The following is a 72,089-nucleotide window of genomic DNA, read 5'->3' as shown; positions in this document are numbered from 1 at the left end:
TAGCCTTACTTTATGTCCACTTGGTCTGCCTTGTACCGTGAGTGGTGTATTAAAGTCTCTTATTATTAATCTATTTCTCCTGGCATCTCCTGTTTCTGATAATATCTAGGTGGGTACTGAGTTATTTGGCAGTCATGAATATTCATGACTGTTACATCTTGATAGCGTGCTGTGCTTTTAGCATTAGGAAATGCTAATTTAATGCATTTAAATTAGCATTTGTCTAATTTAATGCTTCTTTGTCTAATTTAATGCTTCTTGGCCTAAATTCTAGTTTGTCTTTCACTAGGACTTTAACCCCTGCTGTCAGATGGCTTCTGTTTGCCTGTCATTTCTTTGTCTTTCCTTTTTGACCTTTTGAAATTTCTCTCTTTAAGGTGTGTCTCTCTTGTAGAACCTACAGCTGGATATTGCTTGATAAGCCTATTTGAAAACCTTTCCCTTTTAATTGGCAAATGAAGCCCATTCATATTTATTGAGATGTTATGTCTGTTTTCCATTCAGTCACATTATTTCATGTTATAACTAATGTTTGTATTATGTTGTATTTACTGTTTCTTTCTGTATCTGATGAGTTTTCCTTGTCATTAAAATTTTTCCTCTAACATTTAGGAAGGTGTGTTTTTGTTCTGGGGCTTACCTTTCTGTTTATACTTTTTAGTGCCCTCTACTCCCCACTGCCCCCATTCTCTACCTTAACCTCTCACTCTCTGGTTTCTCAATTTAAGTGGCACCTGTACACTTTCAAGTGTATGAGTGTCCTGTAGCTGCTGTAACAAACTTTGTGGCTGAAAGCAACACAAATTTATTGCCTTACTATTATGGAGGTGAGCAGTCTAAAATGTGTTGCCAGGGCTGGTTCCTGCTGGAGCATCTAGGGGAGACTCTGTTTCATCTCTTGCCTTTTGCAGCTTCAAGATGTTGCCTCTGTTCCTTGGCTCTTGGCCCCTTCCTTCATGGTCAGAGCAAGAGCTTGGCTTCATCTTCTCTGAACTCCTGCCTTTCTCTTACAAGGACCCTTGCGATGCCACTGGGCTCACCCAGATAATCCAGGATAATTTCCCAACTCAAGACCCTTCACTTAATCACACCTGCAAAGTCCCTTTTGCCATGTAAGTCAACACCTTCACAAGTTCCAGGTTAGGACAAGGATGTCTTTGGAGACATTATTCTGCCCACCACATGGAGATCAGGACGTGGACATCTCTGGGGACATTATTCTGTCTATGACACTGGGATTAAAACAGGGATGTCTTTGGGGGCCATTATTCTGCCGACCACAAGATCCGTTGATTTCTACTGGTTACCTATATAATTGTCAACAATTTTATTCGATTTCCCTCTTCTTTGTTCTTTCTCTTCCTGTTTAAAAAAGTTTCATTCTTTCCGCTTTGTCAGAATTTATAGTGTTTACATCCATTTCCCCACCTTGTCTCACCCTTATTTTACACTTAGTTCTACAGTGAGATTGAGCACATGAATTTGAAGGTCATGGTCTCCTGACCTCCTGGTAGTGCTGAAGGTCTGAGTCCTGGGTGGTTACCTTGTGGTCTTGGTTGATCTTAGGATGTTTTGGGGGAGGAAGTTGGAGAGATTCTAATTAAGGTGACAATGAGTGCCATTTTCCTGCAGTCTGAACACTCCACCTTGATTTAACTTCACTGATGTAACTTCAGAAGGACGACCACAGCAGGGTCACTCCATGTAGAGTAAACAAGTGAGGTGAAACATATCAAGAAATTTTCTATATCCTGCGAGCTCAACAGCTAAGACGGAGAAGTTTCAATGTTCACCCAATTACCTCAGAGGCAGCAATTTGCTCTGAGGAAGGGAAGACGTGTATGTGCACGTGTGTGTGTATGTACACGTGCGTGTGTACTTCCCCATCACAGTGTGCCCTCTTCTTCTCGTCTAGCTCCTCAGAGGCCACAAGAGGACAACGTGAGTTCTTCACCTCACAGAGGAAGGTCCACATTTCTCTTTCTTTTGAAAACCAACAGTCGAACTACTAGAACTCCCAGAAGTTTACGTATTTGCTTCATTGATGAGTGTTTCTCATGGAGATGGGAGTTTTCCTCTGCCAGGGTGGGGATAGTCCCTGCTGCGTATTCAGTCAGTGGATTCACCTTCGAATGGATGTTGGCTCCTCTCCAGACATTCCTCAAGCTACGTTCAGAAGTGACTCTATTTTAAATCTACAGGTTAGAGGATACCTCAGGTTCATTCTCCAGGCAGAAATGCAGGGGGGTGTTGAGACAAATATGAATGTTCTCAAGTCTTTGAGCTGCTCCTTGAGATGGGGTGTGGCTTGATTTATTAATCATCAAGGATCTAAGTGGAGGAGTTATCCCGGAAACCAAAAAAATGATCCTAGAGCTTGTTGAGAAGGTACACCCAGAGGTCAGATGAATCCACATGGATGGGATATCAAAGGCGGGGAGATGGGAGACAAAGAGGACCAGGTGAGAGTCACGGTTCTTGGTCAAAGACCAAGAGGACCCGCAAGAACCAAGAGGACTGAGACTTCCACACAGAAAAGGAACTTGTGGGAAGATCGTTGAGGAGTTGACACACGATGGGAAGCTTGAAGAACTCGTCTCAGAGAACGGAACAGACCCCAAGGTGGGGAGGTGGCCAGAAGACCTCTCCAAGCCGTCTTAGACTCTGGGGCCACGGTTGCCGCCATGAGGAATTTCTCACCTGTCCCTAATTCCCATCATTCTCTCAAGATTCTGAGCACTGGACAGAGAGTTCCGTTCCCTGGAGAATGCCTGGACACGGGGAGGGAGTGTGTCTGCCCCCCCCCCCAAAAACGAGGGAGGTGGGCCTGGCTGCTTCCAAGACGTGCCAGGTGTTCTGAAGGAACCCAAGATAAGAAGGGTCCAAATTCTGGCAGGATGGCTCTGCTCCAAAACTACGACATCCTGGGACTTCCCTGGCAGTCCAGTGGTTAGGGCTCCGCGCTTCCAATGCAGGGGGTGCAGGTTCGATCCCTGGTGGGGGAACTAAGATCCCACATGCTTCACGGCACAGCCAAAAAAATTTTTTTAAATTATAACAAAGTTACAACACCCCACTGAGGGGAATGGGGAATCAAGTCATCCCAAAGAAAGCAGGAGAGTGGATAGGAATGTGAGATGACTAAGAAGCTCGAGGTGGGGTCCTCGTGGATGCACATCAGATAGACAGCAGCTCAGGAGAGGACCCGCTACTGGCTGAGTGCGTTAAGGCAGGGCGGGGGTCCGGGGGGAGAGGCTGTAGCTGACACCCGACGGGCATGAGTTGACAAGCAGAGCTGGAGATCCCTCACCCGGCTGCATTTATTCTTTGCTGAATATAAACTAGAATCTCATCCACTTGGTGGTGGTTGTCTTCATGGACCTGATAAACCTGATAAAATTAACATCATTACCCGAGCATGCCCATACGTAGAGACTCCCCGCCCCCCAGCCTTCACGAATACCTTCCGAATCTACCCGAGATGATCATAACACTTTGTGCACTGACCCCTCCCCCCAATAAAAACCACCCCCAAAACCACACTCTCCTTTATACCAGGTTTAGGGAAAGTTGGAACTCTCCAAGGTTGGCCCTTTTTTGAGTGATGAGCAGAAAAACTTTGGACACTTTTCACAAAAGTCAGAAACATATTAATTTTTCAGAGGCTCATGAGTCAAAAATAGCGTGTTCAATTTGCTTCAAACTTCCCAGCCTGAGATGAAGCCTGAAAACTTTCTGGCCGAGGAAGATATTTTGTCAGAGTTGGAAGGCGGTCGGGTGAGGGCAGGGGGCACCGAGGGTGTAGGAGCTGGGGCCTGGGATCCCGGGCGGGTGTCTGTACTTACAATCAGCAGGCGTCCTCTCCCCAATGCCGGGTGTGCGGCATGCAGGGCGCAGCCGTGACGTGGTCCGAGGAGAGACGGTTCCCCTCGACGCCTCCCCCAGGAGAGGAAAGACGGGGGTGAGTCAGATACCTGGGGCTGTCTCCATCTTTTCCAAAGCATGTCTTGTTTATCATATAAAATCTCATCTCCAGGCGGAAAGGGGGTTCTGGGGTGGTAGGGGCAAATGAGCAGTTTTTAGAATTGGTTTTGGGAAGAGGATGCTGGCTTGGGGAGGTCCCTCTGGGGCCTGATTACCGTGCATTTGTGATCGGGGCGGGTGGGCGACTGGAGAAATGTTAGTGCCCTGAACAAAGCCATCATCCCCTGCGATTCTCTCTGAGCTCCTTGTGCATGCCGCCCATGCGAGCTGTTCTCCCCGACTTATTTATTTTTGGCACCATTGATACTGCAACAAGGGACCCCCACTTTACACTTGAACGGGCGTTTTTTTTCTCACCACCTCCCCCCAGGGCGAGGAGCCCAAGCACGGCCCAGATCTCAACTCAGATGAAGAACAGACCCTTTGAGACTGGTCAGGGCGGGGCCGCCAACGATCCTGTTGGCTTGGACCAAACCTCCCGTCACTCAGAAACAGTGATACAATTTGGAACGATTTGGGTTCCCGATGTAACAGGGAAGAGCCAATTCTGACTCCACGTTGGATCTGTTTCTTTCACTTTAACCTTTGCTTCCCGCTGCTTTTCTCACGAAAAGGATATTGTCTATACAGAGTGGTCTGCCTCGGGGAACCCTGCCCCTCTGGCTGAATGCTAAACCAAAGTGTCTTTGTTCAGGGAAGCATCCGGACCCTGCCCACCTGCGGAGGGCTGCAAGAAAGAAGAAATTAACACATCCCCTCCCCGAGGCTGGCCATTCCAGGGGATATTTGCAAAACTTATGGCCTTTTTACTTTACTTCCTCATCTCCTGCCCCTCTCTGTGCTATAAAAGAAACTGGCATCCAGTCCCCGATCAGATAGATGGTTATTTATAGACACGAGTCTGCCATCTTCTCGGTCTGCGGGCTTTCCGAATACAGTGATATCCCTGCCTCAGCACCTCGTCTCCGAAGCATTGGCCCGTCGTGGGGCGGGCAGAGGGAGCTTGGACTCGGTGACGCCAATTCCTACAACCTTAGTAAGGTTGCAAGTGATTACATGTCCGAGAATGAAAATGTCGTCCACATAGAATCTCAGCCGCCTGAGACATGCGGACATTATTTTAGCAGGGTCTCCGCAGTTTGCATGAACTGAAAATGGGTCTGCAGCCTCCACCCTGGGACCCCAGAGCGAAGGGCCGTCAGCCCCGTTAGGCAGGAGAGCTGCTCCCGCCAAGACAGGGTGGCGGTCTGCTCACGGTTCAACTAGGACAGAGCGAGGCCTCCCTTCTGCATTTATTCTTATAGGCTTAACATGTAACTCTAGGCCCCTGTTTTTGTTTCCTGGGGTGGCTTCAGCAAACGGCCACACACTGGGAGAGTGAAAACAATAGGAATCCATCCTCCCCCATCCTGGAGACCAGACGCCTGAGGTCAAGGTGTCCTAGGGCTGCGGTCCCTCCGGAGGCTCCAGGGGAGGGTCCTTCCTGCCTCTTCCAGCTTCTGGGGGCTCCAGGCATCCCTGGGCTTGTGGTCACATCCCTCCCATCTCTGCCGCCGTCTTCCCGGGACTTCTCCTCTGTATCTGTGTCTCTCCTCTTCTGTCTCTTAGAAGGACCCTGTCACTGGATGTAGGGCCACCCTCATCCAGGAGGACCTCATCTCAGATTCTTCACTTCATCACATCTGCAAAGACTCTATTTCCAAATAAGGTCCTGTTCTCAGATTCTGAATCACGTTGTATTTTGCAAACCCACATGCCTTTAATGATGGAAGATTCAAATTCCTGGGTTTGCAGGGATTGCTTTTGAAGAGGCTGCGTGGCTTCCGGGATGTCATTGTTCCCGGGAAACATTTGGATGAGCTCCCTGTAAACAGATGAGGAACAGACTAGCCAGCCTTTGGATGAAAAGGGTCGGGATTGAGCCCGGAAGGGCCGGCCGTGCCGGGTTCTGGCGAGGCTGGAGCTCTGGGGCTGGCCCAGTGCCTGGCTGGGGAGCAGCGGGGGCTGTTTCCAGCTACTGGGGGGCAGGGGTTGGGGAGAATTGCACGTCACGGCTGTGATACCGCAGGTGAGGCTCTGAGCTCCATCCGCCAGGGGAAGCAGGGCCTGGGGGCTGCTCTTGGGGTGACCTTCCCCCCCTCTCTGGACACAGCACCACGTCTGTGCTGTCCTGCCCGGGGGCGGATGGGATGGAGATGCTGCTGATGGGGTCCCCGCCTGGCCCAGCCGTGGGCCCGCGGCCAGCACCCGCCCTCGTAAGGACCCCTCGCTCCTGTGTGGGAAGGGCTGCCAGTAGGAGCTGTCCCTGGTGTCGCTGGGACTCTTTTCAGCTCCCGAGGGTCGCTCCCCTACGAGTACCCCGAATTCTCTTTGCAAAACGGCTGCGAAGGGTGCGTCTCCCGGAAGTATTTCGGGTAACAGCCAGCGTCCTGTGACGGTGACAAAGCAGAAATCAGGACGATTAGAAAAATGCAAACGTGTCTTCAGAGTCTTAAGGGCAGAGAGTGGTAGGAAAGGCAGGCTTTTTGTTTTCGCTGTGCTTCTCTCCCTCTTCCCTCCCTCTCTCCTTTCTTTCCACCAGCGGCCACCTCCCTGCCCATCTTTCATCCTTTTTCTGTTGGTTTTGGCTGTCTTTCTTTTCTTCAGCTTTCCTGAGCTTTATACGGTTTTCTTGAAACTGTGTATATTTAAGGTGTAAACGTGAGGATTTGCTACACGCGCACGCTGTGAGATAATCATCACCATCAAGGTGCTAACGTCCACCGCCCCACAGTTACCTTTCTCTTACCTTCTTTTTCGTGGTGAGAACATTTCAGATCCACTCTCTTAGCAACTTTTAAGTAGATGATACGTCCTGTGAACTGTATTCAGTGTCCTGCACGGTTCTGTCCTCAGAACTTAACCGTCGTATAAATGGAAGTTCCTGCCCTCTGACCAACACCTCCCCATGTGCCCCTACTCAGCCCCTGGTAATCCCTGTTCTATTTTCTGCTTCTATGAGTTTGGTTTTTTAATTAAAAAAAAATTTTTTTTTAATTTAAATTTTTATTTATTTATTTTTGACAGTAATAATACTTGGCAAGTTTATTTTAAATTTAGTTATATCCCCAGTAACTAACAGTAAGTATAATTTGTGAATATCTTTACATCTTCCACTAGCCACGTGTCATGACTTTCTAAAAACTATTCAACATAGTTTACAGATGGAAGTTTACACTTCAGATGCGTGAACGCACGCCGTTGCAATAAAAACAACTTGTCAGCGACAGACACCTTATTTCTAGCTATGTGATGGAAGAAAATCACAACAGAGAAAATTTGCATTTAACCTTTCTAGGTACCATCATCTGTTTAATCAGCCAATCAATTCTGGTTTTTTTAGATTCCACAGAGAAGTGAGATCATGCAGAATCTGTCTTCTCTGTCTGATTTGTCTCACTGAGAACAGTGCCCCCTGGGTCCATCCATGGTGCTGCAAATGGCAGGATTTTTTCCTTTTTTTTTTAAGGCTGAGTGATGTTCCCTCTATTACAGACAGCTTCCTGCTTCCCCAGGCTCCGGCTACCCCTCTGTATTCAAACAAAGTGTTCCTACCCACTGGGTTTCCTTACCCATTGCTACGGAGCCCACACCTCCTTCTGGAGTGGACGGCATATGTGCCTGGGGCGAGGTGGCCCATTCAGTTTGGGGTGCCCACCCTGAGGTCACCTCCTCTCCTCCCGGGAAGGGGTCCAGCATGCCCAGACCCGTGGGTCCCACAGGCCGGTCTGCACACAGGTGGTGACATCAAACCAACCTGGCCAGCTTGTTACGCCTGCCACCTCTGGGTCCCCTCCCCTAGCCCAGGACTCCAGAATCTGTGTTTTTGGTGTGGCCTCTGGGTGACTCTGGTCGTGGCCATGTTTGACTCATGCACCCACCTCCCCTGCACCCCAAGTCCATCAGTTGCTGACCTGAGCTCACCTTGAGCTCATCTGGGCTCCAAGTCTCCAAGCGGATGGAGCCACCTGAGAAGTGGGTTCTGAAAGCAGGTGCCCATCTTGTCATCCTAGGGCCTGGGAGTGAGGCTCTGCCCCCCTCTCCTGCACACCTGACCCCTCTCCTGCACACCTGACCCCTCTCCTGAACACCTGCCACCTGGAGTGACTAGATAGTTTGACCACCCTGGGTCAGACTTTGATTTAAGGGCACAAGTTCTCCTTGGAATCCTGGTGAGAACTCTGGGCTCCCTGCCCTGAGGCAACAGTGTGGAGGAGAACTTTCTCTTCGTGGTTTGCAGAATGCATAGGAAACCATTGAACTGTGCTTCTTCCTACAGTTCTCTGAGACTCAAACCAGTTAAGTTAAAGGAGAACATTAGATCATTGATTCAGTTGCTCATTCAAAAATGTGGATTATTTACAGGGTGCTGGGACTCACTGGCTCACGGGGAGAGCATGGCCCCTGATCTCCTGCAGGAGTGAGGAGTGTCACACTCACCAGGTGGTGACCCTGTACCACGCGAAGTTCCAGGGAGCGTCCTGGGGGTCCCTCTCCACCCACCCACCCCTCCACCCCTCCACCCATCTACCCATCAATTAATCATCTATCTGGTCACCCATCTAATTCATCTCACCAGGTGGTGACCATGCAGTATGCAAAGTTCCGGGGGGCATCATGGGGGTCCCTCTCCACCCACCCACCCAGCCACCCATCTACCCATCTATTTATCATCTATCCGCTCACCCATCTAATTCATCTCTCCATCCATCCATCCACCCATCCCTCATCTGCCCATCTATTATCCATCCTTATATCCGTCTCTCCATCCACCTATCCTGGAATCCTGGCCAGGGCAGCTGGAGGGACGGTGACATCGACAATGTCACAATCAAGACCAGAGTTCAGGAGAAGGAAGAGTGAACTGGGAGTGTCTCCCTGTGTGTGTGTCTGTGTCTTTTTCCAAATCTCCCCTCTGTAAGAACACCAGTCACCTTGGGTTAGGGGCCATCCGGGTCCAGTAAGACCTCATCTTAACTGATGACACCTGTGATGACGCTAGTTCCCAATAAGCCCACATTCTGAGGTACCAGGGATCAGGACTTTGACATATGAATTTTTTGGTGAGGGGACACCATTCAGCCCATGACACCTGTGATCCACCAGAAGTCAAGGTGAATTTCCAGTGCATTACGTGTCGTAGACGGTGGCAGAAATGATACCAATGTTGCATCGGGCAGATGTGCAGGTCTTGCTAAAGATAAGCTGCTCAGATGGAGAGGAATTGGCACTAAAATGGTGACAACATGGCAGACTTGCTCCTTGAAGCACAGGTCGTATTTGGAAAGGAGGAGGAAAGAAGAAAGAAAAGTCTTGGTTAGAAGTGGTGGGAGAGGGGGTGGAGAAGGAAAGACACTCTTTAAGAATCAAAGTGCAACCATATGGTCCGGCAATCCCACTCCTGGGCATATATCCAGAAAAAACTCTAATTAGAAAAGATACACGCACCCCAGTGTTCATTGCAGCACTAGTCACAATAGCCAAGACATGGAAACAACCTAAATGTCCATGGACAGAGGGATGGATAAAGAAGATGTGGTACATTTATACACAACGGAATACTACTCAGCCATAAAGAAGAAGGAAATAATGCCATTTGCAGCAACATGGATGGGCTTGGAGGGCATGATACTTAGTGAACTAAGTCAGACAGAGAAAGACAAATACTGTATGTTATCACTTATATGTGGAATCTAAAAAATGCCAGAAACTAGTGTATATAACAAAACAAGAAGCAGACTCACAGATACAGAGAAGAAACTCGTGGTTACTAGTGGGAAGAGGGAAGGGAGATGGGCAAGATAAGGGAAGGAGATTAAGAGGTACAAACTCTTATGTATAAAATAAATAAGCTACAAGGATACATTGTACAGTACAGGGAATAGAGCCAATCTTTTATAATCAGTTTAAAGGCAGTATAACCTATAAAAATTGTGAATCCCTATGTTGCACACCTGTAACTTATATAATATTATAAATCAACTTTACTTCAATAAAAAATAATGAAAATACAAAGATGACAATGTCCTCATTTCATCTGGGGAACATTAAGTTGGTTGCCACGAGTACAGTTCACGAGAAACACCCATGATTTGCCTGGAAAACGTAGGCAGTTAGTCACTTTCAGAGAATGTGACTTCAAAGTTGAAATAGAGCATAACAAAAATGATGAGACTTTAGCATGTGTTTTATTGACTCACCCAAGACAGGAGAATATGAGAGATCAAAGCCTTCTCCCGGCCGTGGTTTCCCACTAACGCAGCGCTGAGACCCGTGGGCTGTGAAGTTAATTGTGGTCGCAGGTGACTTGGCCCAGGCAGGCGGGCTGTGAGTGCCCCTCTTCCTGCCCTGTTGTGTGGGTAGGTGGCGCCCCCCGGCTCTCGCGGGGGCCTGTGACTGTCTGAGGGCCCCTGGAAATTCCAGACGGAAGTATTTTTGCATTCAGGAAATTAAGTCTTTTAAGTTCAGCAGAGACTTGGAGTGGGATTCCCGTTCAGAGAGGTAACCAGCGGTGAGTGGGTGGGAAGAGAGGGTTAACTCCCCGGGTTCCCATCGTAGACAGCCGGACCCAGGCAGGGCGTCTAACTTCCCCGTGGCTCCGTTTCCTGACGCATACACAGGCGTGATGCCGCGGGAGCCTAGTTGGGGGTTTACCCCCAGGTTTGATCGAGGTCCCGCTCCTGCCTTGTACCTCGCCCATTGCACGTGCTTGTATGTGTAAGATTCTCATGGCTGCTGTCACAAAGCCCCTCAAGCTGAGACAGGCTGGGACCCTGGACCCTTTGCTGCAGGGCTTGCACGTGGACACACCTCTCCTCGACCAGCAAAGCACAAAGGAACTGTAAGGGACTAAAAATAACTGCACGCGTGTGCAGTTGGGGAAAATCTGGGGCAAAAGATAACAAAGAGACCAAAAAACCCAACTGCCACTTCTGAAGAGCCAGGAGCAAAAGCAGGGGGTCGGGAGCGAAAGCAGGGTCCTGGGCATGCCCCCTGCACTCAACACCACCTAAGGGGTGGGCAGCCCACCTAAGCCTCCCCTCCGGCCCGACCCTGGACACACCCCTACCTGCACCCCATAGAAGGAACCAGCTCCCCCGTGCTGCACCTTGGGAAGCAAGTGAGCAAGGCAACCCGTTACTTGTTTTCACTCCCCCCGCTGCAGCAGGGCCCCCATAGAGCCTGGCCTGAATTTCTTGTCTGACCTCCTAGTCAATTTCTATTGATTAAGGAAGCCAAGAACCCGGGTCGGTATCAAAACCGGGTACCTTAAAACAATACGCCTTGACTCATTGACGGTTCTGGAGGCCAGAAATCTGACATGAGTCCCATGAAACTAGAATCAAGCTGTCCGCAGGGCTGGATCCTTCTGGAGGCTCCAAGGGAGACAAAGGTTTCTACGACTTTTCCCAGTGTCTCCTGGTGCCCACGTTCTTCGGTTGGGGGCCCCTTCGTCCATCTTCAAAGCCCATGATGCCGACCTCTGCGTCCATCCTCATGGCCCTTCTCAATTGAAAATTCCCACTGCTTCCCCCTTAGAAGGACCTGAGATGGATGGTGTTTAGGGCCCATCTGGACAATCCAGGGTCCTTAATCACATCCGCAAGGTCTCTTTTGCCTTATAAGGTAACATTCATAGGTTCTGGGGATTAGGACGTGGATGTCTATGGGGACATTATTCTGTCCACCACATGGGGATCAGGGTGTGGACCTCCTTGGGGACATTGTTGTGTCTACCCCAGCCCAGTACTAATCAGGTCCTTGCTGTTTTCGACATTTTTGTTAGACTCACCTTCCTTCAACCCAAATTGTCCCCAAGGGCACTGCCAATGTTTCGTTAGGAGTCTGAGAAAACAAATAGGACGCACTGTAAAGTCAAATCTTGGCCAGGCTCCTCTCAGGGGCTTCTGCATGGTGTAAAGTCAGAAAATGAAACAGAGAAAATAACAGAAGACACAATTTTGAAATAAGTGGCTACTTGGTGCAATGTTTCAGCCGTTCAGTTCGTTGACACTTGTTTCGTGAGCACCTGTCACATGTCCAAGCGGGGGTGTCTAGAAAACCTCCAAGTTCCATTGTGTCTCTCGACCCGATGACAGTCTGGAGGTAAAGGCATGGGACCATTTAGTGGGGAGTAACCAGTGCTGAGTCACAGGGCCCTGAGACCGAGGTCTGAGGGACTCCCGTTCTGCTGGATGCTCAGGTGGACCTCAGTCTGCCTTTGGACCAGCGAGGGTGACTCAAAATCCATTCGGTCAGAGTCTGTACGATAAAGCATCACTCTTCCCACGACTGACACTCAAGCGACAATAAATTATGTTTGTGGACGTGCGTTGAAGGACCGTCAAAGACCACGTGTAGACAAGACATGAACGTGACGGTACCTCATCTCGTTTACAGCAGACATTTCAAATAAACGGATATTGGTAATAAACACCCAGCTAGCGCTTACCACACGCCTGCCATGGTTTTGACATATCGACTCTCACTCTAAGCCCGTCATTGTCACACTTTACAGTGAAGGGAACAGAACGTGCCAAACTCCAGGTTTGTAAGGATTGTGACATGTTTTAAGTGTTTACATTTGCATGGTGACTGCTAACAAAAATCAGCCCCGTTCACGTGCAAATGCAACGCAGCACATGTGTGCTGTTCTCACGGCGTTTTCTGGGTTCTCAGGCTGCTTCATTTGTGGTGCAGTTGGGGGTCTGGTCCCGCAGTGGTAATCAAACATCCTTTGTCTTGCCAGTGTGTCGCTGGCATGTTTTGCGTGGCGTCTTTTGCAGACACTGTCAGAAGTTCAGGTTTGTTGTCCTTCACGACTGTGAGTCTGTGGCCCAATGACCCCAGCCCTGCCGACGCCCTGGACAGGTCTGACGACACTTCCGTGGCTGAGCCACCTCTCACAGACTTTCAGCTCAGGTCCAAGAACTTCCAGGCTGCAGGAACCGCTGGGACCCCTCCCCGCTTGAGGGTGATGAGAGATTGAAGTGGTGGGTGAGGAGAGGTGGGAGAACTCTTCTGCACACCTGGGGTCACAGTGAGAAGCCAGTTAGTCAATTAAAAGTGCACATGAAGGGAATGTGTTTGGAGAGCATACGGTTCATTCCAGTTGGTTGACCATTGTCTTCTGTGCTCCTTGAAGACCATGGGGTTATGGTATGGACCGTCCGCTTCATTCAATCACCACGGACTCTAGTGGGAATTAAAAAGCGAACCCATGGCCAGTCAAGGAAGCCCCAAGTACACCTGGCCCTTCATGACATCTGCCGCGTTGGTCACATGGCGTGACTGCAGGCACAGGGAGATGGCAGACAAGAGGCCACGCTGGGCTCAGAGCTATCCAGCTTGGTTGGACGGATTAACAAAGCATCGGGATTCCACTTTGCTCTGAATTGTGCGGACAGAACCGCGCCGATTTTATGCAACTCGAGTACTTTGCGTTGGCTAAAAACGTTAGGACGACTATGTTTCTGACTGATGAGAAAATCCTTTCTGCCCCAATGATGCTGGCTGCTCTCAAAGAATATGATTTTTAAATTTTGATACTTTTTGTTTGGGAAGGGTGAGATCATTCTACGAAATTACTAAAGTCAATAAGTCCTCCCATGGGTGTTGGGGGTTTTCAAACTCTTTCTGAAGTAGCCTAGATGTCCTTCAGAACCATTATGTTCCAGCAGGTAGGGTTCTGGCCCCTCTCCTTAGTTCTGCATTAATCTCCTCTGCTTTACTACTTCCAAGTAAATGTCACTTGATCAAAGAGTTCCTCCGCCTCAAAATGCTTAAAAAAACACCCAGTTCAAGAGCTGTTCTACTGGTTGGTCAGTCACTTTATCCATAAAGGAAAAGCTACCAAATACTTACCAGGTGCAGGGCGTTCCTTAAAATTCAGTGAAATTTGCCACAGGGCTATCCCTACCAGACCATGTGGTAGGAGCTGGGCTTCATGTTTGAACAAAATAGACCCGTCCCCACCTAGATCTCTGAGAAACTCCTTTAATGGCTCAGGGTCCCACATGGATTCTTGGTCACCGCCTTTGAGGTCCTGCTGGGTCGTCTGGCTCCTCTTGGCAGCTTCCCTTCCATTTTAACATGACATTTAGATAGCATCCTGCGAGGAATAGAAAATAGATCATTCTGATACATACAGCAAAGAAGCCATAGAAGAGAAGAGAGCGCCATCTTTGTTCTGGGTGGTTGGGGGAAGCTTCTCAAACAGGGGATGCTTCAGATGGGACTTAAGGTGAGAAGGAGGCTGGCTCCACCCACGTACTCCTTTGAAGTCTATCACAGAACGTGGGTCCTCGGGAGGTTATCTTAAATGTGTCTCCAGCACGATGGGTAACAACACACCATGCACTCCTGTATCCACTCCATCCATCACTTCTGCAAACGTGTTGGCAGAATCACTGGGGTAACAGCCCTGATTTCGATGCTGGGAGTGCCACCCTAAGTAGGGTAGATGCACGGCAACCAAGAGTGCGTTCTCCTTGGCATCTGCCCTCCAAGGAGCTCCACATGATGTGCTGTGCAACCAGGACCAACCCTGTGCTTTCAGGTGCAGGTGCCCAGAGCTCGAATCACTCCCGTGAACCCAAGACCATCTTGGCGATAATGCAAACCTTCTTCTGGTCCATTGAGTTCCTTTGGTCCCTTCCATAAATCATCACATTCCAAACTCGGTGGGACACTCAGAAGGAGATGCTATTTTCAGCCTCATTTTCCAGAGGAGGAAATGGAGCTGGTGAGTGCAAGACGGGGAAACAGTATCCACGCCGGGTGTGTCATCCAATCCTGTCGGCGCTGAGCACACAGGGATGTCGCCTCTTCCCTGACAGTCCTTTCTTATCCAGTGTTTGGTAACAGGGAAGTTCCTCTGGGTAGCTGACCTGAGTCCCTCATGCTTTGAAGGCTTGAGCCAATATTTCTTTATTCTGCTCTGGTTTGTTCTCTGGGCTGGAAGGCCACCTGTCGGCCTCTGCGTTTGCCCATGATTCTCCCTCCCTGTGCTTTCCGCCAGCCTCCTGCTGCTTCTGGCCCCAGGAGCCCAAGGGGGCAGCTCTCTGGGACGCCCGCTGCAGGTCCCAAGCGGGGGTGGGGCGGGCAGCAGAATTCCCACCTGGCATCCTGCAACCTACGTCAGGCATGCTCAGTTTTGGTGCAAAGACCCATGAGGGAAAAAAAAGTTCTCTTTTTGTGTTGAAGAATTTAGTCCAGGGGTTCAGCCAGCAGAGGACTCTGTGGGTACAGATATGAATTTAGAAGAATTCCAAATGCATTAACAGAGTGGGAGCCAAATGTTCTTGGAGTGAAGAACCGGCCCTTCCAGATTCTCGGAACATTGGAAACGGGAAGTCCTTCAGGTTGTCTGGAACAGCGGTCCTCAACCAGGGAAGACTCTGTCCCCCAGGGCGCATCTGACGATGTCTGGGGGCAGGTTTGGTTGTGACCACGGTGGTGAGGGGAGCTCCTGGCACCTGGTGGGTGGAGACCAGGGAAGCTGCTCCACACCCCACAGGGCCCAGGACGCCCCTCATCAGAGAGTCCTCCAGCCCCAGATGTCAGTAGGGCCGAGGCTGAGAAACCCTGACTTAGCATGAGAGATTCTGTCAAATTATCTACTACCGATCGATCATCTATCTATCACTCTATCATCTCTCTATATCAATCATCTCTCTATGTACCTATCAGCTATCCATCCATCTATCTATCTGCCTATGGCTGTGGTTCTCAGCCAGGGATGACTTTGCCCCCAGGGGACATATGACAATGTCTGGAGACATTCCCGGTTGTCAGCACGGAGGGGAGGGAAGCTCCTGCCATGTGGTGGGTGGAGACCAGGGAAGCTGCCCCACAGCCCACAGGGCACCGCATCAGAGAGTCGTCAGCCCCAGATGTCAGCAGTGCTGAGGCTGAGAAACCCTGGATCATTTTACAGATTTGAAACCAGGGATCCAGAGCATGAGGCGTCTGGTCTGGCCAAAGCAGCCGGCCACCCTCCCCTCAGCTCAGCCGTCCTGAGGGGTCTCACCATGCCCTGGTGTTTGGGATGACAGGACTGTGGAAGGGAACAAGGCTGTGCCTGCGTGTCTCCAAGTCTGGCTTTAGCCTTTTGTTCTCCTTGGCTGAGAGGCGTCAGGAGATGATTTCCTTGGCCGCGCCTGCCCCACGGTTACCGGGACGTCCCCGTCTGTGCCGGACCGTACTATTCATCACGGGAATGGCTGGGGCCGGCGGTTCTCCCCGGAACCAGAATTCAGAGCTGAAAACCGCTCAGACGTGGCAGAGACACAAGCCCCATCCTGTGCTTGAGAGTAACTCGAAGGAGGGAGATTGCTGAGGAAAAGAGAGGAAAAATACACTTTTGGGAAACCAGCGTCGAGAAATCATGGTTGTAGTTTTGTATGAGTATCAATCACTTAATGATCAACATAGATAACATCAATACTTTGTATTAATATAATTAATACGTTATATAATATAATATAGTAATCTATTATATTGTTAGTTTCCTGCGGCTGCTACAACAAAGTCCCACCCCTGGCTAAGCAGCAGCAATTCATCCTCTCTCTCAGTTTGGAACCCAGGAGTCCGGGATGGAGGGCTGGGCACAGCTGGCTCCCTCTGGGGGAGCCAGGGGAGATTCTGTCCCAGGTCTCTCTTCTGGCTTCAGGGGCTGCGGTGGTCCTTGGTGTCTTTGACTTGTACACACTGATCTTTCACCCCAATATCCTCTATGTTAGTGTCCAAATTTCCCTCTTCCTCCCAGGATACCAGTTATTGGATTAAGGGTCCACCTCAGTCCACTGTGCCCTCATCTCAACCAATCCCATCTGCAAAGACCCTATTTCCAAATAAGGTCCCATTCTGAGATTTTGGGTGGGTATGGATGTGGAGGGACCCTCTGCACCCCTCCCCAATTATGTGTAATCATTACGTGACAGTAATTAGAGAAGTTACGAAGCTGTGAATGCAGGCTGGGTGACAAGCTTCCTTAATAAGCCCGAAGCCCGGTGTTTCTGCGTGTGTCTTCCAGAAACATCTGAGGGCGTCATCCCCTGGTCAACACCCATTGGTCCTGACCGTACGTGGCCCCTTTCATCAGAAGAACATGGTGGGGCTGGGGTTCTGTCACCCCGCTGCAGAAAGCACTTGAAGACTTGGTGCTATGGGACCCTTTCCGGAAGGCGTCACATCTCCGTGCCGGTGACAGAGCTGGGCAAGTGACGGCCGCCCACCGAGCTCAATTATCGCGTTGGATTTTGGGTCCTGTCAATAGCCCATGATGTCGTGAGCTGACACCGGACAGGCGGCGTCACCCCTCGCCCCCCCACGTGCTCTCTTATGCCCATCCTGATGCTTGTGTTTGCACCGGTGGATGCTGGTAGCAGGAAACGCAGAGTCCCTCCTGGAAAGGAAACGTGCGTTTGGTTTCCACTCTGTTTTGTCAGCAGACGTGGCCCTATGGCATGGAGGGGAAAAAGTCACGTCGCCTTTGAGAAAGAAATGAGGTTTCTTAGGGTGTAGTGTGACTCCTTTACCTGCCAGGTGTCCCATCCAAGGTAGCCTTGCATTGGGAGGATTTCAATGTTTTTAATCTAAAAAGACAAAATGGTGTGAGGTTGATTTGCAAACCCAGAGCCAGAAGTTTTCTTGTTGCATGGATGTCCCTGGTCTTTTCCACACCAGGTATCTTCCTTCTCTTTCTTTCTGGCTTTACAGCAAAATCTACAAAGGAGATGAATGCGGTACCTGGTGGAGCCTTAGAACTAGGCACTGACATGCACAGAGTTGCTGTGACGTTTCATTGGATTTTGAAAAAAAATCAAGGTGATTTTAACTTATAAGGTTATGAAGACTCTGCATTATTGCAACACAGGGGGTGTAAACTCCACCGCACTTGTAGCTCTGTTTTTTGGGAATCTGTGCTGTCTCTGTGTGGTGCCCACGGGAACACGCGTCTGGACGCCCCCTGGGACTGGCAACTCTCCAGTTTCTGAGGAAGATGGTGACAGCCAAGCGCCCCCGTTCCGGATACGATGGGGCTTCGAGTGGGAGGGGCAAGAAGCAAGAAAGGGGACTGTTGCTTCGGGGTCCAGAGGTTAGAAACGCCCCAGCCAGTATTTGCTTTATTTCAGGAATCCTTCATTTTGCTTGACAACCCGGGCGTCGTGGACTGTCTGCTAGTGTACAGGAGGCTTGGAACCGCTCCACCAAAAACACTGATTATTTGCTTGTGTTCTTGCCCCTGGGGAGGGGTTGCGAGGACACACACGCGTTTTCCCTGCCACCCTGGTCGCCGGGGGCCGGCTTGCACCTGGTCCCGGGGACCCCAGCACGGAGACCTGTCCAGACTGTCACTCACGGCGGTTTCCTTTTTCCCGAGTGGCATCCCTGGTGCTCACTCCCGGGCACCCACCCAGACGTGCGGTGTTTGATTACAATTCCACACGTCAGGGCGCTGCTCCAAACACAGGTGACAGGCTAAATAAGCACTAATCACCCCGTTTGATTCCAGCCCGGCTGACCCCATGGTAAAGCTGACATGTGGACAAATGTGTGTGTCCTTTGTTACCCTGCTGTGTCCACTGGGGAGGGGTGGCTCCCCTCAGATCAGTTGTTTGAGCATTCCTTGGTTCCCACTGTCTGCAGAAAATCAGGTCTCCTTTCCCCGCTGGACGTGCATGTCAGTTTTATCGAGGGCTTCTGATGAAGTATGTAAAGCCATTGTGTTTGGATTCCCTTAATTCCCTCATGTATGTCTATATCTATCTACATGCAACTATCATCTCTCTCTATCTATCATCCATCAATCATCTATTCATCTATCATCTATCTGCCTATTATCTATTATCTTCTATTTTTCTATTATCCATTTATCTATCTATCATCTATCTCTCTATTATCTATCTATCTATTTATCTAACATCTATCTCTCTATGTATCATCTCCAGTTACAGGCAAAGTAGTATCACTTAATTCTTATATGCAGTTGTTATTAACAAGCTCCCGGCCCCCAAAGGCTTGTACGGCTTGATGGGGGTGCACTGCTTTGGGGTCCCTTTGTGCCCCAGGACTAGGGGCCAGGATCTGGAGCCTAGTGGCTAGCCTGGGTGGGGGAAGCCCCTTCCACTCCTGGAGATGCTCTGCAGACACCTTTAGGGGATGCTGCACACAGCCCTGGGAAGGGGTTTTTGAGGAAAGCACCCGCAGGGATGTGCGGCATTCCGGATGGGGCCGTGTGGTAATTCCAGAAGGGCCTGGGGCCGGGCAGACTGCTCCCAGCTCCCGTGGAGGTGTCCGTCCAGCTCAGGGGGCCGGAGCCAAGCAGTGGCCACCCCCTGAGCTCTGTCCTCACCGGCACCTGGGCGGGGACACGGCACCAGGGTCTCCCTGCTCCTCCCGGGAGGAGAATTCCACGTGAGGCTGGCATCTGGGGGAAATGGGAGAGAGAGGCCCGCCGTGCGTGAAGGTACCAGGCTCGGGGCTGATGCCGGCTCCGCGAGAGGCCGGTCACACCTCCGTGTGTTCGGGGAGCCGTTTGGTAGTTCTAACTGCGGGATGAGTTAACATTACAGACTTATTTGGGATTTAAGGCTTCGTTAAATATGCCCCTCAAAAAAGTTTTCTGACTTTTTTGATACTCTACTTTTGTTATCAGGGCACTAATAAGGCCGGGCTAGGCGGCGTGCGGAAGGAAGCTGTTGCCGTGTCAATTACACGGGGCTGAATGTCTCCGCTCATCATTATTCTCGGATGTCTCTAATTTACATCTAAATGTACTGACTAATTTTGATCCAATCATGTCAAAACTGATAGGTACTGTGTGGGAGGAGATGACAGCCCCACCAGCAGAAATTGCCACAGTGAGAATCCCTCAGGGCGATGATTTAATGCCCGAGTCAGCCGGGGCTGTCAGGATCCGCGGCCAAATTATGACACGTTATGCTGGCGATGGACCCGCGCGGACAGGCTTGGGCGGGGCGCGGGGCCCGGGGCTGGGGTGCGTGGGTGCTCGGGGACTCGCCCCGAGAGGCCCCCGCCCCGGAGCGCATCCTCGCCCCCCGGCCCCGACCCCCGTGCCGCATCCCCCACTGTGACCCTCATTTCCTGGGGTGGAAATCGGGCGGGGAGCCCCGTCCCCGGCAGCGACTGCAGGGCGGGCTGAGAAAACCGTGGATGGAGTGAAGGCTCTCAGCTCTGCTCAGCCACCGCCACCCCCCAGCCCCCGCCATATGCCACTGACATTCTTTTCCCTACAAACCTCATGTCAGGTGTTCGCTGAAAGGACACCACGTTCCTCCCACTGATGCGAGCGTGTGTGTGTGTGTGTGTGTGTATGAGTGTGGACGTGTGTCTCTGCATGTGCGTTTCTGTGTGCCTGTGTGTGTAAGAGTGTGTGTGCACATGTCTGTGTGTATCAGTGTGATCTGTGTACGTTTGTGCATGTGTATGCATGTGTGTGCGTCTGTGTGTGCCTGTGTGTGTGCGTGCTTGTGCCTGTCTCTGTATGTATGTGTGTGGACGTGTGTCTCTGCATGTGCGTTTCTGTGTGCCTGTGTGTGTATGAGTGTGTGTGCACATGTCTGTGTGTATCAGTGTGATCTGTGTACGTTTGTGCATGTGTATGCATGTGTGTGTGTCTGTGTGTGCCTGTGTGTGTGCGTGCTTGTGCCTGTCTCTGTATGTATGTGTGTGGACGTGTGTCTTTGCATGTGCGTTTCTGTGTGCCTGTGTGTGTAGGAGTGTGTGCGTGTCTGTGTGTATGAGTGTGATTTGTGCATGAGTGTGTGTTTCTGCAAGTGTATGTATGTGTACATGTCTGTGTGTTTGCATGTCTGTGTGTGCCTGTGTGTATGTGTGTCTGTGTGTGTCTGTGTGTCTGTGTGTGTATATGATTGTGTGTGTCTGTGTGTGTATATGATTGTGTGTGCCTGTGTGTCTGTGTGTGTATATGATTGTGTGTGTCTGTGTGTGTATATGATTGTGTGTGTCTGTACACACGTGAGCCTGTGCGTGTAAGAGTGTGTGTGCATGTCTGTGTGTATGAGTGTGATCTGTGCATGAGTGTGTGTTTCTGCAAGTGTATGTATGTGTACATGTCTGTGTGTTTGCATGTCTGTGTGTGCCTGTGTGCATGTGTGTCTGTGTGTGCCTGTGTGTCTGTGTGTCTGTGTGTGTATATGATTGTGTGTGTCTGTACACACGTGAGCCTGTGCGTGTAAGAGTGTGTGTGCATGTCTGTGTGTATGAGTGTGATCTGTGCATGAGTGTGTGTTTCTGCAAGTGTATGTATGTGTACATGTCTGTGTGTTTGCGTGTCTGTGTGTGCCTGTGTGCATGTGTGTCTGTGTGTGTCTGTGTGTCTGTGTGTGTATATGATTGTGTGTGTCTGTACACACGTGAGCCTGTGTGTGTCGGCTGCCTGTCCTTAGGACCCCCTCCCCTAAAGGGAACCACAGACCCCCATCACATACAGATGAGTAACTCCCCTCACCCAGCTCAGCCCGGCCCCGCGCCCTCTCCCCTCTTAGCTTAAGGGGATTTGCCTGTCAAAAGTGAGAACTTGTGTGGCAGGAGGTGTTTATTTTTGTACCTGCTCTTTTAATTCCTTTCCGGGAGGAGGAGATGAGTTTCAGGGAGTGACACCTGGGCGGTTTATGGCACCGGAGGCTGCTGCCCATCAGTGTGGACCTCAGACGCCTGTGTGCGGGCCACCCCAGACACCCCGTGGGGTGCTTTGCACACCTCCTCCACCATGAGAACGTGCTCAGGATTAATTACATCAAGGGGCCAGTCGATTCCCCCCAGGGAGAGGTGCTTTGAGGAGCAGCCCTTGCTCGGGGATGCCGACCGTGTCTCCTCTGGGCTCGTGGGGAGGTGGTGGGGTGTAGGGCGATGGGGAGGTGTCCTGGTTCTCATTGATCACAACTATGGTCTTATTTTATTTTTGTAGAGTTCCATCTCAGGCATTTTCCTTACAAAACGCCCACCCCCTCGTTAATGATGCCTGATGCTTCAGAAGGTACACGTGATCATTAGAAATAAGTAGAAACAATAAATGAAAAATAAATGCTATAATAAAAATGATATGAAAGATGTACACTTTTGGTGGTGGAGGTGTAGAGAGGGTGCTATGGGGTGAGAAATCCTGGACCATCCAGAATTCAGAATTTCAAACAGCGTCTATGACACCTGAGGGAATGGACACCCGTCCCCCTGTCCTAGGGAACAAACGGCCCAGAAAACACATCTTCCTGGCCTGGCTAGCAGAAACCCACAATCCCTAGAGGATCTTAGGAGGACGTAGACAATATTCCAGGAGAGAGAGGATGCAGTGGGCAAGGAGCAGGTGGGAAAAGTGGAGCTTGGACCCTGTTCCTGGGCAACTTCATCTCGCAGGATGGGAGATGTTGAACCACGGAGGTTCAGGAACACCTGGGATCCCCGTACAGCTGGGTTTCCCTTACAGCAGTGGGCTGCTGTCCACAGTGTTTCTGAAAGCATTGGCTGGTTGCCCCAGTTTGATTCTGGGTGCTGATTCAAGAGTCTGATCTCAGGAGCCAGGGAAGACCCAAGGCTGAGGCTGCCCCCTCTTTCTGATTTCTTGCCCATCTCTGTCTTGGAAGCTCTAGGGCACTTGAATACTGGTTGGCTGTGGGCCTGAGCACAAACTTGATATATTGGTGCCAAGAAAAATATCACAGCCCCCCAAGAAAAAGCACTTGAGCAGACGCAGTGATTGACGAGGAAGATGCACATTTTGAGGATGACATTGATCATTGACTATTGAAATGGGACAAGAGCTGTCGTTCGTGGGGTGCTTTCCCCCCCACTTCTTCTGACCATTTACAGGACCATTCCAGAAGCAGTGGCTTGAGATGAATATTGAAATGGTGTCGTCATGATATGTCTAAGCAGTTACTTTAACATTTCAGTGTTTCAGGGCAGCATCAGGACTTGGCTGGCCTCTGGAAGGGTGCTGTCTTGAATCAGGTGTTTTATGTGTGATGTTTCTTGTTCTTTCTGAACTGTGTCGTGTATAGTTGGCACAGCTGAAGGCTCCAGAGGAGAAAACACTCTCAAAGCCATCCCCTGTGTGGGGAAGCATCTTGCAAAGCCAACTCCAGGGGATGCCAGGTGGTCACTGCCTTCACAGGGGTCCTGTGGTCCAGACAGCGGAGCCCAGCATCTTTGCCCCAGCCCCTGCACCTTTGTCCCAGCCCCTGCACCTGTGCCCCAGCCCCTGCACCTTTGCCCCAGCCCCTGCACCTTTGCCCCAGCCCCTGCACCTGTGCCCCAGCCCCTGCACCTGTGCCCCAGCCCCTGCACCTTTGCCCCAGCCCCTGCACCTGTGCCCCAGCCCCTGCACCTTTGCCCCAGCCCCTGCACCTGTGCCCCAGCCCCTGCACCTGTGCCCCAGCCCCTGCACAGCCTCCCGAAGCTACAGGTTCCTGAGCAGACTGCACCACTTCTGTGAAGCTTGGCTTCTCCAGCTTCAGATCCAGGGGACTGAATGACAAATGTCTACAGTTATTTCCTGCTCTGGCACTTTGTGTTTAACTTTGGACAGTTAGGTTACCGGGTTATGGGGTGGGCAGCTGTGAAAATGCAAAACTGCTGTGGAGATGACAAAGATGGGCCAACACAGTACATTGACTACAAACTCTCTTCTAAGGGGGCCTTTTCCACTGAGATGGAATCCACCCTCCTCTCTCTTTCTAACAAAAACCCAGGTCTGCCGTTCACGGCTTAGGTCTCGGGAATGTGCACAGATGGCAGTAAACACCACGACAGACCATGACAGCGACCCTGAGAACACCTCCCGTGTCCTGCAGCAGGGTGGCAAATGATGTCCCGTCACCTGCTTTAGCGTGGCCCACCCATGGGCTAAGAATGGTTTTACATTGTCTGAGGCAGCTTTCCTGAGGTATAACTTACAGAGTTGCGCAGGCATCGTGGCAGTCAACTTTAGAACCTCAAAGAGAAACCTGTACCCTTTAGTTATCATCCTCCTGCCCTCCACAACCTCAGCCCTAAACAACTGCTAATCTATTTCCTGCCTTTGCCACATTGCCTGTTCTGAGCATTTCATATACATGCAATCACGTAACATGGGTTTAACATCTTTCGATGGCTGAACACAAGTCTAGCGAAAAACATTTTCTTACCCGTGAAAATCATATGAAGTTCAAATTTCAGGATAAAATTTTATGGGAGCGTGGTCATGCCCCTTCACTGACGTATGGTCTATGGCTGCTTCTGCCCTACAATGACATCCTGGTCGTGGAGAAGACTGTCTTGACAGGGCGCTGCACTGACTACCTGGGTAGGGGTTCCCAGCGTCTACCCCAGTAGGAGTGTCCTGGGGCTGCCTTAACCGAGTACCCCAAACTGGATGGCTTAAACTGTGGCAATGCACCCTCCCCCAGTCCTGGGGACCAGACGTCTGAGGTCAAGGTGTCCCAGGGCCGCGCCCCCTCCAGAGGCTCCAGGGGAGGGTCCTTCCCGCCTCTTCCAGCTTCTGGGGCCTCCAGGCGTCCCTGGGCTCGTGGCCGCCTCCCTCCCGTCTCTGCCTCCGTCTTCCCGGGGCTTCTCCTGTGTGTCCGGGTCTCTCCTCTTCTGTGTCTTAGAAAGACCCGGTCACTGGATGTAGGGCCACCCTCCTCCAGGAGGCCACCTCATCTCAGACCCTTCCCTGCATCACACCTGGAAGGACCCTGCTTCCTAACGAGGTCCCGTTCACAGGTTCTGGGGGTCAGGGTGTGTGCGGGACACCCTTCTACGGGCTGCGTGGTCCGTCTGAGCAAAAGTCAGTTTCTCCCCACATCTGGGGAAGCAGCAGTGGTGGGGAGCCCGGCACGGGGACCTGGGCCCACTGCGCAGCCCAGACCCACAGCAGCTCTGAGGTCCTCGCTCGTAGCCAGAGCCGCAGCAACCAAAACCGCAACGTCACGGCAACCGCGGCAGCGGCGGCGACAGCAACAGCAAGCACAGCGACCGTAGCAAAAGCAGCAGCAGGAGCCGTGACAACAGCGACGTAGAACAAGGCATGTCGGGGCCCCGTTCAACGTCCTGCTCACAGACCCTGGGTCCCACGTCCCTCCCTCTCACTGCCGCTGCCGTCCCCTCTGACGAAGCGCAGCTGTTCGCAGACCACAGATGTTATGAAATGTGACAACTGTGGCCCTGTGGGGCCCGTCCGTTTACTCACGCGAGGGGTCCTGTCCTCGCCCTGCATTAACCACCCTGCAGGAAGCGGCAGTGGCCAAGGATCACCCTTGCTCGTGGTTTTTCTGTCTGTCCATATTAATTAGAACGGTCAGCCTCCCTGAGAGGGTCTCCGGGCTGGTTATTACCGCCCGAAATGGGATTTGAGTTGCACTTGTGACTCGAGTCAAAACCTTAAATTCTCGTGCTCAGCCGGGTTGGGTTTTTAGAACCTTCCGTATCCCAGACAAAGGTCCAATTCTCCTGGAAAGATGGAGTCGAGCCTTAGTGGAAAGGTGTCTGGTGTTTGTAGACTCTGATGACCAGTTCCATTTTCAAGGAATTCTAAAGCCACCTCTCAAAGCAATAAGGCATTTTGTGAGGCCCCCTAGACATGGGGCCAATGGGGGGTGGCTTTTGTCAAGCGGTCCTAGGATCACATAAGAATGAACATCATGGCACTCTAGCAACTGCCTTCATCTTTTTAGCAGAGCTTCAGGGAAAATAAAATAAAACACTTCTTTTCCCAGTAGGTGCTCTAGGTGAGTCTCATCGTAAGAAAGTGTTTGCTGTAAAGTCTCAGATTTTTAAAAGCAAATTAATCAGGGAATGCTTATTCCCATCGCAGGAAGATGAAACACAACATCCTTTGAGGTACCAACATCCCTGGCAAACTATTTCTCCTTTAAAATTTTACATCCCTATTATTTTAAAAACAATTTACATTGACCTATATGCACTAGATATAATGTAACAGAACGGTGAAAATAATAATTTGAAAAAAAAATAGGTGAACAAATTGGGGCAGAGGGAAAAGCAGGTCAGGAAAGATGGGACAAAGCCAGAGCTGACAGTTACACCTGTTGTAGGCTGGGTTCTCCAGTAGCAGATGCTGAGATTTGGGAGTTTAAGGTGCAAGGTGTTAATTAGGGATCGACGTCCCTGCAGGAAAGGGCTGGGAGCAGGTCCGGCAGAGGAAGACGCTGAGTGTCCGTGCAGGGAGCTCTGGGTACGTACTGTCCATCAGAGTTCTCCCGTATTGGACTGATGTAGCTCAAATATCTGCCCCCACCTGGCTGAGTCCTTGGGAGGGTGTGACTTCTGGCCAGGCAGCTCTCTGCAGCGGAGGCTGAGCCAGAAGGAGTGCATAGCTGGGGGATGCCTGCTAAATGCCCTCCAAGCAGCTGGGCAGCGAAGCCCTCCTTGTAGGATGTCTGGTCGCTGCGTTCTGTTGTCTAGCACAATACACTGAATACGTGTACACTGTGAGGATGGACCACAGCCCACGCTGACACGTCTGCGTACATCCAGCACCATGCACGGAATATGTGTACGTTGTGAGGATGGACCACAAATTCATCCGAGCTTCCTATCCACCATGTGGACAAGGGCCGTGTGCACTTAGGGGTTCTTAGGGGCAGTTACTGGTCTCCCCCTTCCTCCACGTTGGACAATGAGCCCCACGAGTGTGCAGTGACCCTTGTCTTCCCCATGACGGCGTTTCCTGCGCCCACAGAGTGCCAGGGACCCACCGGACACTCCACACATTTTCATTGAATTGAATCTTTAATTCTTACTGTTAAGCGATTTTGGCCAAAGGAACCATTTTGAGCTTTTCTATATTGGCTTCCTGGTGGAGTTAGGATGAGATTTAGGGGCAAGTGGAGAAGCTGACAAACAGTAGTTATGCATGGGTTTACTTTTCTCTCTGTAAGGATTTCTGGATGAAGTGGCTGCTGGCTTTGCATGGGTGCTCAGCGGGGCAACTGGGGACCCCACCTCCTAGGTTTCTGCCCTCCCTGTGCTGTTGGTGTCTGGCTTCAAGGTGTTGCCTTGTGACCATATAATGGTTTTGAAAGATCCTGGTACCAAGGTAATGCTGTCCTCCCCATATGAGCCAAGGAGTCTTCCTTTTTGTTTTTTGTTTTGTTTTTGTTTTTTCTATTTTCTGGAAGAGTTTGCTTAAGATCCTTAAATGTTTGGCAGAATTCTCTGGGGTTTGAGGATTTTTTGTGGGAAGTTTTTTAAAAACATGGATTCAACTTCCACAATAGATATAGAACTAATCAAAATTTCTATTTCTTGTGTCAGTCTTGAGATGTGTTTTTCTTGCAATTTGTCCACTCTGTATTTTCAAATTCAGTAGCATAAGGTTATTTTCCATATTTATAGCCCTGCCTCCTCCCATTAAAACATTCCTGATTCTGCTGGTTTGTGCCTTCTCTTTTTTAAAAAAATTAGTCTTGTCCAGGTTTTATCAATTTTATTAGTCTTTTCATATAACCAACTTTTGGCTTTGTTGATTCTATCAAATTCTTATTTTCTATTTCATTAATTTCTGCTATTTATTTATTGTTACCTTTCTTCTGCTTCCTTTGGGTTTTGTTTTTCTTTTTTCCAGCCTGTTAAGATGAGTTCTTAGACATGGGTCTTCGGCTTTTCTTCCTTTCTAAAATATAAATTTAAGGCCAGAAATTTCCCACCAAACCCAGCTTCAGCTGTGAATCAGACATTTTGATACATGGTGTTATCACTACCATTCTGTTCAAATCATTTTCTGATTATCATTGTAATCTCTTTTTTGACTCATGAGTTCTTTAGAAGTATGTCAATTAATTTCCAAAGCATTTGGGCAGTTGTCTAAACGTCGTTAAAAATTTGACTTCTAGCTTCCTTCTACTGTGGTCAGAGACCATACTCTGTATGATTTCAGTCCTTTGTTATTTGGTGAGTCTTGCTTTATGACCCAGAATACGATCACTTTTGGAATATGATCCCCTTGAAACAAATGTGTATTCTGCACTTGATGGTGGAAGTGTTCTGCTATGTTATTTAGGGCAAGTGTGTTAATTGTCCCATTCAAACTTGTGTATCCTCGCTGAATTTGCAATCACTTTTTTCTATCAGTGAGAGAGGTGTGTTAAAAGCCCCCATTATTATTATGGACTTCTCTATTTCTCCTTTTCTTTCCAGTCAATTTTTGCTTTCTATATTTTGAAGATTTGTCATTCTGAGCACAGACGTTTAGAATTGTTGTATTTTCCTGGTGGACTGACCTTTATATCACTATGAAATGTCCTTCTTTATCTCCAGGGATGCCTCTTAAAGTCTATTTTGCCCAACAACTGTATAGCTAGCCCTGTCTGTTTTTGGTTAGTGTTGCTTGACAGGTATCTTTTTTCTTCTTTTAACCCTCAGTCCTTCTGTATCTTATACTAAAGGTATATCTCTTGTTAGCAGAGTATGTTTTAGACATCTAGTTGGACAATCTCTGTACGTGAGGAACTTAGTGCATTTACATTTCATGGAATTATCAGTCTGTTTGGCTTTAAATCTATTTTCTTACTCTGGTTTTCTTTGCTTACCTGTTCTATCTTTACCCTTCCTCTATTTTCCTTCTTTTGTCTTGATTTTGTATTTTTCTTGTACCATTTCCCACATCTACGTGTTTGCCAGTTCACTATTCTTTTTCTACATTTTGGAGTTGCCCTAGACATTGCCACATGCACGAGTAACTTCAAGTCTCATGTAAGTGACTACTTTTTACCACAATGCAATGACGTTAAACATTTTAACTCTCTGTCTTCTCTCATTTTTTCTTCTATCATGTCATCATGTATTTTAATTCTACACAGATTCAAGGTCAGCTGGCTGTATTTCTCATCGGAAGCCCTGAGTCCTTTGCCAAGCTCATTCAGGTTGTTGGGAAAATTCAGTTCCATTCCTTGTGACTTTAGGACCTCGGTCCTGTTTACTTATTGACTGTGAGCCAGGGGCCTCTCTCAGCCCCTAGGGATGCCACAGCAGGGCCCTCTCACCATGTGGCAGCTGACTTCCTGAGCCAGGAGAGGAATCTCTCTCCAGGTGCCAAGATGGGGTCACGTAAGGTCACGTCCCATCACCTTTGCAGTAGAATATAACCCAATCCAGGGAGTGACATCCAGCAGCACCGCTAGTTCCACCCACACTCAAGGAGAGAAGGCGGGATTGTGGAGGACTTATAACCACACTGTGGGAATCTCGGGGCCTGTTTTAGGCTTCTTTCCACCACAGATGCCTAATCTGTGCTCCAAGCAGGCTTAAAGGTCTGGAGACCACCATGTTTGAACACTGCCAGATTCCTTTACCGATGGTTTTCTTTGCCTGGGGTATCTCCTCTTATTTGTCAGTCTGGTGAACTCCTACGCATCCCTCAACACCCAGTTCTGAAACCAAATCCTTCACGAAGCTCTGCCCCATGCTCCAAACAGAGCACTTCCTGTTGGATTTCACACAGAGGTCTCCTCCTGTGTCAGACTGGGACTCTGCCTTCAGGGACCCTCAATCTTCGTATTTTCAGCGCCTACGACTTCTGAAGGCACATAGTAGGTGCTCAAAATACATCTGCATAATGAATGAACGTCTGGCTGGCAAAAAAGACTGTAGTGTTAGATACATTCTGATAGATTAAAAAATTATATATCAGATAAATACACCATGTGGTGGACAGAATGACGTCCCAGAGACGTCCACGTCCTGAACCCCATGTGGTGGGTAGAGTAATGTCCCCCAGAGATGTGCATGTCCTGATCCCTGAGTGGTGGATGGAATAATGTCCCCAAAGATGTCTCATGGAGCCTCTGCCTAAAGCTGTGCATTCTCCAGCAAGTTCCTCAACCTCTCTGTGCCTTGGTCTCCCCAACCAAAAAAAACTGATGGGAGTAACCCTGCCTCAAGGTGTTTCTGGGTGATTAAAGGAAGTAAAGGACATGAAGGGCTAACCTGGGCTGGCCCGTCATACATGCTCAGCTCGTGTAGCACATTGGCAGTGTCACTCATTCTCCTTTCCCAAGCGCAGGGCAGTGTTCTGGATCCGGGAAGGGATGACGGGGTCCCTCAAGCCAGGCTGATGCACCACAGGTCAGGTGTGGAAATCGTTCTCTGTTGTGGTTTCTCCAATGTCCACAGGGTCTTTCCCTGTGGGAGGAAACATGTACCGCTTGCTCCACTTTTCTATGTGTGGGTCTACTGTGGGTCGAAAGAATGGACAGAAGCCTCAGCGATATCTGTACAGCAAAAGTAAAGTGCGCTGTGTCATTATGATTTCGACCCACTTCTTCTCCTGGCTCTGCAGCTCAGTGTTTGCCCCACGGGCAGGATGGAAGTTCAGTCCCCTGGTGGGGAGCCGCTCCATGGCTGCCCTTGGAGGGAGGGGGTCCCCACGGGGGCTCGGGGGCTGGGTGTGAAGGGGGTGCCACCGTCAACATGACAGGGGGTCAAAGCCTGCTGGTGTGAAGGGCAACAAGTTGGGTGAGGCAGAGACACAGCTGGGTGGGGTCCCGGGAGGGTGTAGCGGTTGTAAGTGTGTGCATGTGTGTGTGTGTGAGTTGGTGTGGGTACATGCGTGAGTGTGCACCAGTGTGCATGAGCGTATGTGTGCGTGTCTGCAGGTGAGTGTGTGCACAAGTGTGGTTGGGTGCATGTGTGTGAGTGCACGGGGAGAGTGTGCACACATGTGTTTGTATATGCGTGTGTTTGCACGTGGAGGCACGTGTGTGTAGGTATGTGCTTGGGTGTGTGCATGTCATGTGCACGCATGTGTGATTGTGTTGTGTGCATGAGTGTGTACACCCGTGTTCATGTATGCATGACTTGCGTGTGCAAATCTGTGTCGCGTGCACAGATGTCTGTGTGTTTGTGTTGGTGTGTGTTGTGTGCATGAGTGTGTGACACGTGTGTTCGTCAGTGTGCCGCGTACAGGAGCGTGTGCACGTGCATGTCTGTGTTAGTGTGCTGTGTGTACAGGAGTGTGTGCACTTGTGCTCTCTGCCTGCAGTGTGCAGAGCGTGGCCAGTCACCCCTGCCCCGGGGAAGTGAGGAGAAGGCGCTACTTCTCTCCCTTGGTCACACCCTGGCGCGTGATCCTCCCAGAGCAGACACACCGCCCAGAGCCGCTGGGCTTTACGCTTTCCCTCTGGTGCGTCTCCGGTGTAACCGGCAGGGCCCCGCCCGCCCCCCGCCCCCCGCCCTGGCCTCCCCCGCGCTGCTGAAACAGAGCCAGGGCCTGTGGCTGGGAAGTTTCCTGAAACAAGCCCGGTTTGAATCCTTGTCTATTTTCATGATGAATCGGGTCTTCGGAGAGCCCAGCCCGCCGCCTCCGCCCGCAAAGGGAGAGTCCCTGGGGACGTGCGTCCTCAGCTCCACACAGGCCTCCCTGTGTGCAGAGCACAGAGGCGTTCTGGGGAAAACCCAAGCCCACAAATCCAGGAGAACATGGCTTATCCTGCTCATAATCTCCGGCGATGCCCCACACGCCCACCCCAGCCGCACCATTCATTTCCTCCCAACCGTATAACGTGCATTTCGAAGACAACTGAGAAAAAAGTCTTTGTGGCCAGAGCCGTGCATGCGTACGAGAGGTGGTGCCTCGAGCAAAGCCTGGTCCCCCGATGACAGCTTTGGCTTCCCCTCCAGACTCCCTGCTCCCATCAGCGCCCGCAGGCTGCTCTCGCCCAGCCGTCCACTCCAAGATGACCTACGTCACCCTGTGGGCTCTGCCGTCCAGTGGCTTCTCCGAGCCTCACCTCCCGGCCCTTCCACGCTCCTGACTCTCCCTGCTCTGGGCTGGCATTTGCTACCCTGGGGCCTTTTCACTGGCTGCTTTGAGCACACTTCCCACATCCTCCTGCTTTCAGGTCTGTGTTCCAAACCCAGCCCATCAGAAAGGCCTTCTGACCACCCTCTTCAAGACAACAAAGCACTGACCCCTGCCGTCTCTCCTCCCTCTCTGAGCAAGCTTTATTTTTCCGTTTAGAGGCATCTCTGCATGACCCCCAAATCCCTATTTCTTTGTTCTGTGTCCCCCCTGCCCCTGGAAGGAGGACTCTGTGTTTAGCTTCCAATGGGCATTTGTTGAATAAACAGATGACTGAATCTTTCCCTGCCTTCCACAGATGCAGGTCCTGTGTTGCATATTATAGAGCCTTTCTTGGTGGCTGTCCTCACCAGCTCAAGAGCCTTCACTGGCTCCCTTTGACTCCAGCATGAAGTCAAACTGCTCTTCCTGCCTCTGAGGTCCTACCGCCGGCTCTGGACCCTTCCCGGCTCAGTCCTCTTCCCTCTCAAAGCTGCTGTCTTGCTCCTAGCCGGCGTATTTTGGACACTCGGTATCTCCACGATGGCTCTCAGGATCCCACCTTGTGGGTCTCCCACCTGGTACTGCCGGATCCACTCACAGAAGATGTCAGAATGCTCTTTTGCTTAGAGATGTTGATTTCTCCCTGGTTCGAGGTGGAGGATAAAACAGGTCGACGTGTTTACGGAGGAATCGCTGTGGTGCTGGGTGACGACTCAGTCGTTACTGGTTTTAACCTGCTTGACATCTGCGTTGTGAGTTCCCCGAAGCAGGTGGACACCTGGTCCCTCAGGTGTCACCCTGACTCTGGCTCAATGCCGACTCCCGGCAGGAACCCCACATTCCATAGGATTTTTAAGGACTGTGGGAATGCCTACTGTGATAGCTATATGTATTCACACAATTTCCAGAATCACCTAATACTTGCCCAAGAAATCATCATGGGAGGCCCCTTGCAGAGACTCCCCCCCAGAAGAAAAAGATTCCACTGGTGCTCTCCTGGCCCTTTCTTCTGATTCTCCTTTGTGTCACATCCTTCGCCCTCGACCTTGACTTTGAATTGTAGACTCAGTGTCAGCAAGGACCTCCCTGCAGGGGACAAGAAAGAAAACTCATCAGTTCAGAAGAAATGGAGAATGGCCCTTCTCTATGACAAAAAGTTCTGAGAAGTAGAGCATTGCTAATATCTAGAAGTAGAGCATTGTTAATATCTAGACAAAAATGTCTATTTTGAATGTACATCAGGATTTCTAAAGAGTCTGAAAGTCTTAAGGAAAGTTAAAATGTTTAGGTATGTGTATTAGTCAGCTAGAGCTGCTGTAACAAGTAACACAGACGGGTGCCTTAAGTATCAGACATCTATTGTCTCTCAGTCGTGGAGGCTGGAATCTGAGATCCAGGTGTCAGCAGGGCTGGTTCCTCCTGAGGCCTCTCTTCTGGGCATGTAGATGGCCGTCTCCTCCCTGTGTCCTCACAGGGTCGTCCCTCTGTGTGTGTCTGTGTCCTGATCTCCTCTTCTTATAAGGACACCAGTCCTATGGGATCAGGACCCACCGTAGTGACCTCATTTTACTTTCATCACTTCTTTAAAGACCCCATCTCCAAATCCAGCTGCATCCTGAGGTCCTGGGGGTCAGTACCACCACATGTGGATTTGGGGGGCACAGTTCAGCCTGTAACTGTATAGAGAACTTTCCCTTTTCATTCTTCAGCTGCAATTTTCCCCGTGCTAGTGAACACAGGGCACCCCTGGCTTGCGACAGAGTGAAGGCTGGCGTGTCCTGAACCCACGGTGGGTTGAGGCTGCACTTGGCCCCGAGGGTCCCGGAGGCGGGAGCATCACGCGGGGAAGGAGGGTGTGGGGGCGGCATACGGGCCTGGCGCTCGGCACCTTGCCTTCCGCGGACGGCCGTCCGGGGGGTGGGGTACCTTCTCGGCGTCCTGCTTTCTGCATCTTGGAAGTTGTAATGAACTTTAATTGCAAGCCCTCTCATATGCTATGGCTTCAATTTAGGCTCCATCAAAATTAGCTAAAATCCACGGGGTTGATTTATTGCGTTTGCCACGGTCGTGCTAAAGGAACGTAATTCCTCCTGAAAATGCCACATGCCGGCGGAACAGGAAGCCAATTAGGGGCCCGCGGATGATATATGGGCATTTTAACCAGCAGTTTACTTAATATCCCCATTAAACAAGACTCTTTGCATTAATCATTTCATTCTCCTCCAGTCTATAAGGCCCTTTAATTGCTGCTTAAATGAGCCCTGTGTTTCAGTCCAAATTCAATCTTGGATCGGGAGAGAGAGATCCTTTCCAGGACTCAGCTGTCCAGCTGCCAAGAACTGCCAGGTACGATCACGTAAGTTTTCACATTTCTCACAGTCTCGTTGGAGCTCCGTGAGATTGACAGAAATACCCCAGACTCTGTGTGTGTGTGTGCATGTGTGTGTGTGTAGAATATGTGTGTGAGTGCGTGTATGGCGGGGAAATGTGTGTGTGTGGAGAGAAAATGTGCGCACATGTACGGCAGGGAAACTAAGAGCGGCTCCACTCACAATTCTAAGGCCAACGACCCTGTCCCCCACTGCGTTGTTTACTAATAATATTAATTATTATTATGTAGTTATTTGAACCCAGGACTAAAAATTAGATGCACGCCGTCCTGTCACACCAAACGTTTTCATTTTGGCGAGCAAAGGAGGGTTTGCAAAGCAAAGAGTCCGCAAGCCTCGGCCCTGTGGGTGGACTCACCACGATCCGTTTCTGGCTGCCGTGGCCCGGGAAGCCGCAGGGCGGGTTTTCTTCTCCACCTTCACTGTCAGGGGAGGAGCGTCCTGGGGTCTTGATGCTGCCACCGGGGGTGGGAGTGCTGAGTCTGGATGGACAATAAGGCCATGAGAAACAAGCCACGCCACGGGCAGGGGGCCGTGGGAAAGCCGGGGGTGGGGGGCTGAGCAAAGCTGGAGGGGACGCTTTGGAACCTGGTGGCCTCCTCTGTGGGTGGTCCAGGCCCCCTTTCCTTGGCCAGAAATTCAAGACAGAGCATACAGCGCTGGCCCTCATCTTTTTTGCTCTCTGTGAAATCTGGCAGAGAGAGCCAGCCCCCCGATCCCCCGGGCCTTGGGAATTTACCTCCAGGATGAATTCTGTGAAATGAATACGTGTGTGTTGGTGGGAGCTGGAAAGAGCTGCCGGGCTTTCTTGTTTGCTGAAAATCTTGTTAGGAACGTTGGGCCACGCCTGCTGCCCCTCTCGCTGTGTGTGTGGTGGGGACAGGGGTGCCCTCCTGGAACCTGCTCCCCACTCCTCCTTTCTGCCCTGGCCACACACCAGTCTCCATGGGAGGCTGTTAGACCCTGGCCCAAGGCGTCAAATGGAGCCCAGGGGCTTGTCAAAGAGTTAAGCATAGAATTTCCGTAAAACCCAGTAATCCCACACCTAGGTGTGCATATATATGGATCAAAAAGAATCGAAAAAGGAACCCAAACAAAAGTTTCTACACCCGTGTTCATGGCAGTGCTATTCGCAACAGTCAGAAGGTGGAAGCAACCCAAATATCTATCAATGAATGGATGGATGGATGGATACACAGCATGGGGTCCATCCACACAGTGGAATATTATGCAGCCATGAAAAGGAGTGAAGCTCTGACACAGGCTACCACGTGGATGGACCTTGAACACGATGCTCAGTGAGAGAAGCCAGACCCAGAAGGACACACAGTGTGTGATTCCGTTGATACAAAACATCCGGAACAGGCCAATCCACAGACAGAAAACGGGTTCATGGTGTCAGCGGCTGGGGGAGGGGGAGGGGGAGTGACTGCTCATGGGGACGGGGTCTCCTTGGGGGGATGAGAAGGTTGTGGAACCAGAGAGAAGTGATGGTTGCACAACATCGTGAATATGCTAAATCCAGCCCCACTGAACTGAACCGTTCACTCCGGTTAAAATGACGACGCTGACGTTATGAAATTCACAGACAATTTCCGTGTTACCGCAATTATAGAAGAACTGGTTCTCAGCCGGAAGGAGGCCTCCCCGCGGCATTCAATGAGAGCTGGCCCAAGTCAGACCCCTCGGGGACCAGGAGAGCCTCATTCGTTTTGTTGGTTTATGTTTCTTTTCTTTTTAAAAAAATTTTTTTTGATGTGGACCATTTTTAAAGACTTTATTGAATTTGTTACAACATTGCTTCTGTTTTATGTTTCGGTTTTTTGGCTGTGAGGCATGTGTGGTCTTAGCTCCCCGACCAGGGATCGAACCCGCACCCACTGCACTGGAGGGCAAAGTCCTAACCACTGGACCGCCAGGGAAGTCTCTAGAAAGGTTAGATTTATTTTTTATTAATTTTTATTGGAGTATAGTTGCTTTACAATGTTGTGTTAGTTTCTTGCTGTACAACAAAGTGAATCAGTCATACGTATACATATGTCCCCTCTTTTTTGGATTTCCTTCCCATGTAGGTCAACACGGAGCACTGAGTTCTCTGTGCTATGCAGTAGGTTCTCATTAGTTATCTATTTTATACATAGTAGTGTATAGATGTCCATCCCAATCTCCCAATTCATCCCACCCCCCCCGCCACTTCCCCCCTTGGTAACTATAAGTTTGTTCTCTACGCCTGTGACTCTATTTCTGCTTTGCAAATACGTTCATCTCTACGCTTAGATTTTTAAGAGAAAGTAAAAGATGCCCCATCTGGCCACGATGTCTTTCCACGCTCAAAACCCAGCGCTTATGGAGAGCTCGGAGAGTCTGTAAGATTTTAAGGAAAAGAAAAAACCTGAAAAAAAGAAAAACCCAGCATTAACACGGAAGAGACGTTCCTGAAAGGTTGGGCGAATAATTTTTCGGTGCCGTTGATGGGGCTTGAGGCGGTGAGCACGTTGGTTTCTGGATTTCAGCCGCATCTCCTTCCAAACAATGCCACTGCCCACACGCGGGGAATCGCGTCAGAAATTCCCCTCCGTGAAACAGGTTTGCGTTTGGGGAAGGCAACTGTCATTAATTTGCAGCAGCCCACTCTGGCACCTTTAAGCGACGGTTTCCCAGGATAACAGTCTGCTAAAGAAATATAATGAGAGACCTATTTCTTGCCCTTCTTTCTTGAAACCGGTGCCTGAGACAAAACCAGCCTTGCCCCTGAGCAGTGAATGTCTGGTTTGTATTCATACTGCATAGATTTACAATTTTTAAATGACTGGACATGTTTTTCCTAAGCTATTCACATACCTAGTGGACACCTGTTGTGTTTCGGGTTAATCAGTGAATAGATAATTGGGTGGCAGCTTCCCTGACCCCTTGAACCGCGATTTAATCAACTGACATCAGCAGTGAATTGAAAACAAACAAACAAACAAAAACCCCAAGCACACTTGCAATTATAAAGTGTGTCCTTTTCTATTATTATTATTACTATTATTATTATTTTAAACTTTGCCTAACATGAAGACAAAAACAAGCCTTTCCTGGCCCGAATATATATGCTGCATCCCCTGCCTCTGTATTCCGGGGGGTCTTTCTGAGAAGGATTTGACAGTTTTGTTGTAAATTGTCTTAAACACGCTTTTCCCAATGGCATGTTGAAATGCATCCATTACTGATTATTAGAAACAGGGTGCTTTGAGAGGTTGTTTTTTGTTTTTTGTTTTGTTTTGTTTTTTCCCCAAGCACGGAGGACTAAACCGCTGGCAGGATTGTCATATTTTCTGACCCAGATTGGGATACTCTTGAGGGTAAAACAGGGAAGGTCAGGACCCAGATGTGAGCTCTGGGCGTGGAGAGAGCTGGTCGACCCATTTATCAGACGTCTGCTTGGCGGTGGCCGGTTCCCACATTATTGAGGATCAAGGGTCGTATGTCTCCTGGTTTGGGGATTTCGGTGGTTCCTCTGGAGACCCCCTTATGAGCTATTTTGGTGGCTTCCTGTTTGTTAATGGGGAGAAAAGAGGAAACAAACACAAAGATGGTTTTGCCTGTGTTGCAGCCTCAATGCTGGCTGAGCCTCCTTTGCTTCGGATTATTCCAACACACTGCATCTCCGAGGCGGCCCCCCCCTTCCCCGGAGGCACAAGGATGACGCTAATAAGGTTGTTTTCAAGCCTAAACCCTAGAAAAATCAGATATGTCTGACACCCAACTCTAATGCTAACCTTTTCCATGAGTTCTTTCCAGCATCGCTCAGAAAGGGGTCCCCCTCGTCTGAACCCCAGGACTTTGGAAAAGGAGGGCACTCAGGGAGCTGTCCCCTGGAGAGGGTCCTGCATCACATTCAGGCAGGACCATCCTGTTAACAAGGCTTCATCTGCCCAAACCTTGCAGGGTGAACCTCGGAAGGCAGGACCCCCTCCTTCAACCTCCAGCCCTCAGCCTTGTGCATTAGAAGTGCCCCGAATACTCACCAGATGCGTGGGTGAAAGGCAGCTAAATAAACAGCCCAGGAAGGAAAGACTGCCTTGCTTTGGTTTGTTCCCTTTGCTTTCATGGGTCTTCCCAGCACAGGGTTGCAGAAAAAAAAAACCTCTTAAAATCTCATCACTCATTTTGTACCTTTAGGGATGCTGCGAACAGCTCCCTTCTCTGGTGGGGAAGCACGCCTCGCACCCAGACGGTCAGGGAGTCTCAGGGGAGAGACCCGAGGTGGATAGAGCCCAAATGTCCACCAACAGGTGAATGGTGGACTCGGTGAAGTCCGTCCATACAGTGGAATAGTATTCAGCCAAGAAAAGGAGTGACAGGGAATTACCTTGTATCTATTAAGTGCCAGGTGGGGTCTCAGCAGCTGGGAGTCGGCCATGAGCAGGCCAGACCAGCCCCTATTTCATGGGATTCATATTCGGGGGACAGACAAGAGACAGGGAAATGCACAATTCATAATACACCCTTAGGAGTCCACAGCACCAGAGAGGATGTGGGGTGAGGGTCCTGCATCCCCATGTGCCTGGGAGGAGGGTCCACACTTCCTGACTCTGTCTCCCTTGGTGTCTCAGGCCAGGACAGAGCTGAGGGCGAAGACGGGCCCTCCAACCTTCACCCAGCTCATCCGGCACCACCTAAGCTGCCCGCAGGTCCTCTGACCGCTGGTCTGTCCTGTTCTGCTGGGAAGGGTGGCAGCTGACACAATTTAGAGGAACACTGGCATTTGGGGACAGAGAAAACACGTTGTGCTTTTGGGCTGAGATCATGTCATTATCCCAGACCAAAGAGAGGTTTACCGATTCGGATGTGGCTTCAGGCTTTCCTGAGCATCCTTCACCAGCATCCCCTGTGCAGGGGCTGTTACCTGCCTCTCCCGACGTCTGCCTGGCCTCTGAGAATTTAAGTCTTGTCTGGACCTGGAGAGAAAGAGGGCAATGACCAATGTGCCCCTGCAGCTCGTGGATAACATCTGTTAGGACAACCCCTGCATGGGACCAGGAAGACCCCGCCCCACGCTTTCCCTGCCAGCCCCGCCCTTCACGGCGAGGCCCAGGGAGTCTGTGTTGGTTGATGAGTATCCGCCCCCCCAGCCCCAAATTCATGTCCACCTGGCAAAGGGACCTTATTTGGAAACAGGGTCTTTGCAGATGTGATGCAGTGAAGGGTCTGAGATGAGGTCCTCCTGGATGAGGGTGGCCTTACATCCAATGACAGGGTCCTTCTAAGAGACAGAAGAGAAGAGACACAGACACAGAGGAGACACCACATGAAGATGGAGGCAGAGACGGGAAGGATGCGGCCACGAGCCCAGGGACGCCCGGAGCCCCCAGAAGCAGTAAGAGGCAGGAAGGACCCTCCCCTGGAATCTTCCCAACCTCCAGGTGCATCGTCTCCTGGGGAAGAGAAATGCCCTCAGGAGGGCACCCTGCCCACCTGTCCAAAGGCTTCCTGGCTCACCCACCTCTCATAACAGAAAACACCAGGCACACCCACCCTCCCCTTCTCAGCTCCCTGGCAGCTACAGTTCTGGCTGGTGGATTTAGCAGGGATGCCTGAGGCAGATTCTGGGAAGGGTTTTCCTTATTGAAGTGGGTAGATGTGAGAGCAGGGACGTTCTCTTCCTGCCATCGGTGTTATGGTAGAAGAATGTGATGTCCAGAACAGTGGCAGCCACTTTGTGCCACGAGGGGAGGCACCCGAACACAAATGCCACCAAGCTGAGGTGAGAACCCCTTCCTTAATGATTCCACTGAGGAGCTGAATCAACCATTCAGGTAGCACCAACTCCAGACTTCCTGCTACCAGGACTGCTCAGAGCCCTGTGATAACTCCCTTGAACCCAGAACCACAGCCTGTGTCCCGAAAGCTTGGACACTTGGCCAAGTATCTTATGTATTCGTTGTCTTATATATTGATTCCTAGGTGTAACTGAACGGGATGTGGAACATGCCTTTGGTTCTTCAGATTTCTAAAGTGTGGAGTTTCTCCCGGGAGCAAACTTGGAGGCATCATCTCTACAAAGTTAAAGAACACTTCTTTCCTAAAAGGTCACCTGGCAGATGCTGAGTGCATGTTTACCATCAACGTCAGTCCCACCCACACACGCATTTCCTTTGCCGCCTGCCTGGGGCCTGAGGCCTCCACCTCCCCTCCCTGGGTTTGGAACTGGCCCCGTCGAACACAGCAGTACAAAGGGCGCATCAGAAATACCCGTGGAAGGCACTCTCTTTCTCCACATTTCCGCTGAGTTAAATTAAAAGAAAAAGAATTACAGTGAACAGCAAAATGTGAAACTTTGTAACCTAAATTTGCATGTGGTGAGGTTCGGCGGGAGCTACATCATCCAGTCCTACCAACAAAGGCAGGCTTATTCAAACCAAGAGCGAGAGTCTGAACCGTGTTCCCGGCAGAGTCAGGCCCCGCCGGGTTCTTGAGTTCACAGGAGTTCATGGGTCTCTGAGCTGGAACTCACCCAGGTCCTGTTCTCTCTTCAAGAACTCACCACCTTGTGTCCGATGCCCTGTATGAGGGTCCCTATTACATCTCCCCTTAATCTATGAGGGTCCCTATCACATCCGCCCTTAACAGTACATCCCAGCTGCTAACACGTAAATATCGGTTGTATGTTTCAGACTTAATGACCGCTTTAAAACACGCATGTAATTGTGTCCCAAAAAAAAAAAAAACTTAAAAATATATTCAATTATCCTTTTGTAAAATGAAGCCGTGCCATGCCTTTGACAGAGAAATAAATGGATTTTATTAAGCCACTGATTACAGGGTGTGATTATTTAGTATTCCTTGTGTATTGTGTCATTGGGGGTCTGCCGGGAGTTTGGAGTTCCTTTTCTTCATTTCCAACATTGATTCTTGCATTAGAGAGCTACATTGAATAATTAATATACTTCCCGTGATGGATGGCTTGCGTGGCCTGGATATTAGGTTATCAATCACGACCCACTTGTTCTAATGTAATCATATTGAAAATGTGTCAGAGGCTGTTTATCTAGGGATGACAAGGGGCGTGTGTCCAAGAATGTGGTCTCCAGCCGCGTGGCGGGAGCGGGGAGCCCTGGGTGAGATGGAGGAGCCCCCTTTCCAGCCAGAAAATCCTACAGATTCCTTCAGCTTTTACCAGCCACCGTGAAATGGAATTATGTTCCTAAAGGCACCTTATAAAGGGACGTTTGCTTTTCTGCTGAAGGGGACGGCGATGGTCTGAATCCGGACCTTCCGAGTTCCCAGAGAGAGCAGCTTCCTCGGAGACAGAGGGTCTCCACGGAGTGTCTGCGGACTGAAATCCCGGGTTTGCTTTTCCAAAGAGCTCGCCTGTGGTGTCACCAGCAGAATCACACATATTCCGTTTGGCTTCTTCCTCTTCTTTCTTAAATTACGGAGCAAAGCCGACACGCAGTTCCTGTTCTGGCTCTTCCCGCCCGCGCCCGGGGCCTGTGGGTTTACGCTCCCGTGGAAATCTACGCCACACGTGTCGTGCTTTCCAAGGAGGCCTGGAGCTGGCATGGATTCAAGGCCGAAATGGGATTCAGCAAAGCAACGCACCAGCCCCCAGGTTACATAGCGCACCTGCAGTTGGCGCCGTGAAAGCGTGGGAGCGACGTCCTTGCCTGTCTGCAGGGTCTCATTGTCCCGTTGCTGGACGTGAAAGTTTGGGGTTCCCCTTCTCACATCGGGCGGCGGGGGGAGAGACAGAGACGGAGAGAGACACACACACACACAGAGCTCTGGTGTCTAAGGGCACTGATCCCACCATGAAAGATGAAAATCCCGCCCTCCTTTAACCCTAACCACCCCCCAAAGGCCCCACCTCCTCTTATCATCCCACTGGGGGTCAGGGCTTCCGCATATGAATTTGGAGGCTCACACACATATTCAGTCCACGACAGTGAGACTGGGACTGGACCTTGACGGAAACACCTGCAGGTGGGTGGGGAAGGGACATGGCGTGCAGGTCCAGGTGTGGGGAGGCCAGGTGTGCTGGGCAGGTGAGGAGCGCAGATCCATGCAGGAAGTGGGAGGAAATAAGGTAGTCGTGAGCTCTGTATTGGCCTCCGGAGGTGGCCGTAACAAATGGCCACAGGCTGGGTGACTTAAGAGCGGCAGAAGTTTCTCCTCGCACAGGTCTGGAGACCAGAAGTCCAAACTCAAGATGAGGGCAGGAGTGCTTTCTTCTGGGGGCTGCCGTCCATCGAGGCTGGACCGGGGGACCCTCTCCTGAGACCTCCTGAATGTCTTTGCTGGGGGTCCATCTGGGTTATTGACATCAGCCCTTACCTGGAGGGCAAGTCACCCTCGCCAGGGACCACACCCCAGGGTGCTCACTGGAGACCTCCACTGACCCCCTACCTCCCGGCCACGGGGCGGCCCAGGCCCAAAGCAGAGTCCAGCTGACAGAACCTATTTCAGAGCAGTGTTAAAATGTTCTGGGCAAAATGCTTCCTCTGTAGGAGAAGCAATCTCAAAAAATGCAATTTCTCTGTTTTGTAAAAAAAAAAAAAAAAAAAAGCATGAGATAATCCCTTACACTTGTCAAGGTCTTTCCAGATTGCATGGCATTGCTGTGTACATTCGTGCATTTTACTCTCACAATTAATAGTGGTTTTCACCGTTTTACAGATGACGGAACTGAGACTTGGCCAGTTTTTGATATTTGATTCTGGTGGGTGTAGGAACAGGGGCCGTCCCTGGTCACGGGGGTGGCTTGGCGGGTGGGAAGATGAAGCTGAGGGTGCAGACAGGGATGCATGAGGTTGACTGTGGGTCCTTCACCTGTACCTGGACTCTTTGCAGGTAGAGCAGTGGGGTCCAGTCCCCATTACAGCAGAGTTATCAGGCCCCACGGGGACCCTGCAACCAGGTGGGCATGAGGGAGGTCTCAGGTCTCAGAGACCCTTCCCACCACCTGCCCGGCGCCTGACCCTGAACCAACTCTGTTCCCCATCCCCGGGCTCTTCCTCCTGTAAATGCTTCGGAGACAACAGCTAACGACCCTACGGTCACCATGGGGCATCGAGAAAGTGCCCAGAGGCACAGAGAAGTAAATGGAAAAATCGCCAATAATCTCATTCCGTGGTCACAACCGTTATTGATGCTGGGTAGATGTCCTTTCTCTATGTGTTCAAATATGTACATTGTCATACAAATGGGAATCAGGCTCTACATATATACAGTGTGTGTGAAATTTTATATACATATAATTTATATATAAGATAATTTAATCTATTTTATATTTATATATTATATAATATAGTTACCTACAGTATATATATGATTGTATATTTACATAATATAATGATATATTTATACATTATATAATTATGTAATGTGATTATATAGTTGTATAATTATGTAATATAAATTTATATATTTATATGATTATATATTCATATGTTTATGTAATATAACTTTATATATCTATAGAATTATACATAATATGTATACATTTAAATAATTATACACGTACTTATATAGTTCTAGAGACTATATAAATATAATTGATTAAAATAATATAATAATTCCAAAATTACAATTTTAATTATTCTAATATTATAAAATCATAGAGTACGTATAAATATAGTTACGTACAATTATATATGTAATTTTTTGGTAAATCTAAAACTCTTCTAAAGAAAAAGTCTGTTTTGTCTGATGTTAGTACAGCCACCCCTGCTTTCTTTCGGTTATGATTTGCAGGGATATCTTTTCCCATCCTTTCACTTTCAACCTATTTCTGTCTTTGGATCTCAGGTGAGTCTCTTGCAGACAATATAGAGTTGGATTTTGCATTTTTATCTTAAGCAGCAGACATTTACATCTCCCAGTCCTGGAGGCTGGAATCTGAGATCCCAGGTGTCAGCAGGGCTGGTCCCTCCTGAGGCCTCTCTCCTGGGGGTGTAGAGGGCCTCTCCTCCCTGTGTCCTCACAGGGTTGTCCCTCTGTGTGTGTCTGTGTCCTGATCTCCTCTTCTTATAAGAATACCAGTCCTATGGGATCAGGACCCTAGTGACCTCATTGTACCTTCATCACATTTATTTTACTTTTATCACCTCTTTAAAGACCGTTGTCTCCAAATAGTCACATTATGAGGGCCTAGGGGGCCAGGACTTCAACATGTGAATTTAGGTGGGGGGCAAAATTCAGCCCATAAAAGACCAAGAACCTGGGAATGGGACCTTATTTGGAAACAGGGTCTTTGCAGATGTGATGCAGTGAAGGGTCTGAGATGAGGTGGCCTCCTGGATGAGGGTGGCCCTACATCCAATGACAGCGTCCTTATAAGAGACAGAAGAGGAGAGACCCAGGCACAGAGGAGAAGGCACGTGAAAACAGAGGCAGAGACGGGAGGGATGCGGCCACAAGCCCGGGGACGCCTGGAGCCCCCAGAAGCTGGAAGAGGCAGGAGGGACCCTCCCCTGGAGCCTCCGGAGGGAGCTCAGCCCTGGGACACCTTGACCTCAGACGTCTGGTCCCCAGGACTGGGGGGATGGATATGGGATAATTTGAGCCTCCCGGTTTATGGCACTTTATTACGGCCGCCCCAGGAATCACACAGCTGTGTCCTGCTGAAGAGGAAACTGCCCTCTGGAGCGCGTAGAGAATTCTAGAATGGAGGCCCAAATGAAACCTGGACTCTCAGCTTCTCCTGTGACACCCTCCTTTCAGTGGGATCTCGGAGCCTCGACTTGGGGAAGTGGCAGAGCTGGTTCAAGATGACGCAGCAACTGCAGCTCCCACATTGGCCACCACCACGTACCACGGAGCCCTGTTCTTGTCTTGGTGGTTGGCTTGCTTGAACCAGAAGATGGTCATTGCATCCCCGTCCCCAGAAACACCTGTTCCCCCTCAGTAGGGCCCAAGGTCTCTCTCGGTTGGGATGCACCCTCAGCCAACCACGTGGTTGGATCAACAATTCCTGAGATCTGGGGCATCCCGTGCGCCCCCCCTGCCAGGCTGACCTGGCCGTCCCATGGAGGGTGTCAGCTACAAATGGGCACTTGCCATCTACCTCTACAAGGATTAAATCATGAGCCGCTGCAGCCGCTGACCTTCAACACCCCCGGAAAGGAGCTCAGGGTGGAGACCAGAAATGAGGCCCTCTGTGCTCTGGGAAAAACTGGCGGAACAGGCCTTCAGATAGTTAGATATTTTCAGGAGACGATTTTATGAGCCCAATGCTTGCATCTCCTCGTACCCAGAAAAGCACTAAAATCCTTCCTGGTGACATCTGCTCTGCGTGACTAGCAGAAACCTGCACGAGACGAGCAGAAACCTTCTGCAAAAGTATGTGCTTGATCGCATGCACTCCCCCTTCGCCAAAATCACATATATACTGACCTCCCCCCCTACCTCTTTGGAGCGGTTTCTCAGGGCTATCTGAAATGCTGTCTCACCAGGCTGTACTCCTCATTTTGCCCCAAATAAGACTTAACTCACGACTCTTGTGTTGTGCCTTTTTTTTAAGTCGACAGGGGCACACCCTGAGCTCGGCAGAAACACAGACCCTGGGGACACCGGGCGGCTTTTCACAAACTCCCACCTCCTCTGACCTGCATCGAAGCCCTCGTGGGGACCACCCATCCCTCCCTGAGGGCGGTGGGCTTCCGTCCACACTATCACCTCGTTCCCCTCTTTGTGCCCGTGCCCTGAGCCCATTAGTCATTATGGGCTTTTCCAGGCGAGTTAAACTTCAGAGGAAGTTTTAGGGCTTTGCTTCAAACTGACGCCCGTTCCACATCCGTTTCCCCCTGGAGAACCTGTGGGCAGCTTCCTGGAGAACATCTATTCCTTCCCAGGTCCTTTTTCTTACCCTGCTCTGGAGCGTGAGGACACGTACGGGACCCCCCGGTTTACGCTGCGCACATACTAGTCATTGGACATTTTAATGTCATGTCTATTAAAACTCCCTAATGAGGGGCACACCTCAGATGGCAGGTCCCATTAGGGTGTCTGCTCCAATGAGCAGTGGAAAAACCGAGGAACAAATCCAGGATAAAAAAGAGATAAAGCACAGGTGCCCGCACGCATGCACACATATGCCTACACACGTGCACACATGTACCCACATCCACGCGTGCACACACGTGGACACATCGGTGCCGCGGTGACACCGGGTGTGTCAGAGATGTTGGCCCTATTGAAACACTCTCTCAGCCCACAAGGTCACTTGTGGCAATAATCAGCTCATTAGAAGTGTAATCCATCACGCAAGTAATAGCAATTTAGTGCCGGAGTTTAATGCAGCTTGGTTTAATCATTAGCGCGGGCTTGTCAGCCGCGTAATTCACAAGGGATTGTGGGTATGCATGATTTAGCAGGAGACCCCTGACCCCCGCGGAGTAAGGAGCCTGCCTCAGAGGCAAAATCAAGACGGACAATCAGCCAGACCCACTCACGAACAATTATTAGGCTTCACAGCCTGACTGTCATTTTAGTAAGAAAAGAGGGCAGAAAGGGTAAAAAAAAAGGAAAGAAAACCCAATGCATCCTACATAATGAAGGATTAGCATTCACTCCAGACCCGGCTTTAGAACGAGATGCAGTGAATCACAGCCTTGTCACTTGGTGCCCCGGCACCAAAACGTTTTTGTTTACTGAGTGGTGGTCGAAGCTTTTCCGGTCATTTCCGGGCGGACGCGGGCTTGAAGACAAAGAGGGAAGGAAGGGGCCACAGACAAGGCACCACTGGAAGCCAGGATGCTTCGGAATCCAGGCCGTGAGGCACCCTTCCCCCCACCTCTCCTGCCCTGCCAGCCAGGCCACCTGCCCGCCAGCTGGGATTGACCCGTGACTGTCACAAGGTGAGCAAATTCGTTAGGAAACTCTGCAGGGGTGTCAGGCAGGTAGAAGATTTTCCCCGAGGCGCTCATTCATTTGGAAGCTGGAGGAGAATGCCCTGAACTGGATTTCCATGCCCCCCAACCCCCCCAAAAAAGGAAGGTGAGAATTAAACGCGGGGTTTGATTTGCCCTTTGTTATAAATGTAGCTCGGTTTCATATTTTATTCCAACCTGCTTGGAAAGCCCGTGCGTCTCCTCGGGAGGTGGTGGCCACTCCCGGGGGTGCCGGAGCCCCATGCTCCTCGGTAATTAAAGCCTCCTCTGCCTTGTGATAATTTAAAATTAACCTTGACTCCAAAGAAGAAATCTGTGCGGTGATTAATCCTTGAGCCGCCCCGATTGCTTTGGGTGTTGCAAAGGGTTGAGTTATTTCAGGGAGAAGGGCAGGAAATGAACAGCCCGTCCCAGGCGAGGCTTCAAAAGTCTCGGCAAGGCCATGACAGAGCCCTGCAGCGGGGGATCTGGGGACCACAAGGAAAGAAGGACACAGGACACACCCCCAGCTTCGGGGTCCTCACGCAGCCCCCCTTGGGGATGAGCCCCATGCGGGCGGGGGCTCAGAGCGTTAATTTTTCACTTCGATTTTATGAAGCAAAACGGGTCAGGGAAGCAGCGTGGATGCAGGGGAAAGAGAAGGATGTGCGGGCCCTAGGAACTGGGACGAGGTCTGGGCCGAACCACCCGGCTGTTGGTTAGAAGAGTTGAGTTTCAGCACAAATCCGTCGGCTCCATCTTCCCGGACAGATTCGATAGAGGGTAACTGATGCTTCAGCACAGTCGGGAAAAACTTAGGGCGCTGCTGCGCTACAAGATGCTACACAAGGCCCTTTAAGAGGCCCGTGGTCCCCCTGGCTCTGTTCAGCACTGATGTCCGCACCCACCCCAGGACCTTTGCACGTGCTGCTCCTGTGTCTGGAATGCTCTCTCCTGGTATCAGCTCTTTCTAAACATCAGCTCTGCAGAGGGGCCGTTCCCCAACCACCATCCCAAGACCCCCAGCCTGTCTCCCCCCAGGTATTTCCCTGCAGGAGTCTCTACTCCCCATTACCGTGGCATCCGTTACCCGTGTACCATTTGATCCTTCCTGAGAACATGAGCTCTGAGCAGGCACTGCCATGATGCTCACCGTGGGGAGGGGCCTGACCTGGATCAGGCGCTCTCGTGTGGGTGGGAGTGTGGCCACCTCGGGGGGTGCCGTGCAGGAGCGGACCCAGCCCTGGGACCTGCTGCAAAGCCTGAGGAACCGGTGCCTCGGGCCTCGTAGGTCTCAGGGCCCACTGAGGGGTGTGTCCTGCAAAAGCAAGTACAGAAGTGGCATAAAGAGTGGGTGTTTCCAAATGCGTCCAGGTAACTGCTTGGGACAAATGAGCACCTGCTGCATTTGTACCCACTTCTGTGGGGTCCCTGTGGGCCGCTAGAGGGGACAGTGGGGTGACTGTGGCCTCAGGGTCTTGGACCCTGAGCACCTGGGCTGCTGACAACACTGCCTAGTCTCTGGTCCTGCACTCCTGTCCCCGTGGAAGGTGTCCTGAGACACAGGACCTAGACCCTCCCCCCTGCCCCCCCCCCCCGGCTTTTTCTTGTCTATCTCTTGACCTTGGAGGGATTCTCAAGCACAGGGTGTGTCCCTGGGCACCTCCCGGAGAGCAAATTTGTCACTAGGATTTGGGGCTCCCCTGACTTGTTGGCCACCGTAGAGGAGACAAGATGGGATCAGATGATTATTTCTAAGACTAGGTGAGTCACACAGGTGAATCCATGGCGCCCTCTGAACTCTTCCACTGCCACTTCATAACAGGGCCGCGTCTCGGAGGAAAATTTGAAAGTAAAACTACGTAAGAAAAAGAATGAAATGTTAATGTTTGAAGAAGACATTGGGGCAGCGAGAAAATCATGCAAACACTTGGGCGATAAAAGGACAGACATAATCCCCTGTCCCCCGAGAACAGCTGGTAAAAAAAATAAGCAACTTCAGGCAATTTCTTGTTCTGGGTGACAATGGCCAGGAATCCACCTGAGGGATGAGTTGGGTCGGATACCTCAGGGAAAGGCAAGGGAAGTACCTGATTCTAGTTCCAAGTTCCCATTCTGCCCCAAGGGGAGACGTATTCTCCCACGTTTAACAGTTCTGCCCTAATTGTCAGCCCAGTGTGTGCGTTTCCTGCATGATGTGGGCATGAAGTTCGTGTAGATCTGGCTGTAGGTTTTCCTCAAAATGCCTGAGGACAGCCCTACTCCTGTGGTTTTGAGGGTGATGGCTGCACACGGCTAAATACTCAGTGGTAGCAAATGGCGGCGTCGAGACGACGCGCCTTTGTCAGCCTCCCCGTGGTGGCTTAATGCCCTGGAACACGCGATTCTCATCCTTTTGGATGGTTTGTCTTCATCCTTTGGGTCAGGGGCTGTCTCTCCCCATCAGGTGTAACCGTGATCTGGGTGACTCCTGGCAGGGTGAAGGGAACCAGCTGCAAACCTAACACTGGGCTCCCGGGCAGCAAAGCCCCTCCCTTGGTTATTTCTGGGGTCCCCAGGGAAGTTGCACGAGACAGCGCTCCTGCCCACAGGAGCCCCATTATCAGACTTGAGGAGGAAAAGTGGGGGGATTGAGAACTTTCAAACCGAGGTGCTGGGTGAGTATCCTGGGGCGGCCGTCACCCATGGCCACAAAAGGGGAGGCGCAAAATGTCCCATATGCATCTTCCCCCAGCCCTGGAGACCAGACGTCTGAGGTCAAAGAGTCCCAGGGCTGCGGTCCCTCCAGAGGCTCCCGGGGAAGGTCCTTCCCGCCTCTTCCAGCTTCTGGGGCTCCAGGCGTCCCTGGGCTTGTGGCCCCATCCCTTCCATCTCTGCCTCTGTCTTCACGGGGCTTCTCCTGTGTGTCTGGGTCTCTCCTCTTCTGTCTCTTATAAGGACCCTGTCATTGGATGTAGGGCCACCCTCCTCCAGGGGGACCTCATCTCAGACCCTTCACTGCATCACATCTGCAGAGACCCCGTTTCCAAATAAGGTCCCGTTCCCAGGACTGAGGTGGACACATCTTTCAGGGGGCCACCATTCAACTCACTCCCAGCGCCCTCAGCATCCCAGCTGTCTGGGTCTCCATCACCCCAAGGCCCCAAAGCCCTGCCCTTACCCACCCCAGCAGGGCATCAGAGCCTCACAGTATGGGGTGGTGGTGGGCGCTGCTCAGAACACTTGTTAACCACTCGAAACAGTGACCCCGCGCGTGAACCCAGAACCCTGCGCTCCGTGGCCGGCCCAGAGTTGGCTCAGCCATGCGGCCCCTGGCCGGCTCACACCCCCACCCTCGGTCCGGGCTGCTCGGAACGACCAGCCGCCCTGTGGGGGGAGCCCAGCGGGAGCCTCACCTGGGCTCCCGCCCCGGAGGTGCATTTTTCTTTTTTTAAAAAATTCTTTATTTTTTCTTTGATTGCAATCAGAAAGCATATCTCCCCTCTTAAAGGAGTTTAACTGCATAAATAGTACTGTAACCTGTAGGTAGCGTGTGATACAGCAGATCTGTAGAATCTTTCCAGCCTCCCAAACCGAGACTCTGTCCCCATGAAACACTCACTCCCCTCCCCCTCCCCCAGCCCCCAGCCCCCACCCTCCTGCTGTCTGTCGCTATGGAATCGGACTCCTCTAGGCACCTCCTATGAGTGGAGTCCCACGCTGTGTGTCCTTCTGTGTCTGGCTTCTCTCACTGAGCGTCATATCCTCAAGGTCCATCCAGGTTGCTCCAAGTGGCAGGATTTCCCTCCCCTTTTAAGGCTGAATTGTATCCCATCGCACCTAAAGAGACATTTTTTTCATCCATTCACCTGTCAGGTGGGTTTATCGTTCCCATCTTTGCCGTGTTCTCACCAGGGCCCCGCCACCCTCTCCTTCTCAGAGTTTTGTGCTATTTGTTTTTAGTTTAAACCTAGAAATTAAAGACCCCCTTGGAAGGAACATTGGACCCCTGTGCTCTGGATGAACTGAGCGGGGAGTGAGGGCTGACAGGGCTTGGATGCTGGCGTGGCAGATGCTGGGAGGGTCCCCAGTCCAACTCCGCCTCTGACTTTCCCCGCTGGCCCCTTCTTGCTTCAGGTTTTGACTTTAACTGATGCCTGTGTATTTGATTTGTGGTCAGACCTCCTTACTTTATCCTGTTTCTAATTATTTGGGGGCTGATTTTTCACTTCAGTGTTTCCCCGTCTCTGCTGAAATTTCATCTCTTCCCCAAATGTAAGTCGCCGTAGGGCAGAAGACACCCTCCCTTTCCCGGCCCCCCCGGGAGGAAGCCAGGGGCCGGGAAGGGGAGATCGGGAACCACTCCCCAGGCTCACTGTTCAATTAGACAAAATCACGATGTGCCCTCTGATTACTGGGGTGCCTGAATGCCCGCTAATAATCCATTAATTATGACGAACGGCCAATTTCCTGGATGTTACTGGCGGGGAGCTAACATTCATTACGTTCTCCAGGTCTGTTCATCTTTTCCTTCGACCCTGGGCTATAGATTTCTACCCTTCAGGATATTGATCGTGAACTTTTTTTAAAAAAAGCAAAGTCTTCATCAAGGTGTAAAATATAGGGGTAAGGTATAAAATCAGCTACAAGGTATAAAATAAGCTACAAGGATATATTTATACAAATAAGCTGCAAGGATATATTTATACAAAGTATAAAATAAGCTACAAGTATATATTGTACAACACAGGGGAATGTAGCCAATATTTTATAATGACTATAAATGGAATATAACCTTTAAAAATTGTGGTTGCCTATATTGTACACCTGTAACTTATGTAATATTGTACACCAACTATACTTTAAAAAATACAAACAGTAAAGTAGAGCAGTGATAAGTGCACAGCTATATGAATTTTCACCACCTGGATGCCCCATGCAAACTGACCAAGATTAGGAATTCAGCCCCAGCAGCCAGAGAAGCCTCTCTGCTGTCCCCTCTGCTACCTCCCCTCCCAGGGGTAATGGCCACTTGGTCTTTTCCAGTTTAAATGAGTTTTGGCTGATTATAAACTTCCTGTCAGGACTTCCCTGGTGGCACAGTGGTTGAGAATCTGCCTGCCAATGCAGGGGACATGGGTTCGAACCCTGGTCCGGGAAGATCCCACATGCCGCGGAGCAACTAAGCCCGTGCGCCACAACTACTGAGCCTGCGCTCTAGAGCCTGCGAGCCACAACTCCTGAGCCCGCGTGCCAGAACTCCTGAAGCCCACGCGCCTAGAGCCTGTGCTCCGCAACAAGAGAAGCCACTGCAATGAGAAGCCCGTGCACCACAACGAAGAGTAGCCCCTTTCACCGCAACTAGAGAAAGCCCATGTGCAGCAACAAAGACCCAACACAGCCAAAAATAAATAAATAGATAGATAAATTTATATTAAAAAAAAAAAACTTCCTGTCAAGGGAAACACACTTTTACGTGTGTCTCTCCTTGGGATCGAGGCGTGTGGGGATTTGCCCGTGTTGTACGAGATGTCATGCTGTGTAGACGTCCACCTACAAGGATGTCACTGTTGACATTCTCACCCTGCGGTTCAAGGACCCTGGGGCTGTTTCCAGCTTGGAGCGCTAGGAGTTGTGTGGCCATCAACCTTCTTTGTCACATTTCTTGGTGAACATATACCCGCGTGCTTATTCTGTCGGGAATACACCTAGCAGTGGAAGTGTTGAGTCATGCACTGTGCAAAGTTTCATTTTTTTTTAAATGGGGAGGTAAAATTCACCACTTTACAGCATTTAGTACATTCACAGTGTTGTGCAACCACCTCTGTCTGGTTGCAGAACATTCTCCTTCCCCCAGTGAGACCCCGTCCCCATGAGCTGTCACGCCCCACCTCCCTGCCCCAGCCCCTGGCACCATGACCCCCCTTTCTGTCTGTGGATTGACCTGCTCTGGACGTTTCCTATAAGTGGAATCACACACTGTGTGTCCTGTGTCTGCTTCTCTCACTGAGCATCATGTGTTCAAGGTTTATCCACGTTGTAGCCCGTGTCAGAGGCTTCACTCCTTTTCATGGCTGCATAATATTCCACAGTGCTGTGTACATTATAATAAGTGATGCCAGATAGTTTTGCAAAGTAGTTGTGCACCCCAGCAGCATTGTAGAAGAATGTCATCGACCCCTGGCATCATCATGCTTTTATCACCAACGGCATCCTGGACTTTCCCACATCCCTCTTGGTGAAGGGCCAGTTCTAGTCTTTTCACCTGTTTCTCACTCATTTGTCTCTTTCTTGATGATCTGTGGGAGTCCTTTACATATTCCGGATCTGAGGGTTTTGCCAATATCTTCTGAATCACAGGTTGGCTTTTCACCATTTTTTTTTATAGGATTTTTAAAAATTTTATTGAAGTATAGTTGATTTGATTTGCTACAATTTTTTTAAATTGGCCGATAGTTGCTTTACAATATTGTGTCAGTTTCTGCTGTACAGCAAAGTGAATCAGCTATGTGTATACTATTTTTATTTAGAATTTTTACTACGTTTGTAAATAAGATTGACTTTTGTTTTCATATTGCCCTTTCTGGCTTTTGGTACCTTTTCACCCTCTTAATGTGCATCTTGAAGAACAGAGGTTCTTAATTTTTTTTGTTTTGGCTGCACCATGCAGCATGTGAGATCTTAGTTCCCTGACCAGGGATCAAACCCGTGCCCCTGCAGTGGAAGAATGGAGTCTTAGCCACTGGACTGCCAGGGAAGTCCCCAGAGGTTCTTAATTTTAATGTATTCCATGTGTTAACCATTTTCTTTTAGGTCAGTTCATTTCGCATCCTAGGAAATGTCTGCCTGGAAATTCCCTGGTCGTCCCGTGGTTAGGACTCAGCGCTCTCACTGCCGGGGCCTGGGTTCAATCCCTGGTTGGGGAACTAAGATCCCACAAGCCGTGCAGCGCAGCCAAAAAATGAAAAGGAAAGGAAAAAAAAGTCTGCCTGTCCTGAGGTCAGGAAGATCTCCTCCTGGGATGTCCTCTTGCAGCTTTATTGTTTTACTTTTCATGTTGTCTGAAATTTATTTATGTTTCTGTTGTGAAACAAAGGGCTGCAGACATATTTCCCCCAACATGGATATCCAGTCAACTCTGCACTGTTTATTTCTTTTACTTTTTTATCGGAGTACAGTTGCTTTACGTTGTTGTGTTAGCTTCTGCCATACAATGAAGTGAATCAATGATATGGGCACCGTTTGTTGAGAAGACTTTCCGTGCCCCGTGGGGCAGGTTGACCTTTGTCACACCAAGACTGTTGATGTTTATCCCTTTCTTTCTTGACTTGTCCGCTGTTCTTCCCAGGTGAAGTCAGCCTCGACCTGTAATGAATTGTCCCCAACACATTGGGATCACAACCCACCGAGCCTTCCAAAATGGCAGGTGCCTGGGCCCCTCCCTGGCCATCTGAAGCACAACCTCTGGACGTGAGGCCACGGAAAGCTTTTCTTCTTAAAGCTCCGTGTCTACTGCTAACGAGTGTCCTGGAGATGACCACTCCTCGTCACACCCTCTGTCAGTTTGTGAGAGCTGTGTTAGGGACTGAACGTTTGTGTCCCCAAAATTCATAAGTTGAAGCCCTAACCCCCAATGGGATGGTATGAGGAGGTGGAGCCTTTGGGAGGTGATGACGTCATGAGGGTGAAGCCCCCGGGAATGGGATGATAGTCCTTATAAAAGAGACCCCCAGAGAGCTCCCCTGACCCTTTCACCAGGTAAGGACACAGAGAAGGCGGCCATCTGCAAAACCCAGGGATAAAGACCTCACCTCCGGTTATTGTCACATTGGAGTATCTCTCATATATTTTGTAACCATTTTTATTTTGTTAACTCCCAACTTCTTATACCCATTGTCCCTCATTGGGTTTTCTCTTTCTTGTTGGAGAGCAAGAAAATTAAAAACACTCTGTGGTTTTAAACTTTGCAAGCATTGCCTCTCCGAATGTCAACTCTCTGCTAAGTTGGATTATGGTGTCGTTCGCTGAGCAAAATTCCTTCATTCTGATGGAATCAAACTCATCATTTTTTTTTTTTTTTTTTTTTTTACCATATGGTTAGTGTTTGGGGGTCTTACATAAGATTCCTTCCTGCCTTGCCAGGTCACAAAGAATTCTCTTCCGTTATCTCCAACTGGCTTCTAGTTTAACGTTTCCCAGGAAGGGCTTTAAATGATCTTGAACATGCTTCTCAAAGGGGGTAATATCACCTCTCAGGGGCAGAGATGGGTTCTTGGAGGGGTGGTGAACATGTCTTACTCTTTTTGTGTATAAAGTCCAGATAAAGAGAGAATTCAGAAATCGATATACAGCGTCTCTGTGATGTTACAATTTTATGCAGGACGATTAGGAAAAAAAGTTGAGAAGTATCTTTAGGGAGGTGATACTGAAGGAAAAGTTGAGAATACTGATCTAGAACATCATTGGTATATAGTACGTTGGGGACCCAGTCTGAAGTCCCACCATTTATTTCATTTTAACATAACCTACATGATACCTGGTGGGAATGCGGTCTCAGGCCCCACTATTTACCTCATTTTAACATAACCGGCATGAAATTGTGAGAACCTGATCTTAGGGGTCTTGGTTAGGGCGATAAATGAAACCACTGGACCAACGACCATCTGCTTAAAGCGCTTGCCAAAGTTCTGGGACGGTCCCTCCTTCATTCTTAAATCCCTGGAGCCCTTTAGTGGGGCAAGATTGTTTTCTTTCACAGGTAGGAAATGTCTTCTATGGACACCTGGGAATGATAATACATTGGCAACTCCACTGATGCCACATCACAGAGATGAGCGTGTGGAGAAATAAGACATGTGTGTAAGCGGCTCCTTGGGGAGCTTAGATTTGGGACAGAGGGTCTAATGGTGCCCCAAAGGGGGAGGTTAGAAAGCAGTTCATGGAGCCTCTCTACTTTGCCCAAGGCCAGCCCCAAAGAGGGGTTTTGTGGAAATGGTGGTAAATCTGCTCTAAATAGAGCATTTGGCCGGCCTGGGTGGTGAGGGACAGTCCACTGGCCAATGCGTGGGGACCCTGATGGGACTTTGTCATCTAACGAACCCTGGGGTTTCTGATGCTACAATTGAATACACGTGGGAATGTCCCCTCTTCCTTACAGAACGGGGACTTGCAATGGTCCACCAATGGCATTCTGTCTTTGGGGAAATTTGAGGAACTATGAATAACTAATCTGAGATGGATACCTATTTTTTTTTGGGTCCATTTCACGTGGTTTTTATTATCATTCCTGGACCGCAGATGTGCAGATCAGGAAAGAGGTCACTTGTCATGGGTTTCAAGGCTTTGGAACCAAAAGTGGATGGTTACAAAATGTTCTCTGCAGTGAAGTAACGAGGGAGCCGTTTCGTATTTTGAAGGAGATTTTACGTATGTGTATTTCCTCTGCAGTGAAGTAACGAGGGAGCCGTTTCGCATTTTGAAGGAGATTTTACGTATACGTATTTCCTTCCAGAAGGGAGGCACACGCCAGTGTTTGTTCTTCCTGTTGCTCTCACAAATCAGTGGACAGTGGCAAAGGGAGGGCCAGTGGTCATCATGGTGGTGGCTTTGTGACCATGGCCAGGACTTCCTGGATGCACCCCAGTGGACAGAAAGAACACAGTGTGACAGTTTTCTTTTCACCTTTGAAAAGGTCTGTATCAGTCAGGGTTCTCCAAAGAAAAAGAACCAGTGCGGTGTGTGTGTGTGTGAGAGTGCGTGTGTGTGTGTGAGTGTGTGTGTGGAGAGAGAGTGAGAGAGAGAGAGGGAGAGGGCTATCAATTGTAAAGAATCAGGTCAGCTGTTACGGAGGCTGACAAGTCCCAAGACCTGCAGTCAGCAAACTGGAGACCCAGGAAAGTTGATGGTGTAACTTCCGGTCTGAAGGCCGGCAGACTGAAGACCCAGGAGGCGCTGGTTTTTCAGTTTGAGTCAAATAGCAGGAAAAAGCTGATGTCCCAACTCCAAGGCCATGGGAGGAAATTCTCTTTTCTTTCAGGCTTTACTTCTATCAGACCTTCAACTGATTAGATGAGGCCCACCACATTGGAGGGCCATCAGCTTTCTTCAGTCCACTGATTCAGATGCTTATCTGATCCAGAGACACCGTCCCTCCCAGACACACCCAGAAGCAATTTAACCAGCTATCTGGCACCCCTCACCCCCCGCGGCCCCGTGAAGTGGACACGTACAAGGAGCCCACACAGTGTCAGAGACAAAAAGTAAACAAGTGAGCAGAGTGATGGTTTTCAGGCTCTTGAAGTAGGGAAGGCACGGCAGCTCTGAAGGTCCGGGGTCCTGAAGGGTGGTCCTTCCTTAGACTTCCACAAGGAGAAGCAGACAGTGTGCAGGTGGGGTGACGACTGCTGAGATCGTTTTGTGGTTGGGGAAGTTTATTAAATTTAAATAAAGGTAACAAATTTCAAATAGGAACGTATTGCTTTAAATTTATGGTAAAAACCCCTACATGTCACTTCTCATGAGCCCCTCTTCTCAGCCCTTGTCAACCACCAGTTTACTTTCTGTCTTTATGGATTTGCGTGTTCTGGACGTTTCCTATCAATGGAATCACACCGTGTGCCCTTCTGTGCCTGCTTCTCTCATTGAGCATCCTGTGTTCAAGGTCCATCCACGTGGTAGCCTGGGTCAGAGCTTCACTCCTTTTCATGGCTGAGTCATTTTCCACTGTATGGGACCCCATTCTGTGTATCCATCCGTGCATTGATGGACACTTGGGCTGTTTCCACCTTGCAGCTATTGTAAATGGGGTTGCTATGAACATGTGTGTACAAGTTCACACTATTTTTTCCCCAATATTTTTTAAATTTTGAAATTTTATTGATGTATAATTGCTTTACAATGTTGTGTTAGTTTCTGCTGTACAATGAAGTGATTCAGCTCTATGTATACATATATCCCCTCCTGCTTGGAGCCCCCTCCCACCCCCCATCCTACCCATCTAGGTCACCACAGAGCACCGAGCTGAGCTCCCTGTGCTATACAGCAGGCTCCCACTAGCTGCCTATTTTACACATGGTAGCATATATATGTCAAACCTTATCTCCCAGTTCATCCCACCCTCCCCGTCCCTCCCTCCCCCTGCCATGTCCACACATCCGTTCCCTATGTCTGCATTTCTATCCCTGCCCTGCAAATAGGTTCATCTGTACCATTTTTCTAGATTCCATATATATACGTTAATATACGATGTTTGTTTTTCTCTTTCTGACTTACTTCACTCTGTATGACAGACTCGAGTTCCATCCACATCTCTACAAATGACCCAATTTCATTTCTTTTTATGGCTGAGTAATATTCCATTGTATATGTGTACCACATCTTCTTTACCCATTCATCTGTCGATGGACATTTAGGTTGGTTCCATGTCCTGTCTATTGTAAACAGTGCTGCAGTGAACATTGGGGTACACATTGGTGTCTTTTTGAATTATGGTTTTCTCAGGGTATATGCCCAGTAGTGGGATTGCTGGGTAGTTCTTTTTTTAGTTTTTTAAGGAACCTCCATCCTGTTCTCCATAGTGGCTGTATCAATTTACATTCCCACCAGCAGTGCAAGAGGGTTCCCTTTTCTCCACACCCCCTCCAGCATTTGTTGTTTGTAGATTTTTTGAGGATGGCCATTCTGACTGGTGTGAGGTGATACCTCATTGTAGTTTTGATTTGCTTTCCTCTAATAATTAGCGATGTTGAGCAGCTTTTCATGTGCCTCTTTAAAAATCCCTTTCTCACCTTAATCTGTAACCATAGCAATAGCAAGAAATGTAAACCTCCCCAGAAGATCCTTGTTCCAACTCGGGGTCAGTTTGGGTAGTTCTGAGCTTCTTGTGGGGATGAGCACATTTGCTGTCCGGGCAGAATATGCACCCAGACGCTGCCATTTGGCATCAGGATTTGTTCTGAGCTGGAGGCGACGGAGAAGCACGTTCATAAAGACACTTCCCAGAGCCTCCCTTACCAGACTAAGCACAGGAGCCTCTACAGAATGAGGACCGCCAGGAACCCCCTCTCTGGGGAAGCTTTATGGCCACGAAGAGGTTGGGGCAGCGGCAGGGAGATGGACCTGCCCAAACACACCTGTTAAAAAGGAACCACAGCCCCTTATGGAGTCCTTTGCCCCCAGGGCAGCAAAGCAAGACTGGATTGCGGTTTCAACCCCTCTCAGAAACTTGATCTCAGAAACACTTGTTCTGAAATTTCCTGGTCCACCTGACGGAGGTAATTTGGGTGATAAAGCTCCCTGCCAATCTCTTCCCCCCCAAAAGAAGGGGTCCTGGCTTACAAACAACCCTTTCTTTTGTTTTGCTCTCAGCTCCTCCACCCAAGCCTCCTTCCGATAGAAACATCCCACTCTGTATATCCTGTTGGAGAGCCCATCTCCTTCCTGGATGGGGTGCCGCCTGATTCATGGGTCGCCCGACAAAGCCACTCAGATCTTCAAATATACTGAGTGGGATTTTTTTTTTAACACACCTCACTCCATCAGTTTCCCCCACTTGTTTACTTCCCCAAAGCTCCCACCCGTGGAAGCCTGAAACTCTTTCCTTCGTTTTGTCTTCACAAATCTAATCTTCTTTGTGGAGACGCTAAATGTGCCTATGTTCTAGCCATCGCGTTGAGATGTTCATCACTGGGTGTGTGTGTGTGTGAATTCTGTTTTTCTCTTGCCAGTCTGTCTTTTGTCAGTCTGTTGGCAAGGTCGCCCACGCCCCTCACATAAATGTAAAATGGATGCAGGAGAAAGATTTCCTCCCCTTCCGTTGCTTTGGTGGCTTGGTGCTTTCCACTCAGCAGATCCTGAGCTATAGGGAAAAAAAGGGACTCACCCTTGGGATGTGGGTGGAGGCCCTTCCTTCCATCCCAGGTACCCCGAGTGTTTTGCAGGGTCCTTGCACTGTATTCAACATCCCAATACCCGCCACTGCCTGGACGGATGCTAGTCCGCAGCTAACTGCAAAGAAAAAAAAGAAGGAGGAATTCTAATGGAAACCAGCTGCCTAAGAGGCCGTGCTTGGCAAATGTGCTCACCAGGAAGAGGTCATCCGGGTGGGGCTGGGGCTGGCCGGGTGGGCAGTGAGGGCCCGTGGTCCCCGGCCTCTAAGATGAACACAGCAGCCGGGGACTGCTCATCCAAGGGAATGGGATCAAACCTCTCCACGGGGCTCGGAAGTGCCGGTCTCGGCCAAGGGCTTGGCTCCCATGGCATCCGGCATGACACGGCCTTGACCTCGGGGGCCTCCGGAGAGAGCCTCAGGGCATTGCTTATTGTATAAAGAGTGGGGAGAAACCGGAGTGGGCAGTGGGGGGGCAGTGGGCAGGGAGAAGACTTTTTAATGATAATCTCTGAAAAGTGTTTTTCTCCCCAACCATACATCATTGTCAAGTGAGAAGATTAAACTTATTGTTTCTTTTTGAACCAGGAACTCAAGGTGAGTAGAAATGTCTTGAAATGCAAAAGAGCCCAGCAGACAAAGTGACATGGAGATGGAGACCGACAACGTGTGTTTTCCTCCCGTGGTTTTTTTTTTTTCTTTCTTTCTTTTTAGGGGATTCGGGGACGAAACTTTTCTGAAATGGAGACGCTCCAATGATACTGTGCTCAGACACATCCGTTGACGTTGGGTATTTTATTTCAAGGCTGGTAACGAATGTTACTTGGCTCCATCACTGAGACCATTAGTTACGTGGTGGGGAGCAAGGGTGCAGGATAAATCCTGTCATTTATTTAGAATAAAATAGAATAAAGAGAGCGGCTCCCTCCTGGTCGTGACAGGCTCACGGAGGAAACGCTACAATTGCAGGGACAGGAAGGGAAACATCTGGTGGAAAAATGTTCAGGAAATTCAGCCGCTTGTCTGGCTGGGTCTGAATATGCAGATGGAGGCCAAACACCTGCGTTTTCCATGGTGACCTGACGTGTGAGGTGTCATTTCAGCTTAACCTGCCCATTCATTTTCCTTTTGTGGGCAATTTGTTCTGGTCAGGTTGCATTCCAATCATTGTGTGTGTGTGTGTGTTTAAGTGTATATATAAAATTACGTGTATATGCATACAAATATATAGACATTGTGCGTAGACATTTTATATCGAAATTGTATACAGGCTACAGGTATAGACATTGTATAGAAACATTATATATAAACAATGTATATAGACATTATATATATAAGTGTTATATATAGACATTATATACAGACTATGTAAATACTACATATAGACATTGTATGTAGACATTATATATAGATATTATATATAGATGTATATAGATAAACATTGCATATAGACATTGTAGACATTTTATATAGAAATTGTACACAGACTATATAGGCATCATATAGAAACATTATATATAAACACTATATGCAGACATTATATACAAGTATTATATATTGGCATTCTATATAGATGTATGTAAATATTATATATAGACATTGTATGTAGACATTATAAATAGGTATTATAAATAGGTGTACATAGCTAAACATTGCATATAGACATTGTATGTAGACATTTCATATAGAAATTGTATACAGACTATATATATAGACATTGTAGAGAAACATTATATGTAAACACTGTATGTAGACATTATATACAGACATATATAAGTACTATATACAGACGTTGCATACAGATGTAATATATAGGTGTTATATATATGTCATATATAGATAAACATTGCATACAGACATTGTATGTAGACATTTTATATAGAAATTGTATACAGACTATATATAGAGATTGTATAGAAATATTATATATAAACACTGTATGTAGACATTATATACAATGAACATTATATTATATATAGATGTATGTAAATACTATATACAGACATTATATATAGGTATTATATATAGATGTTGTATATAGGTAAACATTGCATGTAGACATTGTATATAGATATTATATATAACATTGTATGCAGGTGTTACTTATTGACATTGTATATAAACATTGTATTTACACCTTATAGATAGATGTTATATATGACATTGTACGTAGATGTTACATCTACACATTATATGTTTCATGTGTGTGCATGTGCATGTGTGCTCAGTGCTTAAAGACACACGCTGAAATCCGAGGGGTATTTTATATTTACAGGTAAATCGTCTTTCTTGAGATGGTGGTAGGTGGTTCACAGATGTGGTTACCTAACAGACCCGGCCTGGCTGGTTTTCAAAGGGAAAATTCACTTTTCTATTGTATTTGGCACCTGGAGTGAAGAGGCCTGTGCTGGCCCGTGACCTGCTGGCCCTTGACCTGCGTCTCCCTGCATGGGGACATGCTCAGACCATCCTGCCTCCGTGGCTCCGGGTCCTTAAGAAAGGCCTTCTCACGGAAGCCTGGCTCGCCGGGGCCACCCCTGAAGGGCCCTGGCTGCTTCCCGTAGGCTGAGGGCTTTCCTGCTGCCCGTCTGGTAAGGAGAGGGTCCTCGCTCCTGTGATCTGCAGGGTCCCCGTGGCCGCCCTTTGTCCTCAGTGCCCTAGAGGGCATTCTCCCGCCGTGTCCCCATGACCCTCGCTTTGGAGGCTGAGGAATGAGATTGATGATTGATCTGGGCCTGGAGACAGGCTGAACTGGATGTAGGTGATCATCGGGCAGGTGGGGGGAGGTGGGGTATCTTTTCTCCTTATAAAAGCAACTCTTCATGATGACAGGGCCCCAAACCAATACAGAACAGGAAATAAATGGGGCTTACAGTTCTAGGGACCGTATTACCTTCCTCTGAACGGGGGGACCTGTGGGCAGGGGAGGGCCTCTGTTACTATTTATGAGGGGACAGGTTAGGCCTAGTAACCAAGGCGGCGTCAGCTCCAGGATGCCCCTCTACCTGGCGATGAACAAGGTCTCTGTCTTTGCCTTCGGCCCTTTTTTCGGTGCACTTTGGGGAAGAATGGTGAGATTGGCTCAGAAGTTGTATACATGGAATATCACTAAGTATTTTTCAAAAACATGACTTTTGGTAGCTGTATGGTATTTGCACACATGGATGCATCAGCATCTACTCAACTCTGCACTTATTTGGGGGAATTTACATTGTTCCAGATCCATCCTGCCATATAAAACTCTGACTTTCAGAGACACACCTAGACGTGAAATTAGTGGATCTAAGACGTGAACTTGGGAAAAGCCCAATTCATACCGTCAAGTGGCTTTCCCGGAAGGTTGTACTGATTTATACTGATGCCAACAGAGCACGGCATTGTCTGCGATGTTATATGGAGTCCAGCACTGAATTTTATTTTAAAAGAAAAAAATGAGCTCTGCAAATTTAACAGTTTTTAAATGGCATTCATTGTTTTGACTTGCACTCTTTGATTTTTAGTGGCAAACATGTTTTTTTTCATGTTTATTCCCCATGTGTATCTCTCTTCTGTAAATTATTTAGGATGGTTGGTTATGTTTCTAGTGTGTGTTTGGGTCAGGATAGCGGTCTTTAGGACAATGAGCTTTGGAGTCTGATGGACCTGGGTTTGAATTCCAAACCACAGCTTACTATCTCCGTGACTCTGAGCAGTTTAATTAATGTCTTTAATTCTCAGTTTTCTAATCTGTAACCAGTCCCCTGGTTTTTTTTTTTTTAATGACATTTGAACTAGATCACATATGTAAAATTTTAGTGCACAGAAAGCATTCAGTAAATAATTGTCATTCTTATTGATTTGTAAGAGCTTTTTATATATTAAGGACCTAAGCCCTTTATCATTCATATATTTTACAAATATTTTCCATCACCTTTTATGCTATTGTATTGCTTATGGTTTTTAGACATAATGCTAAATAGTGTTTATGATTGTTTAGACATAAAGAGTTTAAAATTTGCATGTAAACAAAGTGATCAGTTTTTCCCATATAATTGCTTCTATTGTTTTAATTCCTGGAAAGTCCTTCTCGATGGAGAGATTTAATATTCATCTACATTTTAATCCACTGGAACACTGATGTTTTGAAGCCGGAACCGTCTCTGTATTCTCGTCTGGCGCCCCCCGAGCCCAGAAAGACTTAACTGTTGGTTGCTGGTTATCCAAACATCGAGGTTCACGCCCACGTTTGTTATTGGTTAATTTTATCCTTTTACCTCTTCACACTGAAATATCTCCGTCCATGATGTGAGGAAGACAGCCTGGTAGGTCATCTCCGTGGATGGTTTGGTTTTGGGGTAAAGCATGTTGACCCACTAAGAGAGATCCCACAAAGTGTGGGTTCCTATCAACATTATTATTTTCCCCATAAGCAGCACAAGACATGTGGATTGAAAGGGGATATTTCCCCATATATGGGATACCCGGCGGGCTAGGGGTTGGCCTACCTGGGATGGCCTCAGCTGGGGTGCCTCCTCTCTGCTCCATGTGGCCTTTGGTCCAAAGAAGACCCACCAGGACTTGCTCACATGGTGGGTGAGCAGAAGAAATACAGAAGAAGAACTCAGGGCTTCTTGAGTCCTAGCTCAGAACTGTCACACTGCCCAGATGTGTCACACAGCGCCACCCGGGACCAAGGGGTCGGAGAACAGACTTTACAGCCTGGTGGGAGAGATGCCCAGTCCTGATTCTGTGATGGGTGCAAGTGAGGGACGGGATGCAGCGTAAGGGGAGGGAGGGGGATCCCGTTCTTTCGAAGCACGGTAATGCCTCATTTACCCTGTATTTTAGGAGGACGTCTTCACGTGACTTAATTATCCAGGGACCTCAGCTTGCTTCCTTAAGCACAAAAGCTTTGGAAAGCAATTCGATCCTCAGATGGAGAGCGTTTCTTGAGGGTTGGGTGGAACATGAAGGAGACACAGGCTTTTTTTTAATTGAAATACAGTTGATTTACAATATTGTGTTAGTTTCAGGTGTATAGCAAATGATTCAGTTGTGTGTATATATATATATGTATATATATATGTGAAATATATATATATATATTTTTCAGATTATTTCCATGATAGGGTATTATAAGATATTGAATAGAGTTCCATGAGTTATACAGTAAATCCTAGTTGCTTATCTATTTTATGTATAGTAGTTTGTATCTGTTAATCCCATACCACACACACATACACACACTTGTGGTCACATGCATCCAGCCTCTTTGAATCCAGCCTCTGAGTTCAAATTCCAAGTCCCACCCTCCCCAGCCCAGTCCTTACACTTTATGAAATTTACCTAAAATTAGATTTTTGTCTGATACTTCCTGACTCCTAGGACGGGTGCAAAGATCCAGAGAAAATGTTATAAACTGACGGCCCATCACTTTTCTTTTGGCCAGACAATGCATTTGAAATCTTGAATTAGTTGCTAATATTTTAAAAATTGGCCCGTGTCTGATGAAAACCCAGTGCCGTGGTTCCCGGACTAATTTGGAAAGGGCAGCGATCCTGTGCCTGGGTTCCTGCTGACAACGGCGGCCTGGATGTGGGCTGTGGTTTTGCAGAGAACACAGGAGCTCCATCTCACCCATCCCCACCTCTCCCTAATGCCTTGGCCTCACTTCCTTATACTACCTGCCTACTCCTGCCGGCATTTGAGTTTGGGACCTTTGATTTAGAGAAATACACCTGTTAAACACCCAGGGCCCAGGCACTCAACAAACATTAGTTCAACATTTGCTAAAACATTCTTAGAAGGAAGTGCCATGACATCTCTTTGCGTCAGGGACGCCGAGATGGGGCTGCCCTAAGTGCCCTCGAGCCTCCAATTGGATACTTTGGACATCTGAGTGGCAGGCACCTTTTCCGGCCTGCGCTGGCCTGGGCACGAGGGCAGCGGCCAGTATTGGTGTTGATGGCCCACGCCGAACGCGGGCACTAACTGAGCCCACGGGACCCAGGGACCTGGACGCTTGTCAACGACTGTTCAGAAATTTCTTTAAATGGACAATGTGATTCGGGAGATGTTTTCAAAGAAGAAGCAGGCGAGTCCCAGGGCATCAGCGGATGGAGGTGGGAGAATGGAGCTGGGAGGAGGGAAACAGACGTCCTTTCGGAGCCGCACGCCAACGAGACCCGAACCCTCCGGAGGGAACCCGCTCCCGCCAGCTCGTGTGTGTGCAGCGCCTGACAGATGGGCGGTGAGTCTCTGGGAGGGAGTTTCTGGCAGTGCAGCCGGGAGAGAAGGAGCAACGGGGTAGGGAAGGAGGGAGTGTGGGCAGCTGCCCTGCTGGGGACAGGCCTCCCCAGGCCTGGGGTCAGTGCCCACTTGCAGAAATCGCACACCGGGCGGGTGCCCTCGACGGGGGTACGTCTCAGCTAGAATCCTCGTCACCAAACGAAGGAATCCGGTGGGCTGACTCCTGATTCCAATCAGCAATCAGCCGCCTTGAGGGCTTCAGGAGGAGGACAGCAAGTGGGCATTTCACACAGCTAACAGTAGTCGAGACGCTGTCCCCTAACCGTGAGGCAGGGGGCGGAGCGAGGGAGCGAGGTGGGCTTTCAGCGGGGACTCGGGAGAGTGGGCTCGGCCCGTCAGGGCAGGAGACGGAGAGAAGGTGATAGAAGGCGAGCAAGGTGGGGACAGCACGGTGCCACCCTTCACACTCACACTCACACACACACACTCTCACATGCACGCACAGGCACACACCCATGGTCACACGTACTCACATGCAAATGCAGGTATACGCGCATATTCAGACACGCCCACACAAGGCACAGTCACACACACACATGTTCACGCACGCATACACGCCGCTGCATGGACATGCAGGCAACCAGCACACATAGAGCCTCTCACACACCTACACACAACCGCATGTAAACGCGCACACACGTTCTCCCACCTGCACCCAGGGAACCACATATGTTCACACACACGTGCACATCCACAGGGACACACTTGCATGCACACATGAGCACACATGGGCGTGAACTCCGTACACATACCCGCACCACCTCAAGCACAAACATGCACGCTGCACGTCCACACACACATGCACAGACATGCTACCATGCACAGGCTCCTATGTGCCTGCAGGCACACACGTGTGCACACCCATGGGGCAGAAACGCGCACCATGTGCACACACTCACAGGTGCACATAGTCACCCACGGGTGCTCACACACACGTACCAAGATGCACGCACAGACCAGCACACGCTCGCCCCGCCCAGCGCTCAGACGGAGGCCCCTCCGGCGCAGACGGCCCTGGCGGTGAGTGTGACCACTCCCCAGGTTCACTTAGCTCCTAAGGCTGGCTTTGGGGTGGCAAGCTGTAAGTCACGGGAGGATTTCAGCGTCTTTCCTGCCAGAAAGAGAAGAAGGGAAAACTGCACGAGTCTCCCTACTGGCTCGTAGGGACCAGGAGGCCCAGGAACTGTCTTCCCAGCGGAATCACTCACGAGCCAGATGTCCCACATCCTCCGGGGCCGGACTGAAGGGGGTGCGATCCCGCTCCTTTGTTTCCCAGCGGCGGGCCGGGAGCTGACCTCTGGCCGTGGGCTCCGCCTCCTGAAAGCCAGTGGTTCTGAGAGGAGAGGAGACGGGATCTGCAGGAGACGTGCAGCAGAGGCTCGGTGGGGCAGCGGTGGGAGGGCTCACCTGAGGGCACGCACTCGTGCACAGACACGCACACGTGTGCACTCAGACTGCCACACACGTGCACACATGCACGCACAGGGGTATGCACGGTCTCTCTCACGGTCACGTGTAATAAACGGGCACACCCTCACCCGTGTGTAGGCAGTCACACACCCACGCACACGCACACTCACGTCGACACATGCCTGCAAAACCGCGGGCACGCACACGCGTGCTCGGACCACATACAATAAACGTGCACACAGGTACCCCGTGCATGCACACGCATCGTCACACACACGTGCAGATGTTCACAGCCACACACAACGAACACGCACACACAGCCGTGCGCCCGCACCCAGCCTCACACGGTTACACACACACACGTGTGCGTGCAGACATCCGCACGGTCGCTCACAGCTGCATCTAATGAACACGCATGCACTTATCTATGCATGGACACCCACGCACACACACGCGTACCCCCGTGCACACACACACACGGCTCGGCCTGTCACGCAGCCCCTGCACATGTGGGCACAGGGGAGAGACTCCAGCACGGAGACGCGGTGGCCGGGTGGAGATGCAGGGGTCCGCAGGGAAGCCGGCGCTGAGGGCGCTGATCGGGCTGTAGGAGAACAGCAAGGGGAGGCCTGGACGGACTCCGGCTCAGGGACGTGTGTCCATGGAGACGCGTGTCCAGACCTGGGCTGCAGGCGGTGCTGGGACGCACCTGAGTGCAGACGCTGTTGGTCCAGCAAGAGAAGGGCCCGCCCAGGGGACGGTGGGTGTGGCCGGGGCCTGGGAGGGGCGTCCATGGAGGCGAAGGACGCCTGGGACAGAGGGGCCCGGAGCTCACGGGGTGGGGGGAGGTGCCCACAGGGTGGGGCAGGGTGTCCCATGAGGCCACAGGAGAAAACCCCTCACCTGCACACGTGGCCCTGCTGCCCATCCGACCCACCACAGAAGCCGGTGTGCAGGGGGCTCCCAGGGCCTGCAGACGAGTCCCACCTCACCCACTGCGAGGTCTTGGGTCAGAACCCCCCTCTTATGCTTGAGGAGCCCACACAGGGCCACCCTCCACATCCCCGTGGGTCCCAGAGCACAGCCCAGCAGGGCTCAGAGGACCAGAGTTTGGACCTGCTTGCCCAGTGCTCAGGATCAAGACAACAGGAACGATGGGGTGTGGGTATGGACTCTGGGCTCGGGGGGTGTGCCCCAGGAGGGTGAAAAGGGGGCTCCTGGGGGCCCAGCTGCAGCTAGTCATGCTTCACAGATGAACAAAAATAGTTTTACCAACATTCTGTCATGCACAGACTTATCACCAAGAAAAGAGTGTGCTGCTTGTAGGAAAATTGCAATCAACTATTGGGATGGGTTTGAGGGGGGCGCCATGGATGTGGGGGTTTTCCATCCACCAGAGCACGACTTGGAGTCAACCCTGCCGATGGGCACAGAGTTGATGAATAAAAGGACAGTCATGAAATAACTGCTGTCTCCCCCTCCCCCATGCTGGAACCTTCAGTCCTGGAGGACCCTCAGCCTCGATGGGCACAGAGTTGATGGATAAAAGGACAGTCATGAAATAACTGCTGTCTCCCCCTCCCCCATGCTGGGACCTTCAGTCCTGGAGGACCCTCAGCCTCGATGGGTACAGAGTCGATGGATAAAAGGATAATCATGAAATAACTGCTGTTCCCCCCTCCCCCATGCTGGAACCTTCAGTCCTGGAGGACCCTCAGCCTCGATGGGTACAGAGTCGATGGATAAAAGGACAATCATGAAATAACTGCTGTCCCCCCTCCCCCATGCTGGAACCTTCAGTCCTGGAGGACCCTCAGCCTCGATGGGCACAGAGTTGATGGATAAAAGGACAATCATGAAATAACTGCTGTCCCCCCTCCCCCATGCTGGAACCTTCAGTCCTGGAGGACCCTCAGCCTCGATGGGTACAGAGTCGATGGATAAAAGGATAATCATGAAATAACTGCTGTTCCCCCCTCCCCCATGCTGGAACCTTCAGTCCTGGAGGACCCTCAGCCTCGATGGGTACAGAGTCGATGGATAAAAGGACAATCATGAAATAACTGCTGTCCCCCCTCCCCCATGCTGGAACCTTCAGTCCTGGAGGACCCTCAGCCTCGATGGGCACAGAGTCGATGGATAAAAGGACAATCATGAAATAACTGCTGTCCCCCCTCCCCCATGCTGGAACCTTCAGTCCTGGAGGACCCTCAGCCTCGATGGGTACAGAGTTGATGGATAAAAGGACAATCCTGCCGATGGGTACAGAGTTGATGGATAAAAGGACAATCCTGCCGATGGGTACAGAGTTGATGGATAAAAGGACAATCCTGCCGATGGGTACAGAGTTGATGGATAAAAGGACAATCCTGCCGATGGGTACAGAGTTGATGGAAAAAAGGACAATCCTGCCGATGGGTACAGAGTTGATGGATAAAAGGACAATCCTGCCGATGGGTACAGAGTTGATGGATAAAAGGACAATCATGAAATAACTGCTGTCCCCCTCTCCCCCATGCTGGAACCTTCAGTCCTGGAGGACCCTCAGCCTCGATGGGCACAGAGTTGATGGATAAAAGGACAGTCATGAAATAACTGCTGTCCCCCCCTCCCCCATGCTGGAACCTTCAGTCCTGGAGGACCCTCAGCCTCGATGGGTACAGAGTCGATGGATAAAAGGATAATCATGAAATAACTGCTGTCCCCCTCTCCCCCATCCTGGAACCTTCAGTCCTGGAGGACCCTCAGCCTTCACTGCTGTTGCCCCCATCCCCCTTCTGGAACTTTCTGTCTTGCCATCCACCCTCCTAACACATGGAGGGAAATATCCTTTTTTTTTTTTTTTTTTCAATAAATGCTACACCACGTTTAAAAGTGCTGTAACTCTTACTGACTGTTTCTTCCCAGGATGCAAGCTGGGGACACGGGATACACATGAGGGCAACCAAGCATTGCCTGCACAGTTACACCCTTAACGGACGTCTTTTCTGCCTGGGGTAGACGTTTAGCGGTCATGGTCTTTCCAGGCACCATTCGTGTCCATCTCTGACCCACGGTGGGAGATCTGAGCCACGGTCCTTTAATGAATCTCTCCTGAAGTCCTATATTCATTTTAATTTGGTTTTCAAGGATAAATGTACACATTTTTAAAAAGGAATGTAGAAAGACACTCTGGAATTAAAAGGAGGGGAAGCTTTTCTAGGTCCGACATTTTCTAGATCACGCTGGTTATTTGAAAAATGCTTTGCCAGATCTCACACGTGGAAACACTGCCTTTTCACTGAATTCTGCCACCCCGGGGCACCTTAAATACCCTGTAGTGGGATTTCCCTGGTGGTCCAGTGGTTAATACTTCGCCTTCCAATGCAGGGGCTGGGGGTTCCATCCCTGGTCGGGGAGCTAAGATCCCACATGCCTGGAAGCCAAAAAACATAAAACAGAAACAATATTGTAACAAATTCAATAAAGACCTTAAAAACGGTCCACGTCCAAAAAAAAAAAAAATCTTAAAAAAAAAACCCTATAGTAATTCTTTTAATGATGACCAAAGTAATTTTTTTCATTGGGAAGACTTTTATGGCCGTGTGGTCTGATATGTAAACCCTGGAATTGCCGAGTTGTAACAGCCAAACAGCGAGGACCTTAAAAATTTCAGCTGTGGGGTGGCCCTGAGCTCGGAGGCCCTGAGATTTCCACACAAGGCAATGACAACTTTGCTTAGTGAGTTCATATTTTAGAAACCAATCTCATGCCTGGGAACTTTCAATGCCATTTTAGTTATCCATTTAATCTACCTATTCATTTACCAGGAATGGTAATTAAGTGGAAATTACTGCCCACGGAAGACGTGTCATTAAAATTCAGGCCATTTGGTGGGACAGGAGGCCACCCCCTCCTCCTACCCTTCCCCCCGATTCTTTTTTTTTTTTTTCTTTTCCCATCATCTCACAAATCCTCGGATAGAAAGTTTGGGTTGTTTTTGTTTTGTTTTTTTTTTCTTCCGAGGCAGAGCTTGTAATAATAAGCCATCTGGCTTCCTCGGACATGAAAGATTAAAATGATATACAGTAAGAAGGCTTCCCATTCAGTTGCTAATGTCTTGAACCACAACTCCAGTGGTGAGGCCGTCTTTGGAGGGAAGGGGTAATTAAAAGATCTCCTTCCAGAGATGGGCCCGGAGCGGAGGCCAGGGGCTCCCAGCAAGCAAAACCAATTTTCTGAGACGGAGAGGAGTGGCTGATCTTCTGCGTCTGTGGATCAGCTCTGCTTTATACAACAGGGTGACTGGCCAGTGGTCAGCCAGACAGCAGCACAGGCAAAGGCCAGCACCCTGTCTGTCCTCTGCGTGTCTGTCCAGAGGTGAGGGCGCCCTGATGTTAAAAGTTCCTCCAAAGTGAAAAACGAGGTTGACTTCGTGATTGCCGCTCAGCCGG

This window comes from Eubalaena glacialis, chromosome Y (genome assembly GCF_028564815.1).
Source record: "Eubalaena glacialis isolate mEubGla1 chromosome Y, mEubGla1.1.hap2.+ XY, whole genome shotgun sequence".
Classification (NCBI taxonomy): domain Eukaryota; kingdom Metazoa; phylum Chordata; class Mammalia; order Artiodactyla; family Balaenidae; genus Eubalaena; species Eubalaena glacialis.
The sequence above is the reverse complement of the archived record's forward strand: the minus strand, read 5'-3'. Positions refer to the sequence as shown.